The sequence below is a fragment of the Anastrepha ludens genome, chromosome 5 (genome assembly GCF_028408465.1).
Source record: "Anastrepha ludens isolate Willacy chromosome 5, idAnaLude1.1, whole genome shotgun sequence".
Lineage (NCBI taxonomy): Eukaryota > Metazoa > Arthropoda > Insecta > Diptera > Tephritidae > Anastrepha > Anastrepha ludens.
In genome coordinates this window covers 49,052,486-49,124,574 of record NC_071501.1, presented here as the reverse complement: position 1 = coordinate 49,124,574, position 72,089 = coordinate 49,052,486, and the positions used below count along the sequence as shown (strand labels likewise).

At 37.4% G+C, this 72,089-nt stretch overlaps 2 protein-coding genes across 6 annotated transcripts in view; both read left to right on the top strand.

Annotated features, from left to right (window-relative positions):
• LOC128863190 (peroxisomal acyl-coenzyme A oxidase 3) overlaps window positions 1-24,594 on the top strand; it is a 36,240-nt gene extending 11,646 nt beyond the window's left edge. The window contains exons 2-6 of one of the 2 annotated variants that reach the window (XM_054102208.1): window positions 18,344-18,495; window positions 18,563-19,486; window positions 22,195-22,320; window positions 23,160-23,502; window positions 23,571-24,594. In XM_054102208.1, coding sequence (XP_053958183.1) covers window positions 18,361-18,495; window positions 18,563-19,486; window positions 22,195-22,320; window positions 23,160-23,502; window positions 23,571-24,121 — 2,079 coding nt within the window. In that variant the 5' untranslated portion in view covers window positions 18,344-18,360 and the 3' untranslated portion in view covers window positions 24,122-24,594. The remainder of the gene's footprint in view (window positions 1-18,343; window positions 18,496-18,562; window positions 19,487-22,194; window positions 22,321-23,159; window positions 23,503-23,570) is intronic. The other variant, XM_054102207.1, reaches the window with a different exon arrangement.
• Window positions 24,595-42,083: 17,489 nt separating this feature from the next.
• On the top strand, window positions 42,084-65,321 carry LOC128863160 (uncharacterized). Of its 4 annotated transcripts, XM_054102153.1 has the most exons (7): window positions 51,042-51,266; window positions 52,208-52,257; window positions 63,964-64,034; window positions 64,098-64,323; window positions 64,482-64,553; window positions 64,720-64,903; window positions 64,974-65,321. In XM_054102153.1, the coding sequence occupies exons 3-7, from the start codon at window positions 63,980-63,982 to the stop codon at window positions 65,151-65,153; spliced, it is 717 nt and encodes a 238-aa protein (XP_053958128.1). In that variant the 5' UTR covers window positions 51,042-51,266; window positions 52,208-52,257; window positions 63,964-63,979; the 3' UTR covers window positions 65,154-65,321. The 4 variants fall into 4 exon arrangements, with proteins under 4 accessions (XP_053958125.1, XP_053958129.1, XP_053958128.1 ...); XM_054102150.1 differs by lacking the exons at window positions 51,042-51,266; window positions 52,208-52,257 and adding an exon at window positions 42,084-42,248; XM_054102151.1 differs by lacking the exon at window positions 52,208-52,257.
• The last annotated feature ends 6,768 nt before the right edge of the window (window positions 65,322-72,089 follow it).

Sequence of the window (72,089 nt, the reverse complement as noted above, 5' to 3'; positions counted from 1 at the left end):
ATTCCACAGACAAATTTAATATTTGGTTTCTTTGGTAATTAATTGCATTAAAATTCAAAAATTTTGTACGGGCATGTAGAAAGTTAATTGCTGCAAACCACAATCTGTATTATTTATGTACCTATATTTGAGGGTCGTTTGAAAAGTCTGTACAAAGTCGGAGAGTTGGTACTACTGGTGCATATCGAGGTTATGTTTAGTTAGTAACATATCTTGGAAGAACACACACCAAGTTTCTGCCAGATCGGTTGCTAGCAACATTTTCTTAAAAAATGTCTGATAGCTCCTTTCATCTACAACAACTTTTTAGTTAATGCAGAATTTGCGAAAGTTTTTGTAATTTCTCTAAATTACTTTTGATTTGAGAGAAATATCGAAGCGTCATATTTCGGTTGACAGCTCTTTGGGATGCATTGCACAGGCTTTCGTCACTGATATGGAATCGTTACTGATCGTTACTGACTGCAATGTAACAGAAAACAGCGGCTGAAAGGTTAGGCATTTGCTTCACTGATGAGAGTATAATGAAGTGTATGTAGTCATTTTTCAGATGCTAGACCAATCCAAGCTTGCTTTGCTCGCTCTTTTTATTATTAAAAAGAAATTCACTAATGGATTTCCACTGCAAATGGCAAAGCGAAAGCATCAAAAGCAATTGAAAACATCCGAAACGATACATGAATTTGTTATGTTGAAAGCCGGCAAAGCAACGCCAAATAGAACTTTGTGCTGCTCGATATTTTGAAAGGCGTGCCACAAAGCAACTTTCACATACACATATAAATATTTCTATTTCTATTAGTAGACAGTTTTTGAAGAAAAGCAAGCGTGCATTGCACTTTTAAACGCAGTGCCCAGCACAGTTCAGCGCTTCCCGAATTGAAGCCAAATATCATACTTTCATACAGCTCTCTAGTAAGAGAGATTTTTTCGTGATTTCCAGTAAAAAAATATACTCTCCCAAAAATATGTTTAGCACCAAGTCTTCGTCGGTAGGTGTTGTTGTTGTAAGAGCAAAACTATTTCCCAAAAAATTTAAGTGACAGTTCTTGAACGGATATAAATCCGGTCCATTCCGGTAACGTAGAACAGACTGTCGTGGGAGCAGTCGGTTGTGGTGACGGCTGTTTATATGAGTGCATACATACATATGCATGTGTATGTATGTAGTAATTATTACTTGACAAAAGTTAATCTAATATTCATTGAAGCGCAGGCTACACATTTTTGTGTTTTTTATTGCTTCCAATTCTTTTTTGCCGGTACATAAAAATAATAAAAGAGAAACAATTAGTGGCTCTACAACATACCCAGCGGGAAATCGTGAACTTAGGAAACAAACTTTTATTTCAGAACTAGTACGATTTCGCCAATTACGGAAACTCTGCATGTGTATGTTTGCTGAACTATCAGCATTTCGGGCTAAGATTTCAAATCCGTAATTGAAAAAGCAGGTTACTTTATTTTATCGAAAAATTAAGTAATAAAAAACCATTCTTGATTTACGAGAAGCGCACACGGCTATTTTGAATGTTGTTGTTAGTGTGGCTGTGTAAAATCCCTTATGTGTGAACAATATTTTTATTGGGTGAAGTAAAAAGTTGTCAACGTTTTTTCGTTTTGTTTCGTGGATGGTATTAACATAAAATTTGTTTTAGGATTTTGAAATTTCCGTTGATTCTTTTATTTTGTACACACGATATGAGGTTTAAGTTTGTATGGGAGGCGCCACGCCCGCTTTTCCAATACCTGCCACTTTTATCATAACAGAGGTATTGTTAATTTGTGTAACTGTATCAAAAATCATTATCTTAACTTTTGTAGTTTCCGAGAAAAGAGATTTAGAAATTCCAGTTTGTATGGGAGGAGCCACGTCCCCTTTTATAATACATAATGCTTTTCGCCTTGAGTACGGTATACAGGGGACAAAAAATAACTGTATGCAAACTTCTCTGTGCAATTAGGTGAATGTAAAATTTTTTTAGCGAATGCTCTTATTTTGTGATTGTTGTGTGTGTTCTGAAGTATAAAAAAAAGTATTCGTTTCTGTTCCAGCTCTTTTTAAATACTTTGTGTAACGATGCCAAGTAGTCGCTCGGCTATTATAGCCCTGCATCAGCTAGGAGAACGCAACTGCGAGATAGCACGGAAGCTTGGAATTGCACGTTCATTGGTTTCTCGTGCAATTAAACGATTTAAGAAGCTTGGTAATGAAGGTGACCGTCTTGGAAGAGTAAGAAAACGAACTGTTAACACTTCCAACAACCGAAAAATCATTAAAAAAAAGAGTTCAACGAAATTCTATGGTCTCGATGAGGAAAATTGCTCGTGAGACACGCATCAACCGGGAATCAGTTCGCCGTATAGCAAAAAAAGAACTTGGACTTAAGACTTATAAACTACATACAAAAATGCCAGCTGCTCACGGTTGAAAACCAGAAAGTAAGACTCGCAAGTTGTCGCTCGCTCCAACTTCGGCCCACAGGTACGGGCTGGGAAAGAATCGTCTTTACGGATGAAAGCTGTTTACCGTTGAACAAGCTCACAATTATCAAAACCAGCCGAAAGCCTCCGATGCTAGCTCTGGACGACTTTCAGTTTGTATAATAAGTTTATTGTTATGTAAACCTTTATAAAATAAAATAAAAATTATCAAAACGACAGAAATTGGTCTACAGAAGCACCTGGACCTTCAACAGGACTCGGCACCAGCCCACAGAGCAAAAACAACCCAAGAGTGGTGCAAAGCCAATTTCTCCTCTTTCATTACTTCCCAAGAATGGCCACCCTACTCACCGGATCTAAATACGCTAGATTACAGCGTATGGTCGATTTTGGAAGCAAGGGCCTGTGCAAAACGCCACAAAACCTTGGAGCCCCTGAAGCAAGCGTTGCGTCGAGAGTGGGATCGCATAACGGTATACGAACAGCGGCCTATAGTCCAAAATTTTTTGAAACGTTTGAACTTGTGTATTCGTGCTAAAGGTGGTCACTTCGAAACTGGCTGAATATAATGTTAATTAAACATTGTCTTAAACATTTCACAATTTGTTTTGAGCTACTATGAATAATACATTTTTTTCATTAAAAAATGTTGTATACACTTATTTTTTGTCACCTTGTATATAATTTATGCATTCATGCCAAGTTTCAGGGCCCTGTCTTAATTGGTTTTAGAGATTTATTGGTTTTTACATTTTTTTCTATGCGTCAGATGCCAGGCTCCTCTCCATTGGGATTAACATTTCTGCCCCCAAGGCAGTTATTATCGGGCGAACGGTGCACTCAAAAAAGATATTTTAGTTTGCCTTATTTACATATATAATGATCCTTATGCAAATTATTTAAAAAAACTGTAAAAGTGTTAAAACGAATCGAAAATATTTCACTTAAAAAATGTATAGCAAAATTTTCAGCTTTTAATAAGTTTCAAAAGTATGAAATATTTTCAATGTGCTCCTTAGTATACTCAAACCTAAATAAATAAATCCAACAAAAAAATAATAATTAACCAATTTTTAGGTGAATTGAAGGCCATGTCTAAAATACTTGGACCACTCCTTACTTTTGATTAGGTTGCTACTTAATGGAAGTGTGATTTATGGAACTATAAAATAAAATGAAGTGATATTATTTAATAACTTCCAAATATTTATATTGTTTGTGGGAAAGGAAATCTATTCTTTTTGCGTAAAACTCAAAACTTTATTTAAGATGTTTCAAATTGTTCCATTTGGGTCAAATATACACCGTTTTGTTGTATAATTTGTTGACATTTTAAAGGTAGCTTCTCCCATCGAAGTCTTGGTCCTTATTGGCGGAAAACTCTAGTAATCGATTTTCACAATCTTCTCTTGATACCAATTTCTTATCACTCAGGAAACTTCGCAATCAGAGAAAAAGGTGTCGATCGCTTGGTGCCAGGCCCGGACAATATGGCGGATGCCTTAAAACTTCCCAACCAAGTTTGCGTAGTTTGTGTTGAGTTACTACAGATGAGTGTGGCCTTGCGTTGTCCTGATGGAACTCAACAACTCTTCTGTTAGCCAATTTTGACAGTTTCTGGCCAATAGCCAGCTTCAAACCGTCCAGTTGTTGACAGTAGAGATCTGAATTTAATGTTTGACCATAGCGGCAGCAGAACCTTCTTGGCCATTAGTCCTAGTTTGGCCATCGTTTGAGCTGCTTCATCACGCTCAATATTGTCGTATGCGATCTATTTTTCATCCCCAGTCACCATCTATTTGAGAAATGGGTCGATTTCATTCCGTTTGGCCAAGGCTTCGGATATAGAAATTTGATCCACCATGTTTTTTGGTTTTTTAGTGTGGCACCCAAACATCGAGTCTCTTTTTGAAGTCAGTGATGCGCAAATGTTTTTAAACTGTTTTATGGTCAATCTTTAGATCCTGGGCGATGTTACGACTATTAACATGCCGGCCAACTTCGATTATTTCTCTGATTTTATAGACATCTTTCATAATTTTCGGTGCAACATCAAAAATGCGTAAACGGAATTGACGAAACAAAAACTGCAAGTTATTAGCTGTTACAGTATCGGCACCATAAACCCCACTCACAATTTCATAGACCTGGCTTGTATTTTCGCCTTTAAAAAACTGTAAAATGTACCGAATGTTCTCTTTGTTTACTCCCACTATTAACACCCTGTAACTGAATGAAATAAAAAAAAAAAAACAAGAACATAATTTTTCAGTGTGAAATGCCACCTTGACACCGAGCATAAGCTTTAAATTGTTTGATCGATAATTTACGAGATAGCGATCACTACAGCCATCTACCCAACAAATAATTTATTTATTTTTCCCCCAAACTAATATTTTTTACTACTTTTAAAATTACACTTAAAGTGGTATTTTTTATAAAAATAACTGCTGCGTAAACTTTTTAATATTTCCAAACAAAATGATATCAGTTCGGAGCTTGTGCTTTTTCCTAATGGGGCCTATAAACGACAATATATACAGTCATGTGAAATTAATTTATACATACATACACATGCACGTAGATATTGTTCGCGTGAATGTTAAGTAAATATACTTGAATTTATCTGCAAGTGGGAGATTGAATATGGAAATGTGCTTCGTAGAATTTTTCAAATAAAATTATTTTAGATAGAATCAAGTGCGAGTATCAGATAAATTTACTTATATAAATCTATATACATATGTATGCGTATAAATACATATAGTATATTTGAATATACCTACAACTAATTAATGTTCTTTTTGCAAGTATTTTTATTTTAATAACATTTTGGTTTTTTTTTTTCATTTAAATTGCAAGTAATTTTTTTACTTTAGTAAATTCGCTTTAAGAGTGGTTGAAATTAAGCAAATCAATTTTTCTGTGGGATACATTTTTGGTTTAGATGTACTTTCATATATGGTAGAGCTTCAAATAGTATCTTGGCTTCATTGTAAGCAATGATTGTACGAGGTGTGTTCAAAAAGTATCGCGAATTTAGTGTTTTTTCAAAAATTATTTATTTATTCCCCCTCGGCAGGCAATGGCAAACCTCCGAGTGTATTTCTGCCATGAAAAAGCTCCTCATAAAAATATCTGCCGTTCGGAGTTGGCTTGAAACTGTAGGTCCCTCCATTTGTGGAACAACATCAAGACACACACCACAAATAGGAGGAGGAGCTTGGCCAAACACCGCAACAGGGTGTACGCGCCAATTATATATATATCCGTCTCATGCCCAAATCATTGAAAAAAATCGAATGGCACGAGCCAATCGATATGTCTGGGTCCTCAGCAACTTCTCTTACGGTGATTCGGCGATTGGACAATACCATTTTCTTCACTTCATCAATTTTTTCCTCTGTTGTTGAAGTGCCCGGGCGTCCGGCAGGGTTTTCGTCGTTCACATCTTCTCGGCCTTTTGAGAACATTTTGTACCACCGATGAACTTTTCTTTGGTCCAAAGTAGCTTCTCCTTATGACACAATCAATATTCGGAATGCATCCGCGCACTTAATTTCCATAATGATCCATCTTTTTGAATAGGTAAAAATCGAAGACGAGCCGAAACACGTGCAAGCAAAGCAGCTGTCAACAATTAACTGAACATTCAAAATGGCTGAACTCGTCAATATGAGTGAGCGACATGACTACCAACATATTGCCACAAAAATAGCGAAATTCGAATACACGTAACCTGCAAAAATTCAAAATTCGCAATACTTTTTGAGCACACCTCGTGTACTAGACCGCGAAGTGACGAACCGCATACAAGCCCGCTGGCAAAGTTGGCGGCCAATGTCAGGAGTTCTGTGTGAGAAAAAGATGCCGATGAAACTAAAAGGCAAAATTTATGAAACTATGGGCCGACCCGCAATGGCGTATGCCTCTGAATGCTGACCATTTCCCGCTAAGGCAAAATTGAGGGAAATTCGCTTGCTCTGGTATGGGGCACATCATGAGAAGACTATATCAGCATGCAACGAAGAAATTGGTAACTCAGCCGATTTCATCAATGGAACCTGGCAGACCATTTAAATCCTAGCTAAGCAGCATTAAAACTTACTACCTACTGTTTAACCTGCCTATTGCTTACGAGAAGGGTCGAACCATGGCGAGGAAGAGGAAGATGCGCCGTTTTGATACCATATCGTGCCGTTTTTGGACCACTACCTGTGAAAATATTTAGGGAAGAGAAAAACCGTCTACAGCTATCCAGTGCTGTTGATGTAGTGGAGGAGAGAAAAGGGATCTTGGCTGGAGAATTTCTCAAGTCATCCCCAAAGGGCGCGCTAAGGAATCTCAAGCGCCTAGCCGCCAGAGCCGGACATTTGCAGAGAAAGTGTTTCACAGTCTATATCTCTGTAGGATCCCCACAGCTTTTGCAATAGGGGTTGTACGGAATTCCAAGCTTCTCCACATGAGTGTCGATCACCCAATGACCAGTGAACACCGCAATGAGTTTGGAAATTGAATGGTGAGGGATTCCCATCACCTTAAGCGTTAAATGATAAAATTAGTGTGATTACTGAATGTAAATTTTGTATCATGTCTGCCGGACATGGCTAGCAATACTATAGCAGCTTTCACAAATAAAACGGAATGTTTCAGATGACACGCTGACAATAGATACAACATACCACCTATTGCTTAGATACGACTGAAGCTATTGCAAAAAAATGTAGTGAAAGCCTATGCAAGCCAGTTTATGAATAAGTATCTTATGAGAGACTTTATCGAATATACATATGTATATATATATGGTTTCTATTTTTGCCCTGAAAAAAATATCTGCCGTTCAGAGTCGGCTTGAAACTGTAGGTCCCTCCATTTGTGAAACAACATCAAGACGCACACTACAAATAGGAGGAGGAGCTCGGCCAAATATATGCATGATAAATTTACCAGGTTTGACCATTAATTATGGTGAAAAACAAAATTGCGTAAGTAACTTCGGCTGCATAGTCATAGGAGTACTCGGCAACCAAATTCTGCCGCTCATGTCACATGTATTCACACACTCGCCCAATCAGTCGCTGTTCAGATGGCAACGAAGTGTCATTGGCTGATTTTTTTCGTATATCACCAACACAATGTCAGTTTCTTTGTAAACACACCTCAAGTGACGTCAGTCCATCAGCTGATTCTCTCAAATTCGCTTAGAGCCTAATAACGGAGCTCATCTTTAAAATCTTTTCACCATGCGAAGTGACACATTGAAAAATATTTTTAGGGGCACAACTAGCGCATGGCAGCCTTTTAACAAAAGGGTGGATATACTTTCAACGTCTGCCTTGGAGGAATATTATAGTTTAAACATAGCAAAAGAGATATCGTCACCTGAAACGGAGATTGAGGCAAAATCAAATACAGAATTAATATCAAGTGAAAACTCAAAATGAAGAACATTTGAAAAAGTCGGCGAACAGATTAGCAGTAGCACTGGAAGTGCTTTCAACTTTGTTATATTAATTAAAAAGACAGTGGAAAGAACCGATGAGCACGAATTTTTCGACTTTATAAAATTCCAAAATGTCTTAGAAGTCAACTTTATACTTATCTACCGTCAAATAATCATGAAAACTTATAAATCGTAGCAGAATACCATATTTAATTTGTTTCAAAGTAATGTCTACGGGGAGTGGTTTATTTATACTTAGATAATTTTCGTTTGTAACTGAACTGATTAGTTATGAATCACACTTGCTTCCTTTGCCAAGTTAATGAGTAATGTTATGACGTAGATAATTTTATTAATTATTTTAGTAACCAACTTGATAAGCTTTTTGGTTAAGTCCGTTAAGCAAAATAGGTGGCACTTACATAAATGCAAAGGGTATACCATAAATTCTTTGGTACCATGTTTGGATAGGTCAAGAAAGCAAATATTTTTTTTTATACCATAAATATACTATTTGTTACTGTTCTTACCCATGAACGTATTTCTATATTTATTAGCGTAGCAAGCGAAATTTCCTAAAAATACATTACTGCATGACGAATTACACCAGTTTACCAAATCGAGTACCAGTTGGTTAAATCGAGTTCACCTGCAGGCAAAGTGAGCCCTGAGGTAATTTGTGTCTCTTAACATGAAAATGATGTCGTTTTTCCAAAGCATTATTTTGTTTTTTTTTTTCAAACATTAAAATTGTGAATATTTTACAAAGAAATTCCCATACAGCTTCGTTTATACAAGGTGGCACAAAATGAATCACCTTAGCGGAAGATTTATGAACTAATTTGTAAGATTTTGTACGGTTCATCAAAGCTCAAAGACTAAGATGGTTAGGCCACACCATGAGAAGGGACCCCACAAGAGCTCAACGCCAAAACATTTTTCAACGATAGCAAGAAGCAGACCAAGATCAAGATGGATTGACGAAGAAGAAGATGACGTGAGGAAACTTAAGGTTAACAACTGGAAGGAATTAGCCAAGGATCAGGTCAAATAGAAATATTTTATGCAGCAGGCCAAATGTCATACAGAGCTGTAGCGCCAAATGATGATGACGATTGGAAAATTTGTAATAATTTGCGCTGTACGTCACTCGAATTTCACACCTGTGAACAAGACAAACAGACAAGCAATGGTGCGCGTAAAAGTAAAAAAAATTTATTTCGTTAAAAAGTTATTAAATTATGGTAATTAAAATATAAGTCGGGTAGATTACTGAATTTTGCAAATTTATACCAGAATAGAAGTATCCTGAATTAAAAAAGGCTGCTTGTCATATTATTTTAATACTCGGCACAACGTACGTACTTATATGAATCATTTTATTCCACTTGAAACTTTGTGAAATCCAAACACCGATCAATATTGATTAAGCAACATCCTAAAGAATTACTGAGAAGTCCTGTCATAAATTATTCACCATATCTTAAAGATCTATCAAGAGAAGTAAAATAAATGTGTTTAATTTTTAAGGGGTTATTTACCTTGAGAGCCCGAAAAAATGGACGATTGTCATAATTTTTTTAAATATGTTTTAGAACTTTTATTCAAGTAAGGCATATATCATACTGAAGGGTAACTCTCGAAGAATACGAACTTCGTAACTTCGAATAATTAAAAAAAAAGGTTATCCAAATCGGTCAAATAGTTTTTGATAAATAATGATCACCGCGACGGTAATTTTCAAAAAACACGACTTCGAGATAATCGCGTCTAAAGTTTAGCGTGCACTTCTCGTTCCAAGAAAGGTCGCGGGCTTCCACGGTCTGTAACATTCGTTCTAGTGCTCCGATCTTTATGATTTTTTGAATTTATATTTTTAAGATAATGTACTTTTAGAATATGCCAAAAAAAATTTTCGATTTTTTAGTCCAACACAAGGTATATAACCCCTTAAAAAATAAATTCGACTAGGTATGTGTACTTTTATTTATATGTTTTCAACAAGTATTATTTCTGTAAAAAATTGTTTGTAATACCTTCGTATGTCAGATAAATTCCTTTCAAATATGTATTTAAATGCGGCTCACGGAAAATTTCAAAATGTTGAAAAATGCCTCGGACTATCAAAGAGTTGGCCACCCCTGTATTATTTATTATTTTCACTGCTATCAGGTGACAGATTTTGTTTTGGTTAGTAGCTAACCAGCAGCTTTTGATTGAAATTGACCGGAAGTTAACGACAAAGCTCGCTAACTATACACTGAAAAAGCGGCCTTTAATGGTTCCCATACGTGCTTATTAGTATGTATGTACATATGTATGTCGTGACCAAATCATGCAGTCATCCAAATTTGCCTGTTTTTTAAAGCGCATTTTTGTCCCTGAAAGTTAGAAATTGACTATTTCTACTTAATGTTGTAGCCACCTATTCTTTCTATTTTTTATCCGATCTTAGGCTTGGCGATCCAAAATTGGCTTAGAAATAATTTCTTATTGAGGTTAATTTGTTGTTTAAACTAGTGTTAAACCGTGGGAAAATTATACCTGTGCAGACACAAACATATAAAATATTATCTTGAAATCATAATTCATAAGCCCACAACCCCACATAATCTTTGAATGTCAATAAATTAATAATTATGTAATTAGTTCATAATATCTATGGCTGTATGTAGATTCTGATAACGATTAAAAAGTCAGAAAACGTATGTGTCATAGGTGGTTAGTGAACAGATTAGAAAGCACATACGCAGACGTATATGTACGTATGCATATTTATCGGGGGTTTTTCAAGGAATTTGATTTGTCACAATACGGTGCAAATAATATAAGTTATAAACTCACTAAAGGTAACAAAGAATTGCGTGTTTATGCATAACAGAAGTCAGGCGTATACGATCACGCCATCAATGGAGGTTCTTCTAGAACTCGCTCACCTTTTCACATTCAAATCCAATCCCAAGCGAAGAGGGCTTTCCTAAGAACAACTAAAGCTACCATTGACTCAGGCGTTCGTAAAAACCACAGAAGTTTGATAGTCTTGCTGAACTAACGCCTGAGCTCTCTATGCCCCGAGACATGATGCTGCGGATGTTAAGGTTTTTCAAATGCTTCAAAACTAAACTGAAAAAAAAGACTGTAGTAGGGACCTCTAAAACCTAAAAGATAAACCAGAGCATGATAATATGGGACATGGACGGATAACTTATTGAGGAAGGTGCACAGGCAAGTGTTTGCGCGCTGGATAAAACATTCAGAGTTTGTCTGTGCCTGTGCACCTTCCACAATAAGTTATATTATATATAAGAATGCAAATATATTTCAAGTGAAAGTTTACGCAATAGAAAGATGTGCTCTTTTTAATCTTGAACGCAACTAGAGCAACCAGGCAGCAATCAAGGCTTTCAAATCTTTCTAGTTAAGCTGAATATTTTAAGCCAGAACAAACAGATACTTATCCTATGGGTTCCAGGGCGCATAGGAATTACTGGGAATGAGACGCGAGTTAAATTAGCGAGGAAAGGGGCTAAGTCCAGAGCCATCTTGTGGCCTAGGAAAGGGTAACTTCCGCTTTCTTTTTCAGGAAGTAGAGCAAAGACAAAGAAGATCTCACTGGAACAATTGACCGGATTTATCGCATTTAAAATCAATAATGGGTAGCTTTAACTTAAACCAATAGTGTAGAACTAAAGAAAATAATTTTAGAATCATATCAGGCACTCTAACTTGGTTTTATACATAGATTAATTTATTATCTTACTAACTTGGGTATGGCCGCCATAGCAGAATGGGTTAATGCATGACTACCATTCGGAATTCACAGAGATAATGTCGGTTCAAATCTCGGTGAAACACCAAAATTAAGAAAAAGTTTTTTCTAATAGCGGTCGCCCCTCGGCAGGCAATGGCAAACCTCCGAATGTATTTCTGCCATGAAAAAGCTCTCATTAAAAATAGTTGCCGTTCGGAGTCGGCTTAAAAATGTAGGTCCCTCCATGGATCAGAAAAAAAGAAACATGTGCTGGCAGCGCGCCCAGAAACACAAACTCCTGGGTAAATATATTTTACCAGAGGGAGAAATAAAGAGAGAAGGGGGCACAACTGATCTTTCAGGTCGCTGTGCTAAATCTCCTTGGATAATATTATAAACAGGCTATCTAGAAAGAAAAAATTCATGAGATCTACTAGGTTGTTCAATAAATTTTTCGTTCGATAAGAAAAACACAACTTTATGGTTTGAAATGCATTTCATTATTCGGTGCCTTGTCTTGATGAAAATTAATTTTTTTTCTTTTGCAAATTGGGTATTTTTTCATATTGTAATTTTTTTTATTCAGCTGGTCTAATATTCAGAATTTATTGCTTCACCAGCTTGCAAGTAATCCTCGAACAAAATTCCTTTCGCATCCCAAAATCTGATGCTAACACCTTCTTTACCGATTTTTGTGCTCGAACTCGTTTCGTAGCCGAACAACCAAGTTCACACCAATCTTTAGCTTCTTGATTTGATTTAAAAGCATGGTATTAGACCCAAGTCTCATCGAATCGATGCACAAAATTCATTTTATCCTTTCACAAATGCTCTAAATGTTGACGATAAAGTCGCGTTCGAATGTGTTTTTCTCCCATTGTTAGCGAAAGCGGCACCCATTGTACACACAGCTTTACTTCAGTAAAAATATTGCTTACACTACCCAATGATATACCTAGGGCTTATACTAAGTCTCCTGCAGTTACTCGACGAGTTTTCATGTTTTTTTTTCACGATTCCTGATTTCTTTCTTGACGTGGATCGTCTTCAAGGCTTGTACAAGCACATTTAAATTCAGCAACCCATCTTTCTATTGTACTAATAGATAGCAAAAAGTCCTTATATACTTCCAACATTCGTTCATAAATTTCCATTGCTTAAAAATTGATAAAAATTCAATCAGTACACGAAAATACAGTGACAGGTCGGTACTAAATGACCTTCAAACAATTAATAAATTGGCAGATTGAAATGAAACTTCAAATAAGTACATATGAAGAATGTACCAACACAACAAAAAAAAATTAGGCTAGTAGAGATGCGCTCTCTTATCGAACCGCAAAACCTATTGAATAACCTAGTATCAACTTATGTTGGCGTTGAGATGACAGATAATCACTGTGGCGCAAACTGGAGGGTAAATACTGAAATACGTTGTCATGCAGCAATTATAGGCACGAGTATATCTATAAATATTTACAATTTGGAATTTGTGCTTTACAAACATAATAAAGATTAAAAATTATTTTACTTTCAATTTGGATGTTTATATACATATCTGCATAGACTCGTGCACATACATACATACATGCTTGTGTACATAACTTTGATAGTTTAAGGATTTCGCTTTTTCGAACAATAAAAATCAAATCTTATCTAGGCATAGTAAACATTTTTATGAGCTAATATGTAATTGTGCTTTTTTATATATAAATAATTAATTTTTAATATCTTTGACGTGGACATGACGCGTTTTTGTACAAGCACTTAAGGTTTCAATCCAAATAATTTGCCTATAATCAGATTTGGTAATATTCAACATATTTCATTGGCTGCAAGCGTCTAAAATTTAGATACCCCGTATATCGGTGGCAGAATTAGGAATTAAGAGTTAAATTAGAAAAGAATAACCAATGATTACAAAGAAGACAAGTGTGGATTTTATTTTTTTTTTACATGATTCTCTCTAAATCTTGACGTTACTGCGGATACAATTTTGGAACCTGGCCTTCGTTGGAGAAGTGATGATATTTGCCTCACAAACCTTGCGTAAGTGCTAGGCTGCTATGGCCGCAAAAAGATAAGAAAAGGACAAAGAATCTGCTAAGAGCGGTCTCGAATGTTGTGGCTTGTGTAACCGGTCATTGGCTATTTGGTAGACATTCCTTGAGACTAGGAGTTTTCTCTGATGAATGTTGTAGAAACTGTAAAGCAGACGAAGAGGAAGAAAAAGTTGAGCACTTCCTTTGAAATTGTCCAGCTTTAGCTAAAATTAGAGCACGTTTTCTAGGCAGATACTTTTCAATTCTTTTACGGAACTCTTTGGCGTGCGGTTGGCATCAATCCTGCGATTCATGAAAGCCAAAAAATGGTTTCATGAAGAAAAATAAATAAGGTCCCCGTGTCGCACAGTAGTATCACAATCGGACGGAACGACTACCACCATAATCTAACCTAACTCACCTCAAGGACGATATTTTCTTTTAGTGCTGAGATGGTCGCTGGGCTTGTTTCATAGACTTTATTTTTAAGATACCTTCACACAAAAAAAGCCCATAGGGGTAAGATCGCGCTATTGGGTGCCTGGTATATGTACATCGCTAAAAATGCGCAGTTCAAAATGTGATTATTTTCCGATTTTTTTACTCCTTATAATTGTAGATACTGAATTTCTGTGTAATTTGCGTTCTTTCTTTGATAATACGGAAATAGAAGAATATATTTTTGCAAAAATAACAGTTTTATTAGGTCGTCCAGTAAAAGTAATGATAGTTATATGATATTGTGTGAAAGTCCGGTATTTCTATGTAAAGGGGGATCAACTTGGAGGTGTCGGTTTTTAAAATGAAATAAAACAACGAAAACTGAAATTGATTGGGCAATCTTTATTATTTTTGTGTAGAACCATTCATGACATTTATTTTTTAAAGATAATCCCTTTCAAATGTTGGCCTCAACTGCGCTGTAATTTGGACATCCGCAAACACCGATTTTGAATGACTCGCTGGAGGACTTCGGTCGGTATCTCGGGAATAACTTTAGTAATGTTGGCTTCCAATGCCTCTAACTTTACGTACGCCCACAAATAAAAGTCCAAAAGTCTGATATCACATGATCTTGGTGGACAATCTACTGGTCCGGGACGAGAAATAATTTGCTCACCGAAACGACGACGCAGTAAATCCATTGTTTTACGGCCTGTATGGCAAGTAGCACCGTCTTGTTGGCACTGAATGTTGTGGATATCACGGGCTTCAAAAAGACGTTTATCATGGCGCGATAGTATTAGCGTTCGGCATTTACTATTACATTGGCGCCAGCCTCGTCTATGAAGAAGTATGGGTAGCTGATTCCTCCAGCCCGTAGGCCGCCCCTAACGGTTGTACGTAATGGCCATTAAGCCAAAAACGTACGACGGTTATGTACACCATAAGTTGGTCTGAGCGCGCAATGAACACTTTTCACAGAGCGTCGTCTTTGAGGCGTAAGCCTTTCTATCATGAAATATCAATTAATACGGGAAAAAAATGTATTTAGTTCGGCAGTAGTCACGCGTGATCTGTCCAAAAAACCCTATTGGAAAAAATGCCTCCAATCTGATCACCCTTTACAAAGCTGTGTATATTTGCTATGTGATATTTTGCTCCCGGGCCTTCACTGCACCAAAACTAATATTTTTCTGTCTATATAAATAAGTAGATAGATAAGCTCGCACAATACATTCGTGAGCAAATACGGAAACAAAAGTCATTCATTAACGACTGAATGAAATAGTCGTGAAATAAGGCTTTTCTATGCATATCTATAACTTTTATACTGCATTTTTATAAAGCAAAACTATTCACAGGAATTCTTGAATGACTTCTTTTACTAATATCGTTTTTCAGGGTAAATATTTGTGTAACGACATACCGTATTTGGATAATAAATATACATACATATGTATGTGTGTATATTAACATAAATATTTGTTTATTCCTAGTTGTGCTATGACAACAAATACGCAGATTGAACAAACTCGGATTACAAAAATCCATAAGAATGAAAATGCATATATGCAGGTGCAAATATATACATACATGTGTAAGTAGGGATGTGGCTCGTTAAGTATCCTATTGTTGAAATTTGATTGCTTCGAAATGCCTAAGTCAACAATGACTGTTGTATTTATTTTCGTTTGTCGGCCCCATCGCAATAAGAAATTAATTCATTGAAGGCAACCTTCAGAGGCGGTAGGGAAAGTAATCGGAAGAGATTGTGGAGCATCGGGTGTTTTTTTGAGCTCCATGATAATTTAATTTGTTTCTTTATAAAAATATAATTCATTAATGAAGACCAAAATAATCCAAGTTTCATCCTGTTTCCAGGATCTATGCAAAAAAAAAGTCCTGCATTCGTTATATGGGGAAATGTGTAACACCTTCAGGGCAAAAAATTTTCAAAAATTAACGAAAATTTTTAGCGACTTCAAACTAATATTTTCAGAGCCGCTGATTGGCTACTCATCTGAGTATTAAATGTTTCTTGACATATTTAATCCGATACCAATGCGGTAATTAGGTCCCTCGGCTGAATGATGCGGCATTCGAAACTAGTCAGGGAATGCCTGGTTTAACTTACGATTGCAACAGAATTTTTTTACACAAGGCTCATCTGGGGTCCTACTTACAGCGAAATTACGGAAACTGTGAGGCGGATGAGCTGGCAGACAAGGTAGCTGTGAGGTAATTGCCCCGCGAAAAGAGAGCGTTCGAGGGAACTTCTGATGTTGACAATATCTCAGTTCTCGAATGTCGTGAGTACGTGAACGACGCGAGGTATGCATGTTGTGAGATGTGGAATTATCTCGAATCATTTTTGCGCTGCCCTGCCCTCGCGGGATTAAGATTTAGACATCTTGGATCTGACTCTTTGCTCCGCCTACTGATATGGAAGGCCTTGATATTAAAAATCTGATGAACTTCATCAGCAGCATAAAGCGGTTAACACAATCGTAACGCAGTTGTCGTTCGTAATCCACACATGTATACTCAACCCAACCTCCTTCCCCCGTACCGCCTCCTCTCTCCCTATCGCTATCGGTATTCCTCCATCTTACTTCCTTCGCAATCGTTTCACAAAGGATGAATTTGATTTCTTCGTCCAAGTGTGCCCACTCTTTGGACAACCACTTTAACCTAACCTAACCCTAGCCCACCGTAGTCGAATGGGTTGGTGCGTGACTACCATTCGGAATTCACAGAGAGAACGTAAGTTCGAATCTCGGTGAAACACCAAAATGAAGAAAAACATTTTTCTAATAGCGGTCGCCCCTCGGCAGGCAATGGCAAACTTCGGAGTGTATTTCTGCCATGAAAAAGTTCCTCATAAAAATATCTGCCGTTCGGAGTCGGCTTGAAATTGTAGGACCCTCCATTTGTGGAACAACATCAAAACGCACACCACAAATAGGAGGAGGAGCTCGGCCAAACACCCAGAAATGGTATACGCGCCAATTATATAATATAACCCTAGCCCACATGTCTTCAACTAATTCACTTCTTCACCACCGCTATTTTTTTTCGTTTTTTAGAATCGCATCTTCTTAGGGCTTTGCACAAGGCGAATTTATTAGAGGTGGTATCGGTAAATCAGCTGATTTAGTTTTTTTTTCGTCATGTCCATGTAGCTGTCAGCTCAGAGTGAAACAAGGCGAATTCATTCTTTGTTTTCTATTTTGCCTACACTTTTCTTTGACAATCAAAGGTACAAAATATTGTTGTTGGTCTAGTGCCACCACCTTTAGTTGTGCCTTGGTTTTGTAGAAACAAAATCAGCTTATTTCATTTCATTCAAAATAAACTTTTTATATTTTCAACATTGTTTAATGATAATAATATATATTACAATATATGTATATTTTTTTCTTATAGTACTCTCGATACTTCCCAAATTTATGGTCGATATTTTTACGCCGTTCTTGTGGGACTGAATAATTTTAAGCCACATTAGAGCCAATTTAAAATTTCTATTTTGGCCAGTGCATATATCGCTGGAGGTATATCGCGTTATTACCTTTTCGAAACTCCGGGAAACTCTAAAAATGTTTATGTCATTTACAATGTTGCCACACATAAAAAAATGCACTATTGAAATTACACACCTTTCAAAGTAATTATTTTTATTTTTTTTTGGAAAAGTTTATATATGGAAAGTTCATAGTAAATTATATTCATTTTTATCATTAACTAATTTTTTGTAAAAATGGACTTACTCCACTTTCATATGCGCAAAACAAAAAAAATGTAAAGTTTTTATGTAAGAATTGCTGTTGATGCCTCACCAGATACCTACATACAATAGATGCCTTGTATGATAGCATTTTAGTTGGTTTTTAATTTCACACGCAAACTTCGAAATTGCTATTCTCCGTTGCTTGTATTTAAATAGAGTTTGCTTACCTCAGACTTTAATTCCATCGATTTATAGCACTTCTAAGTCTGCCAATGGTTTCGCATTTCATACACACTTCCCTCCCACGCACATGGGTTGGTATGTATGTGCATATGCAAGCATGCAAGTGCATGTATGCACACGCACAAAAGCCACACGATTACCACTTTACTTATATTTCCTCCCGCCACGACTTGTCTCCTCTTCAGTATAGCAGTTGGTTGCCTTTTAACTTTGATAAAATGCGCATTACATAGAGTTGTTCATTTCAGTTCCAAAAGCCGGCGATATGAGCCAGATCCCGGATACTTCATTCATACCGGATCTTCCAAAAGGACCACTGTGTAGATATCGCAATCGCGCCAAATTCGATTGGAAGCAGCTTAAATTGATATTTGAAAGAGAACAGGATTTGCGAATAAAGGTTGGTAATATTTTTTATTTAATTGCTGGCAATATTAAAAACGAAATTATGAATTTTCCTTCTGCAGTATAAAGTATGGAAAATCCTAGAGAGCGATCCACTTTTTTCGAAGCCCAAGACTACACTGCCTGCCGATGAGCAGAAGCACCTCTGTGCTATGCAAGTAAATCGTATGCCACATCTAGATCTCATCCCGAAAGAGATCGAACAGAAGAGTTTCGGTGAGAAGACCAAATATTTGATGAGCATAAATGAGGCTTTACACACATACTGTCCGAGTTTGTCGGTAAAAATCGCCTTGGGTGTAGGACTCTTCAACAATGCAATGCGTGCTATGGGTACCGAACGCCATAAGAAGTATTACGATGCGGCTTGGAATCGTGAGCTGATAACATGTTTGGCTATTACCGAGTTGGCGCATGGTAGCAATACGAAGAACATACGCACAACTGCTACATACGATCCCAGCACACAGGAATTCATTATCAATACACCAGACTTTGAGGCGGCGAAATGCTGGGTTGGTAATTTGGGCAAAACAGCAACCATCGCTATGACATTTGCCAATTTATATACGGCGGATGGTGAAAACCATGGACTGCACGGCTTTCTGATTCCAATACGCGATCCGAATACCTTGCAAGCATATCCAGGCGTTTTGGTTGGAGATATTGGCGAAAAGATTGGTCTAAATGGCATAGATAATGGTTTTGTAATGTTTTCGAATTACCGCATACCACGCGAAAATCTGCTCAACCGCACTGGTGACGTGACACCTGAGGGAGTGTACGAAAGCGTTTTTTCTGAGCCCGGCAAAGTGCTGGGTGCTGCCTTGGAATCCTTTTCTGCGGGTCGTATTGGAATCATGCAGGAATCAGCGAATACGCTTGCAAGCGCGGCAGTGATTGCAGTGCGATATGCCGCACTGAGAAAGCAGTTTGGGCCTGAAAAAGATGGACCAGAAGTGGCGATCATAGAATATCAGCTTCAAGTGAGTACAGACATGCAAATGTATATAACGGGTGGTTTTTCAAGATACATAAGTAGAATATATTTTTACAATTAAAACTCAAAAGAGTGGAAGATATTTTCAATATCTGGGATCGCTACGACAATTCAATTTAAATGACCTAAGAAGTCACACATACATTCCTTGAAATGATTCGGTTATAAAAACTTCGGCCCAATAACGCGTTGAAAATGTTGGTTACATCTTCAGTTTTAAAGAAGTTTTCACCAATAATGCCCCTGGCATGAAACCACAGTCGAAAATGACTTTTCCTAGATGCCATTGGATCTTTGATCTAAATTGGAGAGCCTCGGGAGAATAGTTTTCATTCCAAATATACAGAAATTGCGTTATTCACCTACGCGTTCAGCCCAAAATAAGCCCCTTCCCTAAAAATGATTTCACGGTAAATTTCCATAATTTATAAACTTTGAAAGGGAGCGAGTCTGTGTGAATTATATTTAATGAAGTCGGAGATGAAGAGTGCTTATTACGAAAGCTGAGGAACTGAAACCCGCAATTAACTATCCTAATTAATTAGCTATTTCGTTTAGGCCAGGCAAATCCACCATAGACTAACATTCACCGTACTTGAAATCCTGGAAGGTACCCTGGACAAAAAAATTAAATTCGAAGCATGGTAGAGTATCAGGTTTCGCCATCCGAAGAGAAATTGTGAGAATATTTTCGGTTGCTACTTCACCGGGGATTCGGCAGCAAATTGTGTCCGCGCACTTCACTCGTATTCACTCGTCCATTCAGCAGTTGTTCAGACGGTAACGAAATAACATTTGCGGAGGTTGTGTTGATTTTTTCTTCATTTCACCAACACGATTTCAGTTTTTTTTTCTAAACAAACCCCTGTGATAAGCAAACAGCCTGATATTGGTCACTCGTCTGCATTCCGTACATCGGAAGTAAAAATACAAAATATACGATGCCCGGTCTAAGCTTGCTATTTCTGCGGAATGTTTGTGGCTATACAAAATGATGAACTCTCATCAGCGATCATAAGTCCCAACAATATTGATAAGAACCACCATGTAAATCTATCTTCCTTGTATAAGAACCTCTCTGAGTGGTACGAAACCAAGCGAAGCTTCAGATAAATTAACTTACTTTCGTATGAATTTCAATTCGATATCAGAAAACGTTCGTACTATGCACCAGAACGGCTTTCTTCAGTAGAGAGTAGGAATCAAGAGGAGTTGTACTAGTCTCAAGCGAGGATAAAAAATGATCTCCTAATAATAAGCCTATGTCACGTCGCTACAAGTAGCTATGACTTTGATGCTGCGACTGTATTTTTCTAATTAGGAACCGGCATAAATACCATCAAAAATATAAGCCTTCATTTCGAGCCTAGAATAGCTCTTGATAACAGTTGGCACCCTTGTTGGACGAAAAAAATCTACACATTAAAGGTTTGCTTTTTTGCCGGAACGCACACAATGTCAAAAAAAAAAGAAGATGTATATTCAGGGAGCATTCAAGAGAACTTTTCTTCGATGGATTTATGGCTCTGAGCAGAGCCAATAATAGGAATCAGTTCTACAAGAAACAAGAATTGGATCAGCGATTATGTATGCAATTTACATAAAGAGCGATGGTCCAGTCTAGACAGCTGCAGAACTGCAAAGTGTTTTGTGACAAATTCGAACAGAAAACTGTCGAACTTTCTTCTAAAACTTGGTAAAAAAAGATGTTCGGTTGATGGTCGGTATTATTACAGGACACAATAGAGAAAGGGGTCAGCATATGAGCACCAATGGAATTATTGAGGACCCGACTTATATGTCTTGCTTAGAGGATCCGGATAGCCCTGAGAATTTTCTCTGTAAGCGTCCTACCTTTACTAGAATTTTGTGTTTCGATGTTATGAGAATGAGTAATATTCGTTTCATTAAGCAGGAGGATATTTTTATATTTGCTAAAGAATCTGGTAAATTTTCAAAAGACTAGTTATCTCTGTCTTGTCCGCCGTAGCTGAATGGGCTGGTGCGTGACTCGCATTCGGAATTCGGATCGATCTTAGGGTCGAATCCCCGTAAAGTACCGAAATGAAGAAAAAGTGTTTACTAATAGCGGTCGCTACTACTAATGTAGGTCCCTCCGTTTGTGGAACAACATCAAGACGCACGCCACGCCATAAGAGGAGCAGCTCGGCCAAACACCCAAAGAGGGTGTACGCGCCAATTATATATAAATATATAGTTATCTCTGTCTCTGTCTCTATTCTATCCTATCTCTTTCTCTCCTTTCCTCCTGGACTATCTACCCTTTTACTTTTCAGAGATTTTAATGCAATGGGCTTTTTAGAGTGAGTTTTTTTTAGGAGTTGCCATTCTCTCGGTGCTTTTTGGCTCGCCCTGTTAAAATTTAAAATTTCAAATTATGGTTCTGACTGCTTTACAAAAGGTACCAGCGGGTATTGGCTTTACAATTGCATGCTAATTGTACAACGCATAAACATATGCATCCATGCAAATATCTTTTTATTCGGTACGCGCGGGTAGAAAATGAAACCAAGGAGTCCCACCAATATAGTGTGCTTGATCGGACAACCTGGTTTGACAAATATCTCACTCGAGAGTTCTATACGTTTAATAAGAATACTCGTTATGTACCTGTATGTATCTGTAAAAAATATTTCCTTATTAAAGTTTCAAAATTAATTTATGAAAATTTAGCAATGGCGAATATTCCCCTATCTTGCGGCTGCTGGTGTACTGAAAGTTGCTGTGACGGAGTTGACCGATATTTACCTCGAAATTATTGAAAGGTCGCAGAAGGATTCGAACGGATTTGAGTTGTTGGTAAGTTGAACATTTCATTAACTATGCCTTTAAGAACCTTTTATTTTCATCATTCACTGTATCATTTAAGTGGAATGCAAATAAGTTTTCGCTTCGAACGGACAAGTCTAGGGGTGTAAGCTTCAATTATGTACATATACTTATATACAGGGGTTAATTTCTAGAATCAAGTCCATTTTGTAAAACCTTTGGTTTTATTAACAAAAATCATTTGAAAAAACTCTTAATGATAAACTGCTTTTGAGCAAATCCGGTATAACTTTATAGCTACTCGAAAGCGGTATCTAATAAGCCTTAATTTTGTTACAGAGTTCTCCTTAGATTAGTTAGATGAGGAAGGGGTGATTTTGCACTATCTGTGCCATTTCCTGCTCTATCCAGGCGTAGATTTACTATTTTAGATGGACAGTTTTCTATTGAATTGGAAGTTGTCAGTTCTGCGGAAATCAGGGATCTTCTGAAAATTTGGAATTTGAAAATTACACACTGGTTATAGGAGAGATAAGCACAAGTTTCCCACGCGGCATCACAATGGACTATTATCCTAAGTGTGTCCTACAGTGGCAACCACTTCAACCTACTCTAAATTAGTTAGGCTATTTTGGACTTGCTTAGTCTTGATGATCTCGGGTTCATGCGCAACTAAGTAGCTTGTAGAAGTGGGTCATACAACTTAAGGTAACGAAATGGGTCCGTGCTGCACCTTTTCTGGCTTAGACGTTTTTTGTTTGACTTTATTTCATGAATTTAATTACATTTGGTTTTATTTCATTCATACGATTATATATAGTACCTACGACTTAAGCATTTGGTTTAATGAACTATTTTCCAAATTACAGACCCAAATTGTTTCCGAAATTCACGCTGTTATTTCCTCTTCGAAACCACTGATGACATGGACAGCGAGAGATGCAATTCAGGAAGCGCGAGAAGCTTGTGGAGGTCATGGCTATTTGAAAGCCTCCAAGCTGGGCGATCTGCGCAACGATCACGATCCGAGTGTCACCTACGAAGGCGATAACAACGTGCTCGGCCAACAAGCTTCCAACTGGCTTCTGCGTCAATGGAACGGCACCATTGAAAGCCCAGTGGGCACTGCAAATTTCTTAAAAAATCGAGGCGACATTCTCCAAAACACCTACGAGAATATCTTGCGTGAAAGTCCAATCGAATCTATGGATTGTGAGTGAAATATGGATAACTGTATTATATATTGTACTAAATTTCATTCTACTTTCTACTTTTTTTAGTTGTCCTTCATTGCTATGAATGGATGCTATGCTACCTAGTGGATAAGACGTCAAAACGCGTGGCCCAGGATATAAAAGCGGGCGCACACCGCTTCGATGCGCGCAACAATTCGCAGGTTTATGGTGCGCGGGACTTGTCGTTGGCCTATGCCGAATACTTTGCCTTGAGTCGTTTTAGGCAACGTTTTCGTCGATTGAACGTTAACACCGAACTATCACAGGTGCTAGAACTCCTTTTCGCCGTCTACTCCATGTGGTGTATTGATCGTCACATGACCACGTTCTACGTGGGGGGATTTGCAAAATCGGCATCTTTTGCAGAAGCGGTACGTGCACGTTTGCTTTCTAAATGTAGCGAACTCAAGGAATCGGCAGTATCGGTGGCGGACGCTTTGGCACCACCCGATTTCGCATTGAATTCGGTCATTGCCAAATCCGATGGACTTTTGTACGAGAATCTACAAAGTGAATTTATGACCAATAAGGGCGCATTTGAGCGGCCTTCTTGGTGGAAAGATATTATTATTCCTCAAGTGAAGTCGAAGCTTTAAAAGAACTCTCGAATGGGGATAAGCAAATACATACTAAATATACGAGTATATTGCATTTTCCTAGTGTAGATCCTTTTTACGAAACAAGTAACTGTACTGTATTGCAATGTAATGTGTGCGTGAATCTACGAGGTGATTGTGTCTGTGTAGAAACTATTGTAAAACTGATAATAATAATTATAGTGATGTCTATGATAACGGTACGTGCTAATATTTTTGTGGCTTCACATTTTTACATATGGAATCGATTTGATATGAGAATTTACCAAGTAAATAAATATGTATGTCACTCATAGTGCATAAGCATACAATTATGTACATATATTTATCTAATTAAATTTACATTACCGCTGATGTATTTCGTAAAACAATTTTTGTAACAAATCTGTGTTGGAATTGTTATTACCGTTAGTGAATGCGGCTGAAAAATACGTATTCTGTATCTGTTAAACCTTTAAATCCATTAAAGATTTTAACCGAAATGAAATTGTACTATTTATTTAATGCTTTGAGTAAGTCATCATTTTGAATATTTTTGACCTCACAAGTTGCTCACACAACATACATAAAAGACATACCACACATTCAGCATTGGGGTGTAAAGTCGTTTTAGAAATCTGTGGAAGCAGCTATCTGCAATCTATATACCTATTCAATTGCTATCCTCATCTCCGTATCGTACACCTTGATAAGCTGGGCTTGGAGTTGTAGAATTTGCGTTTATATGAAATAGTTCTATTACTGAAAACTCAACAAAACGTTCAAATCGATACTAGACTCTATGTTCCATGCGAGTCAGAAGGAATTCATGAAGATAGAGTACTTGTGGGATGAATAAAAAGGCCGCATACCACCTTTATTTATTTATTTAAAAAGTTCCCGGATCAACCGTCAGGTGACGCTCTAAATCAACTGATATGAGTTATTTTTTTTTTTGTTTTGTTAGGTCGCCACATCTGCGATTAATATTCCTACAAAAATTTGTACAGCTAATTGTGAAAGAAAGACGATGGTCTTAAGTAAATATACCTCTGCAGGTTTCTCACAGTTGTAAAAATTAATTTGAGTTTGTTTGTATCTATTAAATTTTGTATTAAAATTGGATTCAATGGTGCGAATACCTTGGAAATGTTGCGAAACTGTTACGGTAATGATATTACAAAGAAAACAGCCGACAGCCGTTTACGAGTGGCATAAACACTTCAGAAGAAATTGTGGGCCCATCGAGAATGACGAACGTAGTGGTAGGTCGTCGACATCAAAAACTGATGAAAACATCAATAAAGTGAAAAAAATTGATCAATTACCACTAATTAACATTTAGATAGCTGGCAGAGGACTTCAACATTGTTTATGGATCTGTTCAGAACACTAAAGTTAATGATTTGCGTTTGCGTCGTGTTGGGTTTGCAAAGTTGGTCCCAATAGACCTGATTTTTATGCAAAAATGGGGACTGCGTTGATATCGAGCATGTGAAGACACCCTGCACGACACTAACCACCTTTTCATATGCCCCATCAAACCCACTCATGTATCACTTTAGCACCCACCCATCCAACCCACTCTCCTGTCAAAACAGCAAGTTTCCCGGGACTACCGTTAGATGAGCTAGACGGAGACGACTGGTGATTTACACTACACTGACAGGGTTATGTATACTGCTACAACAACATATCGTCGAAGACATGATTTCCAAGGATGAATCCGGCCCAACATTCATCAAACTCGTCACTACTGGAGACGAGATGTGTGTACGACACGCAATCCAGACATCAGGCGAGAGAGTGGACAGCTCCGAATGAAACAAGACAAAGAAATCATGTCATTTTCAGTTCAAAGCGATGTTCAAAGTTACTGTGCACCATGAATTTATGGCAGAAGGTCAGACAGTTTGGACATTTTTGAGACGTTTACGTGAAGGGATTCGCCAGCAAAGAAAGGATTTGTGGGAAAAGAAATCGTGGATTTTTCACCATGATAACCCACCGTTGCACATCCCAACATTATCCATTAATTTGTGACAAAGAACGAAACTAATACCATTAAAATACCGAACAGCCATCGAATTCACTTGGCTCCCTGTGATATTTTTTTCTGTTTAATGGAGTCAAAAGACTACTACGTCGAACACGTTTTAACAGTTGAAAGCAAATAGTAGAAAAATCTAAGACAGCTCTGATAGTTATACCGAAAATAGAGTTCTAGATGGATAATTTAGAGCGTGAGTGGAATAAAACAACGGCTGAAAGAACAAAAACACTCGCATTTTTCGGTGAACAATCGGTTAAGGAGAGTGGTAAAGGCAAGGGTAGGCCCAACGAAATACTATATTGAACAAAAATATAAACCACGTAAGAACAAAATATTTATTTGAATTAAATTTAAGTGGGTTCTTTTGTAGTACACCCTACGTGTCATAATTCCTCGATCCTGCTATTTTTAGATACTATGTATTTGTAAATGAAATTCTTAGGGTAAATTCAGTTAATTATGTTAGATTTCAAACTTGCATATTTACAGATGGATCGAAATCTAATGGGTGAAAATAATAGGACAAGGGCAATAATCAATGGGCCTAAATTAAAAAAAAGAACAAATCGCTCCCAATGTATTTTTACCCAACAATCTTCCAGGCAGAAATAGGTACATACCCACATTTACATACTTTCAGATAGTCAAGCGGCTTTGAAAGCTTTTATATCGACTGTAATCCCCTCAAAAATGCCAAGTGACTGCATGAAACCTGTTTAATACCTTAGGGAACTTCAACCCAGTATTATTAGGTGAGGTTCCTGGATATGAATGAAGGAAATGGAATAGCTGATCAACGATCAAAAAAAGAAGCAAACATGCCTCTAATTGGCCTTGATCCTTTCTGTGGACTTACAAAATGCGACATTAATGAATTTATCAGAAGGTGGGAGGACAAGAAATTCGTTAGACACTGGCGAAATTCTATTGGTCAGCGACAAGCGAAACAATTCCGAACGCCGGATAAAGGAGTTTCTGAAAAGCTACTTTCGCTCAGCAGATTACTTTTGAATTTTTACAGGCCACTGAGATGCAACTTAAACAAAATTAATCTCTCTGAGACCACCATCTGTGAAATGTATACTGAAAATTCAGCATAAATTCTTTGTGAATGTCCTGCACTACCCAGAAAAAGGCTACTCTCCTTTAGTGGCATTGCCGTGCATTCATATAAATTATGGAACAATAAACCCCAGAATGTGCTAAAATTTTTCACAAGCTTCAGTAGATTTTGCACAATAGATCTCTTTTTGTCGCAATGTGCAGTAGCCTAATAATAATAATAAGCTCTGCGCTGCTTACTATCGTATCGACAAAAAATTATGACCGCAATGCGTCGCCACCGATTTGAATGGTACTTTGTTTTCGGTAATACGTAGTAAGACGGGTGTCGAAAGTATACGACCATCATTTGCGGATTTGCTTTTTTGTGTTGTTGGCACGATTTTTTGGTACGGAAAACTATTATTTTTATTTAGGAACCTTTAAGTATATCGGTTTCCAACGGGATTCTGTGCAGAGCCTTACAATGGTAGCAAAAAGAAAAGAAATTGACATTGGCGAGAGGAAAATTATAATAAAATTGTTGAAAAAAAGGACAAAGCTATCGACGAATAGGAAGAACAACAGGCAGGGCAAAAGCATCAGTTTGAAGAGTAATTGAGAAATAAGAAAATACTGAGATTATAACTTGAAGGCTAAGAGCAGGGCATCCTTGTAAATTGAGAGGTATGGGAAAGCGCAGTAGTATAGGGTTTTCGAAGAAAGATGCAAAACTACTGCTTCAAAAGTGAAAGATGAAATAAGGAATACGGTTTAAAAATATATTACTGCTTCAACTGCCATAAGAGTCTTAAGAAAAGCGGGCTGCCATGGAAGACCTACTAGGAAGAAGCCATTTATTTTCCCTAATAAATAGGAAAACACATTGCTTTTACAAATGAGGATATAAACGACCTGGAGAATTTTCTAAAAAAGTTATTTGTTCCTCATATCGAGGAAGGCACCCACAGTGAACTCTCTCTGAGAGAGGGACACCTCGATATCTTTAACAATAGTATGCAAAGCAGACTCTAAGAATCTGCCTTTATAATATGTCTGCTGAGCGTACGATTCTCTCGTGGAATTCCATACTTTATGTACAGATCAATCAGCCTCTTAAGATCTTTCAGCAAGAACGATAAGAGACTGTTTGGGCTGAAAGCCTTAGGAGATACATGCTCTCCAAGATCTGGGTATGCAGCTCCTACCTATGTAGGTCGCGTAGATACGAAGAGGCCAACGACAAGATACCTCCGCATATTTCTGGAGTATAGCAGGTATAATGTCATCGGGCCCACGTGACTTGAAGGGCTTGAAAAAATTAACCATCAAGTCAGGTGCTTATTCAGCAAGTAGATATGGGTGCGGGAATGTTTGGCACGTTATTCGATCTGGTATTGCTCGAGTTCGGATTTGTCAAAAAATGGGCGACGAGAAGCTACCTAAGTGATCATCGTCCAACACCCTGATCCGTCTCTCAGGCAGCCAATGGGTGTGGAGTTCCTCGAGACCGATCGCTGATTGATGAGCATGAAACAAAAGGGGAAAACTTTAAACATATTTTAGCATATTTCCTAAATTACTGTAGTTGCCGTAGCCGAATGATTGACTACTATTCGGAAGTGTACATGTTCGAATCTCCGTGCATGAAACAACAAATGATAGAAATTGTTTTTTTTTTTAATAGCGCTCGCTCCACGATAGACAATAGCAAACCTGCGAGGGAATTCTGCCATGAAAAGGTCCTCATTAACAAAAAACCATTTACCGTTCGGAATCGGCTTAATACTGTAAGTCCCTCCATTTGTGAAACCATATCAAGTCGCACATGCAAATAGGAGGAGAAGCTCAGCTAAAGAGCCAGTAGAGGGTGTAAGAGCCAATTATGCATATTGGTATTTAACTAGAGTTGAGGTCTTTGTTATCAGTATTAGGCGTTTTTGATGATTTTCGTTTACATCCACTTTTGCTTCAAACACTCCCTTAAATAGATTACATAAATATACAAAATTATCGCGGAAGAAGAAAAAGAAGTGGCTAGCAAATACGAACCCCATTTTATATTTAATGGCTCGGGCGATGTTGTAAGTGAGTCACTTTCCGAAGAGCCCATTGATAATGAAAATCAATAAAATGTGAATTTATTATTTGAGTCTTCGTTTATAGGACGAGTAATTAGTTAAGGCGCAAAAAATGAAACTGAAATTGTCTGTATCTATAAGCAGGTCGTCTCGAGATGTAAATATGAAAGGTAGGTAGGTAGGTGAAATGGTTGAAGTACCACTCTGGCACTCCTCAAGTAGCACTAAAGTGCCGTTTGGATGGAACAGGCAGATATTTACAGCTAGCCAGCGCTGTTGAGATAATGGAGAATATTGATGGGATTAAGGTTGGCGCACTGCCCCAGGCCGTCGTGAAAAAAGCACCCAGTGTCCTTAATCGTCCAACTACCAAACTCGGACATTTACAGAGAAAATGCTCAACAGTCTCCTTCCCTAAAAGGCCTCCACAACTTCTGCAATGGGGATTAAAAGTTAAACCTAGGTTTTCTGTGTGCGGTCCGATCGTTTAATGACCGGCAAACACAGTTACGAGTTTGGAAATTGAATGGTATGGGAGACTTTCTGAGGTTTCAGTCTATTGTACTGAGGCCACAGGGGTTTCCATTTTTTCTGCGCTTTCCTGAGAAATAAGTTGTGCACTACGCCTTTAACAATAGTCAAGGGGATGCCAATGACCGTATAGCAGGTCTTTGAGATCAATTCAGCCCTCTTCTTGGCAAGCTCATCAGCAATTTAATTTTCCTTTATATTTCTATGTCCTGGAACCCTGGACAGAGATATATTAGCTGCACATCCAAAAGATTTGATCTCTTCCTTATAGTACTTGACCAATTTGGATCTACACCATGGTGTCGTCAGAGCCTTGATCCGTTTGACTATCGGAAAAAATGTTATATTAATATTTCCCTCGCCTCCGGGTTCCCTAAACATTCTAAATGCCGGCAGAATTGCAAAGATTTCTGCTTGAAAAACTAAATGATTAGATAAACTTGAAGGAAATAGATAAATTGGCTGATTTAGAGAAAACCCCTGCTCCGACTCCTGATTCCATCCTGGAGCCGTCGGTGAAGACAGAGGTTCCCGTTTCGGTACAGATTTTCCCCTCGTTCTAATCCTGCTTACTTGGAAACAATGCCCTGGCACGCGCTTCAAATTCCAGTTTGCGGGTAGAGATATTTGTTCAGAGTTCAGATCGAAGTTCAGAGAAATGCGGTTTTAACAGCCCAAAAATGCTACCATGGCGCTTGGGATTGCCAACCTCCTTTAGCCTGATTGCACTCTGAGCAGCGTTGGAAATAACGTAAAAGTCGATGGGAGGTATAGTAAGTGCAAAACGTCATTCAGGGCAGCACTGGGGCAAGGTCTACATGCTCCAGTGATGTAAATATGAAAAGTATGCACAAATTTCTTTAATCCCCTTTGGTCATCAATGTGTTAAGCAGCTACAACTTTTTTTCCTTTTGCAATTAATTAGTGATCAACTCTGCTTGTGCTGGGTGATTCCCAATATAAAAATTCGTTTCCAATTCTATTCGCTTTGAACTTGACTGCGTCGGCTGTCATCATCAAAGCTGATGTCGTTATTTTGTTGTATTTGTCTTTTTCTGTTTCGCTTTACTAAATTTTATATTTGTTTTTTGTATTTGGAATCAGTAGCTAGCCGCTTGTTTTCGATGAGTATTTTTATTTGCATAAATAAGTAGTTAACGACATATATAGATTTCTCTTTTTTGTTGATCATCAAAAATATTACAAATAAAAAGTTGTAAGTCACGCCAAAATTTGTATTTGTAGTAATCTAATAAAGAAATGCTTTTATATTCTTCTATAAATGGGATGAGTGTCCGAATGGCAGATGGTTTTGATGAGGAGCTTTTTTCATTGCTTGCTGAGGGGAACGCTATTAAAAAAAATGTTTGTTTTGATATTTCTTGCTCACAGTGGGAGTCAAATCCAGTCCCAAAAAGCACCGGCGGCTGTACTCTAATAGGTAAAAACACATATGTACTACTGTGGGCAAAAAGCAAGGTGAATTTGGTTGTAAAATGAAAAATCTTTATTTATTCTTGTAAATCAATTTCATCCCCTTCAAAATAATCCCCTCTCGATGAAATACACTTATGCCAACGATTTTTCCAATCCCCGAAACATGCCAAATAGTCCATTTCCGGTATAGCCTTCAGCACCTTCTTCGATTCAGCTTTTATCTCCTCAATCGACTCGAAACGCGTTCCCCGGAGTGGTCTCTTGAGTTTTGGGATTAGCCAGACGTCACACGGAGCCAAATCAGGCGAATACGGTGTTTGCGGAACGATATGCGTGGAATTTTTGGCGAAATGGTCACGAAGAACGAGTGCAGTGTGAGACGGTGCATTATCGTGATGCAAAAACCAAGAGTTGTTGGCCCATAGTTCTGGTATTTTTAGACGAATTGCTTCACGTAAATGACGCATAACGCTTAAATAATATTCCTTATTAACAGTTCGGCCAGGTGGAAGGAATTCATAGTGCACCACACCACGAAAATCGAAAAAAACTGCCATCATGACCTTTATTTTTGGACGCCTTTGACGTGCTCTTTTCAGTCTGGCCTCGCCTTTAGCACGATATTCGCTTGATTAGTCGGTTGTTTGAGGGTCGTAAGCATAAATCCAAGTCAATGCAAAATTTGATGGCACTTCTCTGCTCAATCAAATCAGACATTGTAAAAATCGAAAAATGCACTCTTGGTCGTTTGGTAAACATAAGCGTAAATATTTTACTGATAATGACATTCACATGAAAGTTGGCCCAGATGTTATTAAAAGTGCTGCCAACTCTTGAAAAAAATAAGTAGAGCGAAATTTTAATCCCGCGAAGTTTGACAAATAAATTCACCTTACTTTTTGCCCACAGTAGTATATGCAAAAATTTTACCAAAAATAATTCTAACTATAACTAGTAGGTTTTATCCAATTTCAGTTGAACTATACAATGTGATAAAATATGCCAATTTTTTTTCAAACCTTGTTAGCCATCCATGAAAGTAGTTTTAAGATTTTAAAATTTACATTGATGCACTTATTTAGCACATGCTATATGAGATGAGAAACCCGAACTAGAAATTTCAGTTTATATGGGAGATGCCACACCCCCTATTCCAATACCTAGCTCTTTTTATTGTAAGTACGGTATATACAATTGCAGTCGTGCCAAGTTGCAGTCTTAGCTTAATTGGTTTTGGAGATATATTGGTTTTCCCGTTTTGGTATATAATCCAACTATTCCTCTTTTAGAGGCTGATACGTGGATTATTTTTAATGGAGCCAAATATGTAATTACTTTAACATTGCGATCCTCTAGGCAGTAGTGAATTGTCCGACTCCGCATGACTCTTCAACTAATTTATAGTTAGTTGCTTAGAAGTTAGCTAAAAGTTATCCAATTTATGGTTGGATATAAAATAGATGCATTCCGGAGAGGTATTTGCATTTGCAACGAAAACCGCACACAACAATTAAATGCGCTTTATACAGAGATAAATAAATATGTGAAAAACCACAAATTCAATACACAGGAAGTTCTTCATTACACTGTAGTTAACTTATAGTTAGGTCATAAAAGTTGAAGAGGAGTGCGTTACTGTTGTAATCAACTACCGAAACATCATTATGCCCCCGAGAAAGCCAAATATTTGGAAATTACGAACTAGGAGAGCTAACCCCAAGTAAAGTGGGGCAAAAGCAAGTAAGAAGCAGAAGATAGTGATTTAGCGCCGCAATAGTCGCGCTCATAAATGTGGCTGATGCGTGGCTTTTAGAGGCTGATACGTGGATTATTTTTAATGGAGCCAAATATGTAATTACTTTAACATTGCGATACTCTAGGCAGTAGTGAATTGTCCGACTCCGCATGACTCTTCAACTAATTTATAGTTAGTTGCTTAGAAGTTAGCTAAAAGTTATCTAATTTATGGTTGGATATAAAATAGATGCATTCCGGAGAGGTATTTGCATTTGCAACGAAAACCGCACACAACAATTAAATGCGCTTTATACAGAGATAAATAAATATGTGAAAAACCACAAATTCAATACACAGGAAGTTCTTCATTACACTGTAGTTAACTTATAGTTAGGTCATAAAAGTTGAAGAGGAGTGCGTTACTGTTGTAATCAACTACCGAAACATCATTATGCCCCCGAGAAAGCCAAATATTTGGAAATTACGAACTAGGAGAGCTAACCCCAAGTAAAGTGGGACAAAAGCAAGTAAGAAGCAGAATATAGTGATTTAGCGCCGCAATAGTCGCGCTCATAAATGTGTATGCCATTTTAAATTAAAAAAAAAGTAGTGACTTAGAAGTATTTGTGTATTAATGGTTTTCAGTTTATTTTACCTTAAGAAAAATTAACAAAAACTGAAAATACACTTTTAAGATACTTAAATGGGTTACATCTGTACACCCGACGATCAAAAAAAGTTTGTTTTTAATTTAATGGTATTTCTGCCATAAAACTGCAGGTCCCTTCAAAACGCACGCCACAAATAGTAGGAGGAGCTCGGCCAAACACCCAGAAAGGTATTCGTGTTCGAATATTTGTTGAATTTGCATTTTTCGCTGTGGTCTGGATGCCTCATTTACATACAATCGTAGAATTTAAGGCTTCTTAATAAAATTATTCTTGATGCAAAACTTAGCAAACTCTGTTGCATTTTGTTCGGTTACTGACGTTACTCAAGGACATTTAATTAAAACATTTTTTTGAGCCGATTTTGTTTTATTGAAAATTACTTACTAGATCACCTGGTGCGTCACTGTCGCAGAAAAACTAATTTTGTTAAAATGGTTGTTTCGTTTAGTTATAACATGTAATCAGTTCACCTGTTGAAATTTAATGAAATATAATGCTATATTATTGACTATTTAGCAGAAAACATAAAATACCTGCTTTTAAACACATATTCCTAGAAGGGAATTCACTTAGAGTAACAGAAAAGGCGAAATATCTAGGACTTGTACTGGATAGGAAGCTAAATTGGGGGCTCACAGTCGCAGATAGAGTACGCAAATCTATGATGGCGTTGTACTCCTGCTGAAGGCTAATTGGAAAGAGATGGGTATTGGAACCCAGAAAGATACACTGGCTGTACACAGCAGTGGTATTGTAATATGGTGGAATGCCCTTGAGAAACGGGTGAACATCAAAAAACTTGACAAGGTTCAAAGACTAGCATCTGTTCTCATAACTGGCGCGATGATAACCACACCATCGAAAGCATTATATGCGACATTAAACTTCCTGCCGGTAGATCTGCAGGCAAAATGTATCACGCGTAGCACGGCAATAAGGCTGAACACTCTAAGTATGTGCTCAAATAAGAGCTACGGTCACGGCAAAATCCTGGCTGGCACTTCGGTGATTCCCGGATTGGTTGACTATGCACTCCCGCCCACACTTGCCATTACAATATTCACGACCCTTCTACCCTCAAGGGAAGAGTGGGAACGGGACGATGTAGGGCGAGTCTATCCATGTATACACAGACGGCTCAAAGCTCGAGGGCAGGGTGGGCGGAGGTGTATACTCCGAGCATCTGGGGATCTCCTTCAGTTTTCGGCTCCCCGACTACTGTAGTGTCTTTAAGGCCGAACTGATGACAATAACGAAAGCCGTGACACTGATACAGTGTGATGCGATATCCGGAAATGACATCTACATTTTCACTGACAGCCAGGCGGCGATAAAATCCCTCACAAAACAGTCAACAACCTCCAAGGTAGCCATGATTAGCTGCACATTTCTTAACGAGATGGCTAAGTCATTTCGCCTAAGGATAATATGGGTTCCTGGCCATTGCGACACTGAGTGTAACTGTAGAGCCGATGAACTAGCGAGACTCGACACCAAGTTGACCGATGAGTACATAGACAATTACATAGGCATGCCCTTACAAACATGTAAGCTACTTATCCTTGAAGAAATCGTAAGTAAAGCAAACGAAAGATGGCGTAATGAAGCCACCTGCAAAATCGCCCATCAACTGTGGCCGACTCTCAATGCTAAGCCAAAATAAACACAGTCTTAGCACATTGATTTCAGTCATAACGGGATATTGTCTAATAGGTAGGTACACCCAAAAGATGGGTTTGCAAGCACATGACTTCTATAGAAGTTGTCTTGCTGAGGAAGAGGAAGAGACAATCTTACACCTTCTCTGCCATTGTTCTGCTCTATCCAGACGGAGATTTACTATTCTACGCAGACAATATTTTAACGAATTGGTAGATCTTAGTTCCGCAGAAATAGGAGATATTCTAAAATTTTTGAAAAGCACACAATGGTTTTAGCAGAAATAGGGAAAGCTCCCCACGTGTCATCACAATGGGCTATTAGCCTGAGTGTGTCCCACAGGACAACCACTTCAACCTAACCTAATGACTTTTTATTTAAGTTCTTTAGGATATACAACTTTTTTTGTTTTTCCGTCTTTGGCAAAAACGAATAAATTTTGGCTGTCCGACACGTGAACTACATATTATACCGCTGGCTATATGAAAAACATGGATTTTCCAAATTTAATCCTCACATTTGAAAAGACTGACCTTATGCCTTACTGATGGCCAATGAAAACGCAAGTGGAATGGGAAACTGCAATCGTTTCAAATAAAGCGGCATATCTGAAGAATAGTTTCTTCACAATACTTGCTGTTCAAGTATATAATCGTGGTGGTCAATAAAATAATTGGTACGCCGACTTTAAGTGACAGTTTGTGCAGCGGCGGTACACCAGGAAGATCCAAGGAATTTAAGAATATTAAATGTTGGGAAATTTGGGAAACCCGTGAACAAAACCGTGCAGATCAAAACTAAGTATGGTTGGATTATTCTTTCACTACCTACTTTTTATTTGTTGTGCTCCCATTACCTATTCCCGATCAAATTTCGGTGATATCATGGCATTGATATTGTAGGGTTTCGAATTCATGCAATATTTAGAAGTTGGTTTGTAGGGGCGATGCAACGCCTTCTTTATCAATACCGCCCAATAAAATCGAAAACCTTCTTTACCTTATTAGCAGACACTCTATTCTGTCAACTTACAACAAACTACTGCTTTATAACCAAATTCTTAACCGGTGTGGACATATGACATTCAGCTATGGGGATGCTCAAGCACAAGGGATGCTGCGCAACATCGTCAATACTCCATACTGTGTGAGAAACCTCAACCCCCTCATAATCTTGGTATTCTACACGCCACTGACGTGGCGAAATAGTGTGTCATAGCTCACAGGCAACGTCTAAGTACACCTTTCAACGCTGAAGATTTGGCTTTGGAAAAACCAAGTCGTCATCATTAGCGGCTCAAGCGTAAAACAGTTTTAAACCAGATGGGCACATATATATATTTATACATATATTATTGTATATATTTATACATTCATTTTGAACTTATAAATATTAAGGTATCTTTGCTTTCCTTTCTTCTGTTTGTTCGCTGAAAATTTCTCCTTGTTTATTTTATGTGGTACTAGTGGTAAAGTAATATCTAACCGTTATTCTGTTTATGCTTTGAGGCGTTAATAAAAAAATTTCGTCCACTTTTTATGCTTATTAAGGCATTTATATATTGTAGTATGCTTCTGTCCCAAATCCTATTACTCTCCCATACAAATTTTCGAAACTATATGGCAATATTAAAAACTGGTCTGCATGGGAAATGTCACGCCTCATGTACAAATATCGTCTATTTTTGACGTTATTAAGGTATTGATATTTCATAAAGTACGTACAAATAAACAAATATTCATTTTTATTTATAAGATATTATACGATATGTAAGATTCAATTAACCAGGAGTCGCAAGCATGTGACTGATGTCTTAGACATTGAATAACTAAACTGAAAGCTCTACGTCTTCTTCTTCTTCTACTCATTTTATATTTTATGCACATGGCTGTATTTGAAATTTAATACATGAAAAGTATAGTAATATTAAAACTACTAAACACATATGTATGTACATCAGAGATTCTGCTAGGGACACTGGAATGAAAGAAGCTTTGCTTGACAAGTTTGTTGCTTAAGTCTTTCATTTGTCGCAACTGATGTAAAATCAGTAAAGCGGCTAGAACCTTTGAAAATAGAAACGGTCGCTATTTTTTATTATATAAATTGAGAAATTTATATAAATTGAAAAATTTATATAAATTGAGAAATGTATATAAATAATAATAAAAGTACTTAAAAATAATATTAAAGTCAAAATATTGCTAATTATCGATAGGTATACGAGGTGTGTTCAAAAAGTATCGCGAATTTTGCGCTTTTTCAAAAATTATTTATTTATTCATTAATATCTATTTTATCTCCTTTAAAGTAATCCCCATGAGATATTATGCACTTGTGCCAACGTTTTTTCCAATCTTCGAAGCACTCCAAAAAATCATTTTTTTTTATCTTGTTCAGCTCCTCCTTCGATGTCGTCTTTCGTAGCGTCGCGTCGTCCTTTCATGGGCCTCTTCAGGTTGGGGAACAAGAAAAAGTCACTGGGGGTCAGATCTGGGGAATACGGTGGCTGTGGCATCATTAGTGTGTTGTTTTTGGCCAAAAATTACGCGCACAAGCAACGATGTGTGAGCAGGGGCGCTGTCGTCACGCAAGAGCCAATTTTTGTTCTTCCGCAAATCCGGACGTTTCTGGCGGATTGCTTCGCGCAATTTTCGCATAACTTGCAGGTAATATCCTTTAGTGACCGTTTTACCCTGTGTCACGAACTCACGATGCACAACGACCCTGCAATCGAAAAAACGGTAAGCAAAACTTATACATTCGACCGAACTTGCCGCGCTTTTTTCAGTCTTGGTTCGTGCGGCAGCTTCCATTGAGATGATTGAGCTTTGGTTTCCACATCATAACCATAAACCCACGATTCGTCAGCAGTTATGACCCTCTGTTCATGCAATGCTGCTTTTGGTCGAAATTGAGCAGTTTTGGTACGAATTGTACGGCGACCCGTCTCATGCCCAAATCATTGAAAAAAAAACGAATGGCACGAGCTAATCGATATGTCTAGGTCCTAGCAATTTCTCTAATGGCGATTCGACGATTGGACAATACCATTTTCTTCACTTCATCAATTTTTTCGTCTGTTGTTGAAGTGCTCGGGTGTCCGACACGTTTTTCGTCATTCACATCTTCTCGGCCTTGTGAGAACATTTTGTACCACCGATAAACAAAGTAGCTTCTTCATATGACACAGTCAACATTCGGAATGCGTTCGCGCACTTAATTTCGTTTTTCACACAAAATTTGATCCATCTTTTTGAATAGGTAAAAATCGAAGACCAGCCGAAACACGTGCAAGCAAAGCAGCTGTCAACAATTAACTGAACATTCAAAATGGCCGAACTCGTCGGCATGAGTGAGAGACATGAGTACCAACATATCGCCACAAAAAAATTAAAATTCGAATATAGTACATTGATATTTGAGATCTTGTATAATATCTATGTATATTTTTATAAGGGGTTTGGGCTATGGACCATTGCTAATTTGTGGCGTACTTTTACAAGTAGTTCTGCAAGTAGAGACACTTACAGCTTGAAGACGTGCTAGAACGACAGATAGTTTTTTATGAGATGTCGGCATCGGCAAGTTCGCGCAGCATCGACCTTCTCAAAGTATTTTTTGATCGACCGGGACCTCTACTCCCTTGCGGGTTCCAGTCCAGTGCCATTCGCGTAATGGTGGTTTTCTCATCGTCCCTTTCTGCGCTTGATTTGCCTAAAGATGGGTTCCTCGTTCGTTGATCTCCACAGTGCGTGGTTACTGCTGGAGACCAAAATATTCTGCAGATGATGCGGAGGCATTTCTGTTGAAAAATTGTAGCCTCTGTGCGATGACGATAGATACCAGCCATGTTTCGCTTCCGTACAACAATACTGCCTTTACGCATGAGCCGAATATTGGTAGTTTAGTGCGCCGGGAGATTTGCGAACTCCCCATACTGTATGCATTCACCCGAATGCCGCCATAGCTTGGTTTAGCCGGTAGTTGACATGTTAATTAGGTAGCAGAAGCTTTCAACGAATTCCACCAGGCATCCGTCAACCAATATCTGCCTTGCGTTATTGTGGTTAACTCTCATGGCCTTGGGCTTGGTGATGTTGACCTTCAGTGACCTGACAGTGCGTGCCAGTGCGACTAGTTTGCCCACCCTCGCTTGCATGTCAGAGAGTTTGGGAGAGAGGAAACAGATGTTATCGGCGAAGTCCAGGTCCTCAAGATGTCTGGTGAAACTCCATATAATGCCTTTTTTGTACAGGGTCAGTTGGCTCATGACATCATCAAGGACGATGGCGAAGGGAAGGGGCGACAGGGGACAACCTTGCCGTACGCCTGCGTTGATGGTGAATGGATCGCTGATATCGCCTTTGTAAAGTTCTCGTAGAGGGCTTTGATGAGGCAGATTATCTTGGCGGGAACTCCCTTTCTACTCAGTGCCAGACACATTGCGTCTAGATGGATAGTGTCGAACGCCGTTTTAAAGTCTACGAACAGCATGTAGAGCGGGGAGCGCTACTCAACTGATTGTTCTACTATAATCCGAAGTGTGTTGGCTTGAGCCCATCGCAGAAATACAATCGGGGATTTGCCATTGCCTGCCGAAAGGTGACTGCTATTAGCAAAAACCTTTTCTATCATTTCATACTCTCAGGATGTTACGATGAGCATGAGGGATGAGCACGTAGGCGGATGATTTCACTCTGAAGAGGGGAATGTCAGAATTTTCTTTCGGCTACCGGATCATTGTAGAGTATTTCAAGTTGAAATTATGACTATCAGGTAATGCCTGTTGGTCTTAAAGAAACGATTACTGCAGTAGCTGTAATGACATTGGAGAAGAAGAGACTATAGAACGCTTCCTATGGGGGTGCTTGGATCTGGGTATTAGAAGGTGCAATATTCAAGGAAAGTGTTTTTCGAATAATTTGGCAGACGTAGCCAATTTAAAACTAATAAAAGTTGTTAGATATATTAAAGCCACAGGTTTTGCGCGATGGGCCTACAGCAGGCCTAGGTATGTCAATTAACAACCACTATACCTACCTACCTACCTACGAACCTTGGTCATCTGAATGGTAGTCACAGTTACGGCGGCCGCCTACAATCCGAGAACTAATAATGGCGTAGAATAAAGGCCTTATTAAATTTTCATTTGCCAGCTGTAGACGAAACCCTTAGTACATTAGACACAGGGGGACAAGAGAAGGAATTTGAGAATACTTCTTTATATAAAAATAAGAGAGGATATTGGTAGAGAAGTTGATGAAGGAGAAGGTAGAAGAGTTACTTGATATGGCATTGGTCTAGGAGCCCGGTAGAGGTGGTACACAAAACCGTACTAACCTAAAAGAAGTCGTAAATGGTTTTGTAGAAGCACTGCGGACATACATAACTGGACTATGAGAGATAATTTTTGAAAATACATTCCGTACACTTCCTGATTTTGTCAATATTTTGTAGAGGAAGTGTGCATGGCTCTATACCAACTGAACTTTTCTTACTTACAAAAAAGATAGACACTATAGAAATTGCATTTACAAGGGAAAAAATTGAAGTATTTTAATTAAATTAATTGACGTACGTGAAGTATTTGGTGCATGTCTATCATTCAGCAGTGGATAGATTCGAAACCCCGGGCACAAAACAACTATTGCTAGAAAAATTTGTTTTCCAATAGCCGTCGCTCAGGCAGGCAACGCCAAGAGTATTTCTGCAATTTCTATATGAAATATTACATTCCAAAAGAGCATCTTTTTAAAGAAGAAACACTAGCGTAAACACGAAAACAAAGTGGGGGAGAAATGGGCAAAATCATCATCTGATTTAAAAAAAATTCGATCGTCTACGATCTTCTCGTGATTTGACATGGTTTTCCCTCAATCAATATTTTGCGTGAGATAAATATACACACATACAAATGTATGTATGTAAGGCGAAACGTGTTTTGTATAGTTTTTTTTTCATATTTAATACACATCTTTACATACATACATACGTATTGAAACACGAAGTATGGCTATCAAATACTGGGACTGACGCTGCTATAAAAGAACTACGCTTCACAAAATGACAGCCACCTCGAGCTGCGTAAGAGGAAACCTTCCTTTGCGAATGCCGTATTTCGCTTCTGCAAAAAAGTGAATTTAGTTATTGCTTTTTTTAGTGTAATAAACGTCAACGAATTATTGTGAAATTTCGCATGACACTTGGAAAAACCGCTTCTGAAACTGAATGTGAAGGTCGCATTATCAGTCAACTAAGGCACTCTGTAAAATAATAAAGAAAGGGGGAAAAGAGTTGTGAGTCGCATTGTCCATCAAAAGATTTCTAGGCAATTTTGATATCCTAGCACATTTGCCTTATTCTTAAAGGAAGAACAACTTAGTCCGTGTTGTAGCCGCGAAAGAGAAAGCGGTATGCATTGCCATTTCCATCCAACTCTGTTTCGAAAAATGGAAGACTTACATGCAGCTTATAGACATGGCCGCGACTGTATATTGAAGTCGCTAGAAAGTATATGCATAGTATAGTATATGAAATATTTAAAAATATGCTACAGCGTCAGTCTCGTTATTTAATAGCCTCGTACAAATGCATTTACATACGTCAACAGGAAAGTTGTACTCCGAGTAGAACTACTTGAAATCAATTGCTTAAAAAATTACCTTCATCCACTCATTCAATTGCAGGCACCGAAGATCGCCAATGGGTTAAGACCTACGCCGGTGGCAATGACAATGATGTTTTCATGAGTTTATAAGCAGCTGCCTAAATACCTGTTTGGCATACGTGAAAAAGGTGTTGCGCAGATAAGACGTTTCCCATCGCTTTATCCGCTTACAAAGAAGACCTACGCAGCAATCGTTGGAAGATCGAAAGCGGCAAAGAAAGCAAAACAAAAGTAGTAATTGAGCAAGAGAGAGGGAGAGAGTGAGAAAGTGAGTGCAAGCAGTAAATAATTAAACAAGAAAGTTTTCTAAGCTGTTAATTAGTAACCGGTAAAATAAGTTACATTTTTTGGTGCTGTAACATTTTTTCAAATGCGGGAAGCCAAATAAAATTACATCTCGTCGGAAATTTTTGGCCAAAAATATATGTATATGTATTTATATAAATATACATATGTGCATGTGTATTTGTTTTTATAAACATTAACAATTAATCTACATACAAAATGTGGCTAATGAAAGTGCGACGCAATTCGTAATTTTTTGTTTGATGCACGAGTCCTGTTTTGTAAATATTTTTTCTGTTATCAATTAGAACAATAAATTACTGCAACGACCGGTTTTACAACAAAAAAATAGTAATAAATAAGTGAAAAAACAGAAAATGAAATATTTCTAATTTGTCTTATTTGAAACTGGTTTTTCCAAGAATAAAATAATTATTTAAATAGATTTGCTATAGATTCGGGATAAGTAAGCCGATACTTCTCAGAATCTGAACATGTGCATTTATACAAAAACAAAAACATAAACTCTTGCACTTAAACGCATATGCATGCATATATCGACACATTTATAAAGGGTCTTTCAAAAGTGACGCCTAGATGTCAGTAGTGAATACCTCCTAAACAGTACTTCATTCTTACATCATCTTTGGCATTTGTCAGGTAGACAGATGTGCAATTTTACACATTAGAAGAGCGCGTTAAAATTATTGGAACTTAGTATGAAAATTTTCGATCCTTAAGATCTACATAAATGTGGCTAATGAGAGTGCGACGCAATTCAAATTTTTTTATTTAATGCGCGAGTCCTGTTTTATAAATATTTTTTCTGTTATCGATTAGTACAATAAATTACTTCAATGGCGGGTTTCTGATTTGTGATTTTTGTGGTGGAAATAATAGTTGGAATGAGTCGGCAATTCAAAGGTTGGTTTGAAAAATTGCAAGAAACTGGTTCTGTCGAGGATAGAAAAGGTACTGGCAGACCAAAAACTGTACGTTCTGTTGAGAATATTGCTGCTGTAGCCTCAAGAGTTGCTGAACGACCTTCAACACGTTCGTGACCTTCTCGACGTTCTCAACGAATAGGCATTCATGAATTGACTGTTTGGCGGATTTTACCTGTAGATGACCATTTATTAAGGTGGATATTTAAATGATGCCATATCATTGTTAAGAGTTGTATTTTGAATAAAAATAGTGCAACCTGAAGGAATCTAAACTTTTACTTTTTCTATTTTAAATGTCTCTTGAAATACCCTTTGAATTACACATTCATGTACATATGTATTGTATAAATTCATAAGTACTTGTGTTGAGTATAGTTGTGATGAAATAATTATTTTTGCGAACGCTTGAATTTATAATATATACATTAGGGCGGGTCGATTTAAAAATCGCTCATTGCTCTGTGAAAATCGTATTCTAGGGATCAAAATAAGAAACTTTGCCGAAGGAACCATACCTCTAAAACGAATTCTGATGTGCCCAAATTTAAAAATATCACCATTGTTGGCCTTTACATGAAAAAATCAGCTAAATGGCTATGGCTTTTTCTTTATTTTTATTTATTTACTAGCATCACCCAGTGGGCTTCGCACCACCATACATAAAATGTTTTTTTTTTATATCGCAAGAAGTTTTTCATATTAAGTTTTCTTTATAGAGCTCGTAAAATGTTTAAACAGTTGAATAAGTTGATTTTTTTCATTCAACATACTTTCTAAAGATGTCACAATAGCCTTTTCTGTACTTTTTTTAAATTTGATTGTGGTGGCCGATAAAAACTTGTAATTAAACTTTGATTCTTTAATTTCCATTTCAATTTTTTACGCTAAATAAATTATGCTAAAATAAATAAAGTTAAAAAGGTTTTTCCAGTTCCTTGAATGCTCCAGTTTTTATTATATTTTCGCCCAAAATTAATATTAACATAATACACTTACAACCACAACAGTACAACAAAAACGCTCATAAGCGGCTGTGTATTTGTTATTGTTTTTCCCATACAGGCATTTCGTATGAGAGGAAACCATTACTCACATAAAATATCATAACTCAGGCACGGCTGCACCGATTTTAATCAAACTTCGAACAAACCACCTCCTCAAAGATAGAAAAGAACTCTAAAATTTGTGTGTCAATCGGTTCGGCGGTTCTTGAGTTATAAGATTTCTAAGGAAATGTAATATATAACGACACCATGAAATAACCCAGGATCAGCAGTGTGGTTAGGAATTTCAGCTGATATAAGGCTATCGATTTGATCCGGAGTTATTTTATGTACCAGCCAAATTAGTATATGTGCGTGCGGCAATCCCCTTTTCTGCCATTCGATGGAGTACATATGGCAACGCACCTCCCCAAATACATGTAATTTCACAATTAAATCCATAAGTGCTTTATATTTTTGCCGAAATGGATACTCATGTGGTTCAAACATATCCTAGGGTTATCCAAGTCCACGTTTTGGTCTATATCTCGAGACCCTAGTTACGGAGGGGCATTAAAAATACTCATCAGCAGCTTCCATTTGCTACCCATATTGTACAAACACATCCTAGGGTTACCCGGAACCACATTTTGGATTATATCTCGAGACCCTAGTCACGGAACGGTATGAAAAATACTCTATACTATAGAATCATCAGCAGCTTCCATTTGCTACCCATATTGTACAAACACATCCTAGGGTTATCCGGGTCCACGTTTTGGATTATATCTCGAGACTCTAGTCACGGAACGGTATGAAAAATACTCTATACTATAGAAATCATCAACAGCTCCCATTTGCCACCCATATTGTACAAACACATCCTAGGGTTACCCGGGTTCACGTTTTGGCCTATTTCTCGAGACCCTGGTATCCGATTCTTAAAATTTTAAAACACAAACCATCTACTGAATAGTCCAAACAAAGCCTAAAAATTTGGTTTGGATAGGTGAGCCCGTTCTTGAGTTATAAGATTACCAAGGAAATGTAACTTCTTTTTATATATATAGATAATAATATCTATTTTTTCTCTTAAGAAATTTATTTAGTCAGAACATATGTAAATGAAAAAATTAATGAGTTATAGAAAAGAAACTAAAAAGTTCGACCCAAATTGGGGGACATCAGAATTCGTTTTAGAGGTATGGTTCCTTCGGCAAAGTTTCTTATTTTGATCCCTAGAATATGATTTTCACAGAGCAATGGGCGATTTTTTTGCCTCCCCAGGCCTCGACCCGGCCTAATATACATACATACATACATACATACAAATGTACATATTTACTACACATAATCAAATCACTGTGCTGAGAGTCTTAAAATGCTGTAAGCCAATGCTGTTGCATTCAGGCCAGCCTGCCTTCGCGGGTTGTTTGTTTCGAAACAGTGTGCCATTTCCGCAAATGTAGTGCAGAAATTTGTCGGTCTCTTCATAGAATGGTCAAACGGGCTTGGCAAACTTCAGACGCATAGTAAGCAAACAACAAATAATTTTACATACGCAGATACTATGAGCCTCAAAAAAAAAAGGATATACCACAAATTTTTACTATTTATTACCTTTTTTATTTTATTTTATAAAAATATACATATGCACGTAGTTTATACTACAACAATAAACATTTAACGCAAAGTTTCATACTTTGTAAAGTATAAAATTCATAAGAATTCAGCAAATTTTCAACAAAATTTCGAAATTTTTAATCAGAATTTTTAGAAAACTCTGGATATGCAGTTTTATAGCTCGTTTAAGTTTAGTGCAAAAAAAATTGTACATTTCACGTGGCTCAAAGTTCACTTTGATTTTTGACAATTTTTTTCGTTCAGGTGTTGCGCATTTTTTCTATATAAAGAAGGTACAATATTTAAGAGGTCTCATTCACCATGCAATATAAGCGGCACTTAGCGGATGAAATAAACACACTTCAAAGAATGACAAATAACTTACAGACTTATTGTGAAAAATTGAACATGGAGGCAAATCGGCAATAATGGTTTCTCGTCGTGGGGGCAAACTATCGAAAAAAATGGCAAAATAAACAAGGGAATATTACGTACTGCTACCTGGGGCTGGTTGTTCTATACACCGAAAATGGTTTTCCAGAAACATCTGAAAAAAAGTAAATAACGCCGCAATGTCAAGTTTAAGCTTCACTTCACTTTGAATAACTTTTTTGAAAAGAAGAAAATAAAGTAAGGTGTGAAATGATTAATGTTTCAATCAGTCTGTCGAGCTGTCCAATGTTATGCGGCGCAGGTATGGCGGTACTGCATGTTTGAGAATGTTGACAAATTACAAATGCAATGCATAAAGACAATTTTGAAGCACCCAGGCTGTTGGCTTATTTAGTTTTCAGAGTCAATGTGAATTGTTGTTGACCTGCACATTGTCGACGGTAGTTCAATATTCACATTGGACCAAACGGATTGGTCAAAAGTTTGTGTTAAAAAGAGAAAAATCGATATCGAGTGCTTATTTGTTTTCAGCCAACATTTCCAAAGTGTAGTAAAAATGGACAATGTTTGAGGTTCATGTTTTTACAAAGGCCACATATGTAGCTCATTATTCAATTACCATATCGTTCATATCACTGGAATACGAAGCGCTTCTGTACTAACTTTTTTTTTTGGCAAATGGTCACCTGCACGATGAAATGTGTGAGCCATGGGACTGACGCTGCTATAGAAGAACTACGCTTCACAAAATGACAGCCACCTCGAGCTGCGTAAGAGGAAACCTTTCTTTACGAATGCCGTATTTCTCTGCCGCAAAAAAGTGAGTTTAGTTATTGCTTTTTTAAGTGTAATAAACGTCAACGAATTATTGTGAAATTTCGCATGAGACTTGGAAAAACCGCCACTGAAACTGAATGTGAAGGTCGCATTATCAGTCAACTAAGGCACTCTGTAAAATAATAAAGAAAGGAGGAAATGAGTTGTGAGTCACATTGCCCATCAAAAGGTTCCTAGCAATTTTTATATCCTAGCATTTGCCTTATTCTTAAAGGAATAATAATTAAGTCCGTGTTGTGTCTGTGAAAAAACCCAGGGGCTGTTTTCCCGCAAGTTTCTCTACATTCTTTTTCAAACGCATCATTCACTGTTTTGACTTATGGAAGACGAAATGGACCATATTACGAAAATTAAAGAAAACTGTCAATCACACCTTGATCTTAAAACGAGTTTTATTATTGATTTTAACACGCCTCAGCGCCAGACCAAAATGTTGCTTGTTCCGATGTCATACTGTTTAGATTCATTCTTCATTTAGATAACAGTTTGGCTCGAAGGAAGTATTTCTTAAGCGACTCAAACAACGCAATTGGCTTGCTTGTGCTTTGATACTTGTGAGCCCCCATACGCTAGAGTTAACATTCTTAACGCTTCCGTGCGTGATATTTTGTTGAAAACCACAAAAAAATCATACAAATAAACAACTAAATTGGACATAGAGAATTCTCACGCACTGACTTTCTTACAACGCCAGCTTACGCATGCACTAGCTGATAATTTGCGCTCAAAATTGAAATACTCTTATAAACAGCTGACAGGTGTATTCAACTAGACACACTGTGGGCTTGCAGGTTTTGGATGCGAGAGAATTGCCAAATATTTTACTGCGTATTGAATGGAAATTGTGTTTAAACTGTAATTCTTTTGTTTGCGTTTTTCATTCTTGTGTATGTATATCTAAATTTTAGACGCCGGCAGTCAATGAAATTATCCCGATAATGGCAGGCTGCAAAACATTGTTGCCATTTTTCGATAAAAGATAAAAATCACGTAAGTGAACACTGTTGCCAAGATTTAACATGTAAACGCAGCACAAACACGCTGCGAAAGATGGGTTTGAGCACTTGACAAGTATTTCGGCTGGTGCTTGCGCTTAAACACACTAAACTGAAATTTGAGAGTTGTGCCAGGGCAATCTTTCCAAGTAGACAGGTTTGGAACGAGGGGAAAATCTGTACCGAGGCTGTTACCTCTGCTTTCACAGATGGCTCCAAGATGGAATCGGGAGTCGGAGCAGAGGTTATGTCTAAACCAGCCAATTTATCTATTTCCTTAAAATTATCGAACACTGCTGGTTTTTTTAGCTTAGGAAACGCGGGAGCGAGAGAGATATCTACATTTTTCCGATAGTCAAGCTGCGATCAAGACTCTGAAGACGCCATGGTGCAGATCTATATTAGCAGGGGATTAATTTTCTCGGGTGTGCAGGCAAAATTTCTCTGATCTGGACTACAGACCCCCCATTGGAGTTCTTATAATGGTATCAAAACGGCACTTTAGTGCTACTTGGGAGGGCCAGTCTTGTACTTCAACCATTTCAACTACCTACCTACCTTGGATGCGGCATAAAACTGTAGATACGAAAGTATAGTTAGTTCTCACATAACCGTCATAAAGCGGAAGTAAGTTACGAAGAGGACGTTGACGAACATTAAATCTGAATCATTCTAACAAATATGGACAATCAATTGCGCTATTGACGATTTTTTAAGTAAAAGAAAGGATAGGCCCTCGAATTTCCAGAGATTTAAGCCTTATGAATAAGAGACCAGAAGGATGTAACGGTACGTGCTTACGAGTACTAAAGTTTAAAGAGCGAAGAGGGAATTAAGGAACATTTTTTTAAACTCGTTCCATCCCCTTAGTAGCAAACTGATTGATCGGTCGTATAGACTGTAGACGGACTCGTATACTAATAGCTTATTCAAGATGTGGCCTAATAAATGTTGTAAAGAGAAGCCTACATGTATGCGGATTAAAGAATTTAGAAGCGTTACGCCACACAAAACTTAGTACGGAGTAGGAATTTGATATAATATAGGTGATATGCCTAGCGAAAGAAAAAGAGAACCTGTTATCGTTACTCCAAAATACCTTTACGTCAAGGGCACTACTTTGTTTTACTCCAGAGAAAGGAGCAAAAGGGCTGAAGATACTGCACCTATTGTAACAACACAAAGTCAAGTACACAAATAGGAGTTAATGCAACACAGAAATACCGATTCGAATGCGTTTAAAAAGCCTGTGTAAATGCAGTCCACTTGAAAGGATCTTTGCAGAGTTCGAAGCGATCGTTAGCGATTGGTCTATAATTTCGAACATCGTTCTGCCATTTTTAAAAATAGGGAATATGGATGTACGCTTTCAGTCATCTAAAAAAGTACGAGAGGTTAGGGATTTATTAAATATTAACTATAATGGGTAGTTTAAAACCGGACAATCCTTTATTAGTACGTCGGAAAGAGCTTCTCCATCCATGAGTGTGGTAGATTTGAGTTCATTAATACGATATCTGATATCATCACCAGATGGGATTAAGTTCACAAAGCCAATCAAAAAACTGTCTGTCATGGGAAGTGTCGCAATCTTGATCGAAATTAGATTTAAAAACCTCAACAAATAAATTAACTGAGTCACTTATGCTCTACGAGGACCATTTGTCACCTAGCAAATTCCATCGGGTATGCTGGAGCAATCCACCTTCGATTTGGTATTGTTTAATAATAATAAAGTCATTTAACTATTTTTTGCGTAATTTTTTGGAGCGGAAATAATAAAACAATAAAAAATAGTAAGAAATTAACTGATATGGTTACTTTAACTTTAAAATTATGAGTGGCTTATTAAACTGGATGAGGCTTGCAACAAAATAAATATTTTTACCCGAACTTATCTATATTGCTTCATCATCTCTTTCGAAAATTGAGATAAACACTTACTCATTTTTCATTGTTAATATTATCTGATATTGCAAGAACAACAACAGAAAAGAGGGTACAAGGATGATAGATTTGCTCTTTAACCCCTTAACCTACAATTTAGATTCGAAGATGTTGTGTCGAAATCGTATCTTGTATACGCAGATTTTTTAAATCATCTAGTTTTAACTCACACCATGGCACACGTAATATTCCCTTCTGGCCTGATCACCATACGGGGGCTATGTCCGTAATATTTACGATTGGCCCGATCACTGTACGTGGGCTATGCCCGTAATTGTAGGTTAAGGGGTTAACTATGGTGGAAAAGAAAATAGTGAGGGGAACTTCGGTTACCATGCCATGGTGAAAATATTTTTACATAATTTTGTTTTCCACTATAGCTAATGGCCAAGCCTGGTAAATCTATATCCTTAGTTTAAGGGCACTTGGGAGATTCGGCAGCTGGATTCTGCTCGATCACTTCACATTTATTCACACACTCGTCCAATCAGAAGTTGTTCAGACGGCAACGAAGTGCCATTGGTTAATTTTTTTCGTATATCACTAACACAATCTCAGTTTTTGTGAAAGCATTCCCACGTCACAGCCGATCAGCTGATTCTACAAATTCGCTCAGAACCGAATAACGGTCTGTTAAGTAGCATACCTCTAAAAATCTTTTCACCATGGAAGGGATAAGTGTTGCCAACTTGTAAAATATGTGTTTCTAATGTTTTTCAGCTACTTGCATATAAGCAACAACGAGCGTTGGAGGGTTAAATTCCGTGCACGTTTTGAGCATAACTTATGTAGATATATTCATTCATTTGTAGTCTGTTGCGTTTGTTATTTTCCCACAATCTTTATTTAGAAAAATAGTTAGTTCTTCATGTCTATGACACTGTACGATCGTGATTTAGCCACCCCGCAAATCTTCTGCTCAGCTGCTAGCTCACTTTACTGCCTTCTATCGAAAGGAGAACCGGTGATTAGCTGAGATTTGCTGAGATCTTCTGATTATGTGATGCGTCATTTTAACTGCAGTCTCGTTGATACGAGTATTTCCATTCTGTCGCCTCGCTTAGGTTCAGTCAATTTGCAGCATTCTACGCTAACGAAACTAGAAATTTTGTACACACAGACGCTTCCTGTTTATTTCAGTATTTTAATATTTGGCTTTGTTTTGGTGTTTCCACGAGTGATAGTAATTAATTTTTGCTTTGAACTTGAGCGATTCACACAGTGATCATCCGGCGAAAAGTGCGTTGTACTTCTTTAGCCTTGACTGTGTTCCATTGTAAGTATCTGCATTGACGTATTGTTTTTTTATGGATTTTATTGTTTTTGGATTATTTTTGTTTGTGGTTTTAACATTTTTGTGCGAATCGGAAATCGTACAGTAGTTCTAAAAATGTCTCATCTAAGATTATCGCGTGCATACTACAAGGTCTTATTTTCATAGGAATTTCCTTCGGATTGATTAATACTATCAGTAGAGTACGAGGAGTTCATGATAAGGCCGATTATTCAAAAACATCGAAAGCGAAATTAAATGTGCTGTGTAAAGTGGTAAATGTGTTTTTACACACATTTTTGGGTACATTTGTAGGTATATTAGGATAGTATATTAGAATAAATTTTTTTTTCTAGATGCACCCCCTCAATTTGTTATATACACAAAAATGATATCCCAGCTTTATTTAAAAATAATATTGTAATTTAAATAATTGTTTATGGTGACCCCGAAAAACACCCAAAATTGGAAAAAATAAAAATAAAAGTATTTATCTCGGGAAGCATTTAAAAGATCAGATTAAAGAATCGTCGATTGATCATTATATTTTTAATACCAAATTTGTGGAAAAGTGAGAATTAAGTGTTTTAAAATCTTGACAGCACGGATACATATTACAAACCCAAACAAACAAAAAATTTTAAATAATTGGGCCTCATATTTTTGGCCAAAGAACAAGTTGAGAGGGTAGCATCAAGAAAAAAATAAGTTTTTAGACCATCCTAATGTATAAAAATAAATATATAAAATCAAAAGACTAAACGGGCTTGTTTACATTACAATATTACAATTTACTATGAATTACTTTGTTGTGTTAAATCCAGATTGAAACCTTTATAAAAGTTTGTGTTGTCATTCAAAAGTCGCGACTTCTACAAAAGTTATCAGTACTAACCACGAGAAATTCAATGAAAAATACTAATCTCTACATTTTTCCCATTCAGCACTTTATTCAATTGCTACCAGGGCCGGATTTTGTCAAGCGCTGTTTCAGGTACTTCTACATACTTGAAAATATAAAACACATAAATTTTTTAAAAAATGTAACACAAAAGTTATATGATATATATACAGTGCACTCGCGATAACTCGAACTAATTAAAACAGGCGCTGTTCGATTTATCGAATTTGTTCGACTTATCAATTGAGTTTGCTATGTTAAAAAAACAGTCATCGATATCGATTTTTCGATCGATTGTTGAAAATGGAAGCCAGTAGAAAATTTCTGTAGTATAGTTTCGTTATACGAATTACATTTTGGTCCATTGGCTGGATCAATGGTGTCACATTCGGCGGCATAAACATAGTTAAAATTAAACCATCCTCGGACTTTAATTCGATTTCGTTGGGATGTGATGGGGCATTATCAATTAGAAGAAGAGCTTTCTCAGGTAGTCCCCCATCTTTCAAATATTTTCTTACCTAAATATTAAAGTCATTTAACTTGGTTAAAAAAATTGTTTTAATGAATCTGGATTTTACCTGCGGCACGAACGAATTATGAAACCAGTCTTTGAAAATCGCCGAAGTCATCCAGGCTGATTTGGAATTTTTGTACTCCACCGGACAGTTAAAATTTTTGAAAACACGAGGATTTCCTGCTTTGTCAATAACGAGAAGTTAGTCTTATGGTTGCCGGTAGCGTTAGTGCAAGCCATAAATTGCCTTATCTTTCTTTTTTATAAGACTTATGGTGGACTTGGCTACCCCATATTCCTTCGCTAGAGAAGTAACACTACGTCCACGTTTAATTTTGTTAAGGACTTCAGCCCTCTCTTTTAATGTTAAACACTTCAACCTTTTACGATCCATTACTCACGTGCACTGATACACTACAAATGACAAATTTAAAGCAATTTGGTCAATGCAATATGTTGTTCCCAGAAAACTAACGGGATATTAACGCCGAAATATTCATATGGACAATACACTAGTATACATATAATTTATATACATATACTATTACATATGTATCTATGTACAAAATGTACATGTTTGAAAAGAATGTGTGTACAAATAAATTTGTTTTTTTGTTCGAGTTATAGCGCTTTTTTATTGTTCGAGTTACAAAGAAGTCAATAGGGGAAAAAATGTGTTCGAGTTAGCACGTCGTTCGACTTAGCGGCTATTCGAGTTACCGCGAGTGCACTGTATATATATTAGGGCGGGTCGATTTAAAAATCGCTCATTGTTCTGTGAAAATCATATTCTAGGGATCAAAATAAGAAGCTTTGCCGAAGGTACCATACCTCTAAAACGAATTCTGATGTCCCCCCAATTTGGGTCGAACTTTTTAGTTTCTTTTCTCATGTAAAGGCCAAAAATGGTGATATTTTGAAATGATTGTAAGGGGAACCCCCCAGGGGAGTTCCAGGGGGTGTGCCACTGGCATGGGTGGATCGGCCGTCCAAAGTTAGTGGGGGTCGGTCATTGGAGCACTCTAAATGGGTCAAAGTGGAATTTTTCAAAATTTGCCCCTAACCAAAAGTTCGACCCAAATTGGGGGACATCAGAATTCGTTTTAGAGGTATGGTTCCTTCGGCAAAGTTTCTTATTTTGATCCCTAGAATACGATTTTCACAGAGAAATGAGCGATTTTTAAATCGACCTGCCCTAATATATATATATATATATAGGTATATTTATAATTGACGCGTACATCTTTCATTGGAGGACGCTCTTGTGGTGTACTTCTCGACGTTGTTCCACAAATTGAGGGGTTTACAATTTTATCTTGGCCTCGAACGGCAGATGGTTTGTTATGATGAGATTTGTAATGGAGGAAAAACCTTTTTTATCGTTTTGATGTTTCGTGCGAACAACGGGCTTCGAACTCAAGCGCTACCGAATGATAATCACGCACAATCCCATTCGGCTACAGCGGGCGCAAGAAACGTTATATGTAACAATAATGCACATTATTCATGAGTTTTCTCAACCCATGTTTAGGGAAGAGAAAAGTGAGTGTCCTTCTCTCGCCGATATCTTATTCAGTCTGATGTATAACTTGATTCATCACATATACATAAGTGCACCGGTGATATAAAGTATGTAGTAGAGGCAAGTGCTTCTTCTTTGATATCTAAGAATCCACCTCTAGGAGTTCGCGGGTATTTTCTGAGAAGGGCGATTTCATTTGAATCCCGAGAATAATTGCAGCTTTTTGAAGCTGGGTAACTCACAGGATAAACATGTTTCAGAGCACCATGCTGCCATTAACACCTAGCAATGAGGTGACCATAAGCAAATAGGTTTTATCAATAGGGTTTGCGACATGTAATGGATCATTTATGCTGTTAAAAAAAACTCCAGCCCTATGCAGAGCTTGCTGGCGTTCTTACTAGAGATTACCCAATGAGGTAACGCCTAAGTATAATGATTACTGCAATATTACATAAGAATTAAATTGCATAAAAGGCAATTGCGTTTCTTCGCTTCATGTCAGATTTAATATGGTAAAATAAGAAAACAGTTCTTTATTAAATTCTATATTTTAAAAGTCATACGGCGAAATGTTGCTGTGCCATGATTTAAGTATAGAGGTGGATAATAATATTTTTTTTTATTTTTGCGTTTATTGTCCACAAACATCTTGAATATTTTTTGTTACAGTACACGGAAAACTAGATACGCCGATTAATAAAGGCAGCACATCATCCATGACAACTTTCCATACAAAGAAGAAAATCGTTACTGTTTTTCCTTGGGCATTATAAAATCTATAAAATTTTAAGACTTTCGCCAAAATATTTTGGTGAACAAAATTTTAAGATTGTCGTGAGCCTTCATTATGATAAAAAAATTATTTTTATCCACATTTGTTAAGCTGGGGAAAAATAGTTTTATTAATATAAAACTCGAATTGTGGAGGTGATGTCAAATACGCACAGCTCACGTAAGCCGCAATGTGTCGCGATTGAAATATAACATTTTCAAGGAAATTTTCAAATATCATACATTTTAGAGTATCACATAATTTCAGCTTATAGATAGACAGACTTTTTTCTTTGTTATGAAAATCTACATAAATATTTTCAAAATTATTTATTAAAGAATATACGACAATGACTTAATGGTCGTCTGTCGGAAAAACACAATTGACATTGAACACCAAACTTGTTCTAAATAAAATGCGCAAAGATTTTTTTTTTGTCTTTTTTTGTGTTTTTGTCGGGACAACTAGCAACTACAGCCCTCAGACTCAATTAAGTTCATTGCACTGCACTCGGATTCCCTTTTAATTTTCTTTAAATCTACCCGTCCTCCGAGGAAAACTGAGTAGATCTTGTGATGACAAGGACGCACAGGAAGTCTAATCTCTACCGTCTCATCCTCTTCTTCACAAGCTGGGTAGAGTACACTGTTTGAGATGCTCACCTTTTCCATGTGCTTCGCCCACAGAAAGTCGCCCGCCATCAATCCAACCAGCTGTCAGCAGTCCCTTCTGCTTAATCACAGGAGGATTTGCGACAGTCCCACGTGTCCCGGGACCCTCGTTATCATCAGGCTATTATATCTACCGACATAGTTCAGCCTGGATTTACATTACTCGACTACCCCTGATGTAGCTGAAGGGCTGTCTAAGGCCATGATGCCAGCTTAGCTGTCGCTGCAGAGACATATAGATCTACCTCTCCATCTGTTTTCCACAACAAAGTTCATCGCTTCGCATACAGCTCCGCTTGAAATACAGATGCAGACATTTCAAGAGCAAAGCTCAGTTTTGTCCCGCGCAAAGCTTAATTATATTCAAACTATACACAAACTAAACTGCGCTATTCCATCCGTCTGAGCCAATTCCTTTCAATCTATTATTAGCTTCATCTCATTCTAAGTAGGATTGCCCAAAGTGCTGGCATCTGAATTGTTTCAAAATAGGGAACCTTCCTAAGAAGTGTCCTATGCTTTCTAGTTCGTCTAAGTTACAAAGAGAGTAGCTTAAAATTGTGTGGCCTCTGGCCTTAAAACTCCAAGAGTTTTTATAGTTTTGAATCGTATCGTCGAAATAGCTTTTACCAATTTTATGATCTAGGGCCGTGTATATGCGAGTACTTTTCAAAGCTCAGATTTAGATTTAATTTTCTTTCTAAGTCCTGAACTGCTTTGCCCAATAGATTTGTCTTTGTAGGATAATTTTTGAGAATTTATGTGGCAAACCATTAGCATTATAGTCAAATAAAGTCTTATGAATAGGGCTTAGGGGAAGTTGCAATGTATACAAATGACAACTTGGAAAGCCAGTTTCTAAAAGGACACAATAGACGATGTGTATGCAGACAGGTTCAAAATACTTTTTAAAAAATGCAACTGAGGTTAAAACCTCAAACTTGAGCGGCGAAACTTTGTATTGCTTTCATTACTGCCAAAAAAGATATTCCATTTTGTTAATAATTTTATTTTGTCTTTGGCCAGAAAAGATCACCATGTACATTGTTTGCTACGCTGCTTCTATTTAAAATAAGTTTTGTTAAAGCTTAAATTTGGAGTCAATTTCACACATAGAAAATTATATTCTGTCGATATTGGTACTTGTTCTCCTTTGAAAGTTCACTTCTCTAATTATGTTATTTGAAATTTTCAAATAATATAAATTGTTCTATTTTATTTTATATTTTGTGTAAGAGTCCCGACAAGTAGTAATTTGTGTTTATCTCTGACCAGCTTGTCCACTTATAAGTTCTTTTAGAAGAATTTTCCACATGTTTGATGATACCAATGCATTATTTTTTAGAAAAAATTATCTTATTCGTGCCTTATTTTGCAAGTACGTTTGTTTCACTCTGTTATATCTTCTGTCCAAAGTAAGTTTATATTTACCCTGATTAGACCCATTATTACATACGCCTCTGTAGTATGGTTGAAAGCCACAATGGTTAATTCCAGAGTAAAACCCCTAAACAGGCTGCAGAGAAGTGTGTGCTTGGGTATCACAGGTGCCAGGAGTACGACACCTGGTGATGCCCTTAATGCCATTCTGAACCTGCAACCTCTAGATAGATCTTCAAATTCGAAAGGAAGCAATGAAGGCGGCGTACAGGCTCAAGTTAAACGGAGTCTAGGGAAATGAAGTAAGCACTGTCAGATATACCACCAGTTGTCAGAGCGTTGCACACTGCTCTCGATGCCGGTGGACAATCGGGTGCCTGTCGTTAGCTTCGGTAGGAAGTATGACGTTTTGATCCGAGATAGAGATCAATGGTTAAGTCCAGAGAACCTATTAATGGGATATCAGCACACTTTCTACACCAACCAGTGATGGAAGCGGATCTGGATGGTACTTAGACGAAGACACTAAGTACTTCTATGTGGCGAATGTGGCGTACTGGCTAATTGAGAAAACGTGGCGGGGCAACAGTATTGGAATTTGTAGTGACAGTCAAGCTGCACTGAAAGCCCTTGCTAACCCACGCTGCTCTTCGAAGTGAGTCGGTGAGTGTAAGACAAAACTGAACAGTGTTGCAAAACACAACAAAGTTAGTCTTATTTGGTTGCCTGGAAATTGTGGTATTGCAGGGAACGAGTTAACTGATAAATTGGCTAATGAAGGCTCTGCGAGTGTGCCCCTAGGCTCTGAACCCTTTTTAGGTGTCAATTCCGCATCGATTCAACTATGGATTGAGGACTTCATGAGGTCTACCCACAGAGGTTGTTGATCTGAGTTGAACTCGTGCAGAGTTGCCAAGTGCTTTGTGAAAGAACCAAACAGGAAAACAGCGACCTTTCTCCAAAAACTCAGCAGGAACGACCTGAGAGTACTGGGGGTGTAATCACAGGGTACAACGTCTTTGGTCAGCATATGGCTACCATGGGGGTCGCGGACAGCCCGATATGCCTATCCTGTCTTGAGAATGACGGCACTGCTGGGCATTTTCTTTGTAGCTGTCCTGCATTTTCCAAAATCAGACTAAGGATATTGGGTTGCGATACACTGAGTATGAATAAAGTTCAAACTCTTCCTCTTCCGAATCTCTTAAGATTCATCAATGAATCTAAGAGATTTGTGGAAGAGTAACCTCAAACTAATTTATCCGTCTTACCACCCACTCTTTATCTTTCCTAGTGAGTGTAGTACAATGGTCTCCTGACTGGGTGCTTGGACTTGTCCAGCCCTCCACAAATCTAATCTAATCTAATCTAAGTTTATATTTTGACTGATTCTACAAGCGGGTGCAGAAGTAATCATACTATCGAAAGATTTATAATTTGTACAAATAGCCGCAGTATACAAACAGATAAGCAATGGAGCAAAGATTTCCATCATTCAAAATATTTTTTTTTGTAAAAAAGTTATTCAAATACATATTTGGATGACTAATTTTTGCCACCTTGTATACGGAATGCCCTCCTCTTCCCGTGTATGCATTTGGCCAAGCTAAACTTGCCAGCAGAGTTGATTTATTCGCAAATTTATTTGCCTACTTAGTCCAATGTTGTTTAGGTATTTAAGAAGCCTGTCTCTAGTCACATTTTTCAGTTACCCGACAATTTCATCATTTTTCAGGCTAAGGTTGCAAATATCATGGAAGCTGTAATGCAGCTCCAGAACGGAATTTGATGAAGATTCGTCTTTATATTTAGTGACACGTAGACGAGCTGATATTAGAGCCATGCAATTCCAAACTTGGGATTTCACCTTATTTTGCTAATTTTATTTTTGTAGTCTTTATGCTTTCTAAATTATCTTATTCTTATTTTTTGCAATAAATGAAAGAATTTTACCTCATAAATTATTTTATTTAATGAATTATTCGTGATTTGAGTATACAAATAAAACTGCCTTACTCAAATATATACAGTTTGTTCGTGAAATGCATTTTTTTGCAACTCAAGCGCCGCCTCTCTTAATTAATCATTGGAAAAAATATATGAAATAAAGCTAGAAAAAATTGATGTGCTGTGAAGCAGGTAATAAATGGCATTCTCGGAAATTAGAAATATTATCCTAAGAGGTAGAATCATATTTAAAGATGTACATACAAACACTCATATGTATGCAAAAAGTGTTAGAGATTCAACTGAAATAATTTTCAAAACTTAGCATGTGCAAAATAATATTACGTATCTATTCATATACTCATCTGACAAGGCGTCAAGGTCTGTAACTATAGCAACACAAATTACGATAGTAGGTTAAAAATCAACCAAACAAAGCAAAAAAGTTCGAAAAGTAATTAAATTAAACTCAGAATCCGCTTAAATGGTAGGTATTGGGGGTAGAAGAGTGCCGCACTGCCTCCTTAACCGGTTCGAAATGACGTATTTTTATGAATGTTTACCCAACACATTCGAGCTGTTTGCTCAAATGAGAAACGCGTGCATATGCAAGTACTAACACATGGGCAGAAAAGTACCAGGCCTAACAAAGAAACCACATTTTTTTTTTTAAATTAGCTTTATTCATCAACGTAATTTCTAACAAGAATAACGCAATACTCCCGCGTCGCTCTAACATTTCAATACAACTTTTACGATTTATTTTTGCCTCAAAATAGGGCTCAGCTTCAGCGATAACATCTTCATTCGAGCGAAATTTCTTACCGGCGAGCATTTTTTTTTTAGGCCTGCGAACTGCCACTAGTTGCTGGGAGACAAATCTGGCGAATACGTTGGATGTGGGAGCAATTCGAAGTTCAGTTCATGTAGTTTTGCTATTGTTTTGATTGACTTGTGACACGGTGCGTTGTCTTGAAAGTGAGCAAACGCGGCGCCCACTTTGAACAGAGCTTTCTCATAGTCAAATGCTCATGCAATATAAAGTCAACACGTTTCTTTTAATATCTTTATGATGTCAGCTAACTCATGCAACTTCACTTCTGAACTTTAAAACTACATATTTTGTGGTTTTTTTTGTGGTTTCTAGTGTTACCGCTTCATTTGGACGTTCACTGCGTTGTGCGTCATCGGTGTCTCTGGACGACGTTTGAAGTTAGCAAACCATCGTGCTATTGTTATTTCTGATGTAGCGAAGTCCGCATAACACTTTTCAAGCCATTGCTTCGCTTGAACGGTGTTTAATTCCATCAAGAAGCAATGTAAAATTAAAACACGAAACTCGTTTTGATCAATTGTTTTGAAAATAACAAAAGTAGCGTCGCTATTAGCACAATAACTTACAAATTATTGAATAGAATATTAGGAAATTTTAACACCTGTATTTTTAAGGTTAGTACTAACTAAAAAATAGGTGATTGCAATAAAACTAGTGCCATCTACGTGTTAGACTCGGGACTTTTCAGCCCATGTGTTAGTACATGCAAGTATGCGTGTACTTACGTTCATTCAAATAGAAGTTTATGACCGAAAAGCGCCTAAATTACACATAATCTGTTAATTTGGACACCGACTTGATTTCAAGTGCCAAGGCCCGTAATATGGGCCCCCAAAATTTTGTTATTTTGTCAAATCCATCCATTTTTTCTATATATATTTTATCTGCTTATTTTAAATGGCCCATTCTTCTTTTTAAATAAGGAAGACGTCAGCCCTGCGAATCGTTTTTAAAAGTGAATTATCGCCTTATTTCGATACCTTCGTTTGTCCGGTGATTTTTTGGATTCTCTAAGAAACTTTTCTTTATAAGACGCAATTTTTTATCATAAAATACTTAAGATCCCTTTGATGAAGAAGTTCTTAAAAAATTTTTAAGCGAAACTCAGATGATACACTTCCGAATGGTAGTAACGCAACAAGGCCTTCAGTCAACTATGGCTGGCAAATAAATCTGGCTAACGACATATCAGATAGGAGGCTGTGGAGTAATAATATAGTGCATTTTTCAACTGTGAAAGAAATAAGATGTAAATAATGTTGGTTCTTTCATATCACTTTTTTGTGCCTAGAAAGGAAAGAAGATACCTCACCTCCTGAAATTTCTGCAATGTTGTTGAGAAGTGTATTGCCGAAAGCCCGTAATTTTGGTCTTGACAACCCCGGACAATTGCAAAGTTAGCGAAAAGGAGTTTCTTCTCCCACATCTTTCGACGTGTTTAAGACTTTGAGGGCAGAAGATATGAATTTATAGGCCTTCTATATTTTCCTGCTCTGGAAATAATTATGACTTTTAACCCTGTCTGGCTGAGTGGAACATAGTAGCAAAATATGCTTCTCTTGCAAAGCGCTTTTAGCTTTGGAACAACAACATCTTTGAGATTCCATAACATGAGCGAAATAATTATGTCTGGCCGTTTCGCTTTGAGTGGTGTAAAATGCTTTATAGCCCAGAGAATCTTTTCACTAAACACGTTTGAATTAATTCAGTTAAGGGTTGCCTACTTGGTCCGTAATGCTTTGGTTTTTGTCAGTATTTGTATATTTCGTGTGTGTACTCGTATTCATAAGTATGTCTAAGGATGCAGCAGACAAATGTGTCCACTCATCATTGACATTAATTATATTTAATGTTTTTACTCGTAATATTATATTTTAATTTTAAATCTTTCAACTGTTAATTTTAAAAGTCTTTAGAAATTGATGATCTTTGCCACAGATTAGATTAGAATTTGTTTGCTTATTATGAACTGCTATAGTTCCTTAATGGAAATTTTGCTGCACAGACAAAACATTGCCATGTCAGATACACTGCTTAGGGTCTGACTGCAGGGATGTTGCATATGTTTTAAAGTTCCACAAAGTGACTGGAGGGATATTGCATATATTTAAAGTTGTCAGTAGTGTATAATACCTGGATGGTACCGTTTTTATGTCATCTTTGACATTTGTCAGGTCGACAGGTGGATACAAGGCGTTTATTGGAACTTATTATGCAATTTGTCGAACTTTAAGAACATCAAGTCGCAAAATTCGTAATTTTTTTGGTGGCAATAATAGTCCAATGTAAATTTAAAATACATTGTTTGGTATGGTTTTTGGACTGATAGAATAATTGACCCGTTCTCCATTAAAGATGAAAATGAAGGAGCTATTATTGTCAATGGCAATAGATTGAAGATTTTTTGTAGCCTGAGCTTGACATAGATGATATTTATTTTGAACAAGACATAACCATAAGTCCCACAACACGAGAAAATATTGCATGTTATGATCTAAGTTTCCTGACCGATTAATTTCACGTTACGGTTACATAAACTAGCCACCTAGACCATGCAATCTAGCTCCACTGGACTACATTTGTGATTTTTTTTGTAAAGTAAAGTCCATGGGATTTTTTGAAAAATAAAAGTCAGCCAACAACGACTCCGGAGCAGAAATAAAACATTCGGATCGAGATTGCTGAACCCAATGCGATAGTGTGTGAGCGAGTGCTTGAGAAGTTTAATTATACATTGGCAACATATATTCGTAGCGCTTTTACCGAAGACTTTTATTTAAACAAAAAACAATCTTTCTATCAATAAGTTGTTCAATTATTTATTCGTAATTGCTTTTTACAACCTCTTCCCACCTCTCGTCCACTGTGGATACCGCTCCGCCGAAAACAGCCTTGTCTGGTGTCAAAGAAGTTGTTGAGCCAGTTTTTAAGGACTTCTTTGTTATCGAAGGTAACACCCTTCATATGGTTTGGCGGGGAGAGGAAAATATGCTAATCGGTCGGTGCAAGGTCCGGAGAAAACGGCGAATGCTGAAGGACCTCCCATTCAAGCTCTTGGAGTGCGGTTCTGACGACTTGCGCAACATGGAGCCTGGCGTTGTCCTGAAGAAGTATGGTTTGACCATGTCGATCAGGTCTTTTTAGTCGGATAATCTCATTCACGCGGTGTAGCTGGGCAATGCAGAGCTTCTTGTTGATCGTAGCATTCTTTTCGAGCATTCCCCATGCACCATGCCCTGCCAGTCTTACCAAACATCTTCTTTGGATGAAGAATTCGATTTCTGGGGGACGTGTCACCGACGTCAAAGTCGTCATTTTTGAACTTTACAAACCATTTATGTGCTGTAGACTCGCCCCTCACACCTTCTCCATATAGGTCGCAAATGTCCCGGGCTGCTTTGGCAGCTTTTTGCCTCGATGGAAAATTAAGAAGAGCAGGTGTCGAAAATGTTAATTTTTGCCTCCTGGGTATTCCATTTCTAAGCCTCAAAACCTATAAAAAAAACTGAAAAATACTATTAACATTGTTTTGTAGAGCAGAAAGAGTTGTATCGAATTAAAACTTATCCTTCGCTAAACAGCGAACAAATCGTTGTAAAATAAAAGAAAATATAAAAACGCTACGAAATTATTACCCAACATAATAATTATTAACAGCCGTATTTGAATAAAAATAGTGAAACTTGAAAGAATCTAAATTGTCACATATATTATTTTAAAACAACATTTAGGCGCGTCTTTGATAAGACATTTTTTTAAAGAATAGGAAGATCTTAGTTCTGCAGAAATAGGAGATATTCTAAAATGTTTAAAAAGCACACACTGGTTTTAGGAGAAATAGGGAAAGCTCCCCACGCGGCATCACAATGGGCTATGAGCCTGTTTTTCCAAAGGCCCTTTATGTGTAGTATTTGTTTGTAATTATTTATCCTCGTACAAGGTGGCGCAAGATTAATAATCCAATTGTGTTTTGAATAGCTTCTTAACTAAATACCAAAAAATTATTTTGCGTGAAGAAATTCTTTATTTTGACCTTTACGCTTCCATTGCTTGTCCGTCAGAATACTGCAGCGATGGGGTGATTAATTTTGCGCCACTTTGTACTATACATAACTTCTTATATTCCATATTTCATGATATTTTTTTCCACAGCCAACTCACATTCGATATGTGGAAATTATTATTCCTCTGCATTGCGGCTGTTTTAGTGATGAACTCTGAAGGTAGTACACAAGTTAGGTCACAAATCAGGCCACAAAGTGCATTGAAATATTCTATTCCATTAGCACGCAATCATAAGCGATCTGCATCTGGATATGCTGGTAGTAGTGCTGGTAGCAGTGCTAATAGCTATGCAGGCGGCTATGCAGGCGGCAGCGCCGGCGGCTACGATGGTGGATTCGATGACTACGACTACGGTTATGCGCCCGACTACAACAACTTCATAGATCCATTTCAGTTCCATCAGCAGTTAACAGCTCGAATTTTGGCCAATAATGCTGCACAGCAACAGTGAGTAAAAAGTTCTCTCGCTACTTAATAAAAAATTAACCTCTAATAAAATAAACAAATAAGACTGCCTTAGGGGCTATGCTTCCTGTTATCTAACAGCTATGCTCTGCTAACATCCTTTCTCCACTCAAAGATCTTTGCTCTATGTATTTTCTTAGTGCTATTGCTTCGGTATATTCCTCTGGCCAAGCTATGGCAACCGCTGATGCCTCTCTCCTGCCAAACGACAAGTAATTAATACAATTTATGTGAACGTGTTGTTGTTTTTTCAAAGAAATTTATTTACGTACATACCTGTATATATCTGTCTTTATGTAATGCATGCATGCCGTCTTTTTATGCCCTGTGATATTAACATAAATTTAATATGTGAGTTTTTAACATTTTTCTTTACAGTCGAATTCAACAGCAAATCGCTCAGCAGCAGGCCTTCTTCCATAACCTTAACCGTCAAAACCATTACAATAGTGCCAACAGATATGGCACACCCAATCGCTATGGGTCTAATTCTGCTGTTGCTGCTGCTTCTCTTGGACCGGGCGGATCATATCACACGGCCTCAATCAGTCCTGAGAACCCGGTGAGTGGAATTCAAAATTAAAACACAAAAAAGGAATGCTAACTTAAAATATTTTTTTGCTTTCTCCCAGGATATACCGAACATAAGTAATCGCTTCGGTGGACCCTCGTCGCCAGGTGGTTTTAAGGGCGTTTCAGTCAGTTCGTTTTCGAGTAGCTCTGATGTTGATGGTCAAAAGACTAGTCGTCGCGGCGCTCAGACCACAATCAATGACAATGGCAAAATCACCACATATAGGGTGCATTCTTAAATACTCTAAAATACTTAATTGAAAATGTATTTTTTGTTTAATGTGAAAAATTCTGCAAGTATTTGTCTTATACATATCTACATTTATTATTTGTGTAAGTTTAAGTTTCCAAATTGCTATTTATGTTGGACAGTCTCGAAATACATTTTATATACAATGTGAGTGATATTTAATGTGGCTTTTTAATGTGTACAGTATGAGCACTTTCAACTCCTCGATGTCTTGTAAATGAGAAGTCACAGCGAATGGAGCTCCAATGTGATGTTGATGTGATGTACTGTTATTATTATTGCCATTGAAAGTGTTGCACGCCGACCTAACGCATCTATTTCACGCACTTCATGAATCTAGTTATCGTCTATTGGACCCAAACGAGCTTCAACACATAGCCTGGGCCTAGGTTCGCTGGGACTATCAGTTATTGGAAAACCCTGTAGATGCTTCCTTGGTTTGTAGATAAATGGGAGCCAATTTTTCTGTACAATTCTTGGAGTGCGCTTTTCTTGTCTATTGAATACACAATACGCGATAGGATTCCCGATACCTTAGTTTTAACACCTCGCGCCCAATGACGTTATTTGTCATCATTTACTTACAGATACTGCGTTCCGTTGCAGATTTTATTCGGCGTTACAGCTTGCTTGTTTACTGGGTAGAAAAAAAGCCTCGGTGAATGTGAATGAATGAATGATTTTGTAAGATAAAGTATCAAATTCATTTGAAATATGAATGAGTTATGGTCGAGCAATTTCATCACCAAATGAAACGCGTACACAGTAGGGCCGATACTCCATAAATCCATAAATTTGATGGGGATTGATTAAGACTTATGAAGAGTTCCAATCCAAGCAAAATGCCACCACCTCGAATATAATCGACTTAACCAAGAGTAATTACTCGTAACCCGTGCTTTTCGCTCGACATATAAGTGGTAGTTTGATCTCGAGCGGGAAATCCCAAGAAATTATTTTTACAAAAGATGGAAAAACAAAGAATATAGGGCTTACTAAGGTGTTAGATTGCTCCCCCTGGTGTTCATTGCTCCCCCTGGATCTTGAGATACAACAGGAAGCAATAAAAGCAATGTGTAGACTCCATAAATATGGTTCCTTGTACGAAGATGGAACTTCGGGATACAGAGAAATCTCTAAGTTGCTATCTGAGCAGTATACACTGTTTTTGGCACCTAAAGTCGACATGATACCCACACTTTCATTTGGAAGGAAATTTGATCTCAGATCTCACGCAATGGAGCAGCAATCCAGAATGCTTGCAGGGAGGTTTGACCTATATTTTCTTTACCGATGGGTACAAGAATGAAATAGGGTCTGGAGCCAGATGGTACTTAAACGACAGTAATAAGTGTCACTATGCTATGGGGGAAATGGCAACTGTTTTGAAATTTTTACCATCCTGAAAGTAGCCGAATGGATAATCGAAAGGAGATGGAGCGGGAAACAGATTGGAGTCTTCAGTGACAGTCAGGATGCATTGAAGGCCCTGAAGAACGTGAAGCAAACCTCAAAGATTGTTCAAGAATGTAAGAAGAAGCTTAATTCTGTCGCAAGACAAAACAGGCTTGTACTTATATCGGTTCCGGGACATTCCGGTGTTCAAGGAAACGAAATTTCCGATGAATTGGCCAAACGTGGATCAGCGGCTCCCCCACAAGGCCCAGAGGCAATAATCGGAATCAGTTCTACAAGAATCATGAATTGGATCAGTGCTTATGTAGGCAATCTACATAAAGAGCGATGGTCCGGTCTAGTACGCTGCAGAGCTGCAAAGTGTTTTGTGACAAGTTCGAACAGAAAACTGTCAAACTTTCTACTAAAACTTGGAAGGAAAGACGTTCGGTTGATGGTCGCTATTATTACAGGACACAACCCATGGGGTCAGCATATGACCACCATTGGAATCATTGAGGACCCAATGTGCCTGTCGTGCTTGGAGGAGGCGGATAGCACTCAGCACTTTCTCTGTGAGTGTCCTGCCTTTGCTAAAGCACGGCTACGAGTTTTGGGTTCCGATGTCATGAGAATGAGTAATATTCGTTCTCTAAAACTGGAGGATATTTACAGATTTGCCAAGAAATCTGGAAAATTCTCACAAGACTAACTATCTTTGTCTCTGTCTCTATTCTTTCCTATTTCTTTCTATGATACTTTTCTCCTTCCCTCCTTGACTATCTACCCTCTTTCCAGAGCTTTAAATACAATGGGCTTTTTAGCCTTAGTGTTTTAGGAGCCACCAAATCTCCTGGTGCTCCTTGGCTCGACCTTTTCAAATTTCAATTTTCAATTTCAAGGTATTAGAATAAAAATCTAAAACTTAACTGAAGGCAGCACATGCCGGTATTTAATATTGGCGAAACTTCGCATTCGGTTTTAAGCTTAAGAATTAATTCACAAAATATGATTCTTGGTTTAAGGTAAACCATTTTTTGTTTCAAAATCACTCTTGGCAATTTCTGCTAATAACATCTATTGGTACCATTTATTTATTTATACACATATATCATACCTACGCAAAATATCTAGATTTCCGTTGCCCATAAAATATATTAATTACATTAAATACTAAATTTAATTTAATTTTTAAAACGTTCGCAGTTTGTTTCCACTTAAGTAAAAATACAAAGAAATTTAATTTTTCCCACTTTCCTCACTATTTACAAAGGGAGTGTCAAAAGTCTAATGCCATAAGTGAGCAAACCTTTATTAATTGAATCATGGGACGGAGTAATACTATATGTCTTTAATTATTAAGAGTTTCCTAAACAAAAAATTAATTCCTTCATAAAAGGCAGGGGTTCATCATAATCTTACTTACCCCCAGTGTTTTTCAGGAAGAAGTCTTTGCGATCCTGCAGGCATGCAGAATGCTTAGGTAATGCAGGAGCGAGATAAAACCTTTTTGTCCGATTGTAAAGCTGCGATCAAGGCTCTGACGATGCCATTGTACAAATCCGAATTGGTCAACTCCTGTAGGGAGGAGATCGAATCTCTTGAGTGTGCAGGTAACATTTCTCGGAGGGAGCAGAAAACCCTAGAGGGAGAAGAAATTGCTGATGAGCTTGCCCGGAAGGGATCCATTGAATTGGTTTCAGTCATCTCCCATCTGGTCAACAGCATCCCACTCTTAAAGTGGAATTGAACAACTTATTTCTCAGGAACGCTCAGATCAGATGGAGCTCCATTTATTCGTGGGGTATTTCGAAAACCCTTGGCCCCAGTATAATAGAGGCAGGACTCAGAAAGTGGTGGGGACACCACGCCATTCATTTTCCAAACTCGTAGCTGTGTTTACCGGCCATTGAGCGATCGGCATACATGTGCTAGGCTTACCATTTAACTCAAATCGCAGAAGCTGTGATTGTTGAGCACTTTTTCTGTAAATGTCGGGGTTTGGTAGCTAAACGATTAACAAATTACAAATTTTACTTTTCCTCCATATTGCTCAAAATTTCTAGAGTTAGTAACCCATTGTCTTGCTAAGGGAGCCCATTTGTCAAGAGGGACCGAGAAACCGTTTATTATTAAATCATGACACCGTCCGACACAATTCAATTTTTTCCTTCAAAATGTTCTTTTAAGTCAAAAATGTAATTGATACTAATAATAATAATTGGCACGTACACTTCTGTTTAGTGTTTGGCCGAGCTCCTCCTCCTCTTTGTGGTGTGCGTCTTGATGTTGTTCCATAAATGGAGGCACCTACAAATGGACAAATGAAGGGAATTTCAAGCCAACTCTGAACGGCAGATATTTTTATGAGGAGCTGGGAGGTTTGCCATTGCCTGCCGAGGAGCGACCGCTATTAGAAAAAAACTTTTTCTTCATTTTGGTGCTTCACGGAGATTCGACCCTACAGTCGCTCCGAGTTCCGAATGCCAGTCACGCACCAACTATTCGGCTACGGCGGCCGCTGTAAAATGTAATTACTCTGAAGTAAAATTGCCTTCTGAATTACAATGCGATAAAATAAATTAAATAAAATTAGCAGAAATGTTTTGTGAGAGTATTCTATATATTATTTATTTCTTCAATTTTATTATTAATTTTTTCTATTTTATTTTTTATTTTTACTATTTATTATTTTACTGGCGACTATTTCCTTTCACAACTAAAATCAAACTGTGACGACATTCCAAAAATTTACTTTAAACCACATCGACAGCAAAACATCCATTTATAAAAACAATTTTAAAGTAAAAAAAAAAAATGATGAAATAAAAAGTAAAATGGTGCATTGTGGACTACGTTCGGACCACACAAATACGTAAATACAAATGATGTGATAGTTATTTTTTTTTTAATCCACTTATTTATTGCAATCAGTTTTCTAACATTCAGCAATATTTGTACTTAAAACTAAGACATTTCATTAGACATGCATGAAAAGCACCCAGTGGTGCAACCATTCCTAAATTTTTTGCTTGTTACCATAATAAGTCCATTGTTGAGTTCCTCTCTAGTCCATTAAAAGGGATGGAATAGAGAGGTATTTCTGTGATTAAAGGGTCTGTATGTGATTGAAGTTTTTTGTTGTGAGATGTGGCAAGCTTTTCTATTGCTTCAGCTATTGTGAGAAATTTGAGGATATATTGGGCATTTGTGATGGTATTTGGTGCGTTTGTCATCATTCTTGTGGCTTTCGTCTGGAATCTTTGGAGTATTTCGAAGTTAAGTTTAAGATAGCTGAGCAGGGTAACAGCTTGCTTTTGAGAAAAACTCGAGAATATCGATTGAGTAACCAGTTTAGGTTTCGGAGTTTAATTCCATGTGCTTTGCGTTCCGGTGAAAATATGCGTTGTCCATGTAAGCTTGCTGTCGCGATATTTTGTAATATTATTTTGTGGAAGTATTACATTAATGAGTTTAACGGGTGGGCAAGTGTTTCGTCTGAGTGCAAAGGTAACTTGAACAGATTCTGCCTCGTTAGCTTTATTTTCCAGTCTTTCAGTCATTGAGCTATTTTATCAAGTTCTTTTTGGAGTTTGCGGGAAGCCACTTCGGGGTGTGAGTCTATAGAATTACATTTCTATTATTTTTAAGTTATCTTTAGACTATCTACTACACATATACATACAATAGTCCTCATCTTTCCTTCTGGGTATGTTTACATGCATAGGCTTGTGCATGTATGTTTTCAAGTATATTTGAGGCGTATCATGAAATAAGCCATTTACTTATTTTTAAAATAGAAGCTGATCGAGAGAGCAAATTATAAATATTGAAAACGCACATACACACACACATACCTATGTATGTAATTACATATATGTATATAATCTATTTCCGCTGAAATATTTTATTTATTAAACAAAATTAGAAGTCAAGGTTTTTGTAAATTTTCAATGTTTGAAGCAACAAATTTATACGATGCCAACACTAATCCATATACATAAATATGGTATGTCTGTAGGTCAGGTGCGCAATCAGGTTTTTATTTCGGGAGGGTTTTTATAAATTCTTTCAGTGCTATAAAGTAAAACATGAATAATAAGAAAAAAAGCATTTTTTGATTAAAAGCAAATTAAATTCAATTCTCAATTAAGGGGACAGGTATCTGTAAAATTTCAAAAAAAAAAAATTTGTTTTCATAAAATATTAATATAATCCTTTAAGAATATGTCAAACAATTTTTAGAGCGTAAATTTAAGTATTTATTATATTATAGATCGTCAACCGTGACGACTCTATTCTTTGCGGTCGAACGCTGGGAGGGGTTGAATTTTCATGTATTCAAACTTTAGACGCGTTTTTCTCAAAACTATATTTGTCGAACTGGCGTCCCCGATAACTCGAAAAGTTGTTGACCGATCTCCCTGAAATTTTGCACACATTTTTTTATGATATTACTTTCTGTATAAATTTACAATTTCGAAAATTTTTCGAAAAAATAATTCTTTCGAAGCAAAAATAGTAGGAAAATTTGTCTAAAATTCATTTTTTTCTTTGAAGCATTTTATTCCGCGAATTTTTTCCATTTTTTCTCATAATAGAAATAATAAACAAAAAAATGTTTGGTTTTTTTGTATTCAGGTCACTGACGCCGATGCTACAATGCCCGCCGATTGAAAAGTCCCGCTCCGACCTTCCTGGAAGAATTGAGTGTACATCCGCCATTTTAAATGATTCGAATAAAAAAAATTTTATATTATTTTAATGTATAAATAAACTGTATGCCAATTTTGAAACAAATATATTGACTTCTTTATTTTATATAATTTTAATGAAAATCATGGAAAATATGGCCGTTTACAGGTATCTGTCCCCTGAAGCAAATAAATACGAGTACAATGAGTTGCATGAAATAAAAAATAAACTTTAATTCGATTTTGGCTCCGAACAATTTTTTTCAGAAAGTTTGCCGAAATCATTTCCCCGTGGGAGTCTCTATTCTATGGCATGAACGCAATATCCGGCCTTATTTCTGTCGAAATTAGGAAGAAGACATCGTTACCGTCAATGGTCTTCAACGTTCACGAAACCTTCGGTAAACAGAGCTCGACAATATCGACATTTCCGAACTGTGGTCTCAACAAGACGTACCTACATACCAAACGAACTACCCATGGGTCATGTCAAGGCTAGCGCTCATCAATTGCGGGCTACGTGACGTCCACCAACTAGTTTGGTCGAGATCGATGACAACATTCGAGATGCAACTGTATAATGCAACCGGAATAATGATGACCATTTGAATGATGTGCTATTCTATGTAGCTGCAAAAAACAAAAATCTATTTCTTTTCCTATCACTTTATAGAAGGTTTTCCTAAAAAAGATTGTTTGCAAAATGATCACAACTTTTTACTTGAAATTTAGTCTCATTATTAATTTTTAGCACTCATATTGGCGACCTCCGTAGAGCCGAATGGGTTGGTACGTGACTACCGTTTGGAAGTTCAAGGTTTCGAAACATCGGGCAA

What these genes read in the sequence shown, in the direction of transcription:
- LOC128863160 (XM_054102150.1), top strand. Translation starts at nt 63,980, where the DNA reads ATGTGGAAATTATTATTCCTCTGCATTGCGGCTGTTTTAGTGATGAAC. An exon ending in TTTAGTGATGAACTCTGAAG is followed by an intron (nt 64,035 to 64,097) that starts GTAGTACACAAG and finishes CTATTCCATTAG; the next exon opens with CACGCAATCATAAGCGATCT. An exon ending in CAATCAGTCCTGAGAACCCG is followed by an intron (nt 64,904 to 64,973) that starts GTGAGTGGAATT and finishes GCTTTCTCCCAG; the next exon opens with GATATACCGAACATAAGTAA.